Source organism: Lactuca serriola, chromosome 7 (assembly GCF_051521515.1).
Source record: "Lactuca serriola cultivar US96UC23 chromosome 7, Lser_US96UC23_V15, whole genome shotgun sequence".
Lineage (NCBI taxonomy): Eukaryota > Viridiplantae > Streptophyta > Magnoliopsida > Asterales > Asteraceae > Lactuca > Lactuca serriola.
Genome location: NC_136414.1, coordinates 67,063,151 through 67,135,239, shown reverse-complemented (window position 1 = coordinate 67,135,239; position 72,089 = coordinate 67,063,151). Strand labels below are relative to the sequence as shown.

Below are 72,089 nucleotides of genomic sequence, written 5' to 3'. Positions count from 1 at the left end.
TGATAATATAAAAGCATAAAATAAGTTTTGTAAAACCTTTGAATATAATTATTATCTAAGAAAAGATTGACTTGATGTCAATCTATAAAATGATTTGAAAGCATGGGTTTGATAAAACAGTTTAGTATAAAGAGACGTTTGTTTGAAACACAATTGTAAATAAGTTTGAAATGAAACATACATAGTAAAATGTACAGTGTAATAAGGATTTTTAAACACATAAAGTGTTTATGAAAAACATTTAAAGGAAACTATTTGGTAAAACGGCTAATGAGTAGGCAATCATTTGAATGCTGCTTATTAATCACATGTGATTGATATAATAACTAGAATGATTCTACTTATATCCCCCCATAAAACATTTAAAAACAGTTAAAACATTGATTAAGGTGTATGAACTCACCTGTTGTGGGTGATACAGATGAACTGAAGAGGTAGGACAACTAGGTGTCAAGTGAAGTCTTGAACACACTCTATGATCCTAGTTAACATATAATATCACATATATGTAAAAAATTAGTCTAAAAACAACTAATAAACAAGTCAAGACGCCCTAGGACATGCTAAACACATTTATCAAGTGTTATTAGCCTCTAGGATTGCATCTAAGTGTTTGTAAGGGAAGCTATTGTGTGTAGGGCTCAAGGAAAACTCCACCATGAAGCTCACGGCCCTAATGACACTACCAAATGATTTTACAGTCGTAAACTCATGAGTTTACGGCCGTAAGCTCATACTTAGGTGACCATGTTGTGTTTGATGCCCTACAAGACTCTAAGAAGCATTCCTACTTAATGGCTTGGTCTATGGAAGAGTTTAGGGCATTATATAACTCCTTTTAGGAGTTTACGGCCCTGGGACCAAATCCCATGGATATTACGGCCGTAATCTCCCTTGGATGGGTGTTCTTGGTGTTTTCAAGTCCCTAAATCAACTAGGAACTAAACTATGCTAGTGTACAAGGCTTTAAAAGAGTTTATAGCACCATTTGGCACTATTGTTTGGAGTTCACGGCCCTGGAACTTCTTGGGTCATGAACACCTTACTCTTGATGATCTAAGGGTGTTTGCTAGTTGTAAACTCATTAGGGTACATGTCTAAACTAGTCTCTTGGCTTAAGGAAGGCTTTTAGGGTGTTTTGGCACCTAAAAATGGAGTTCACGGCCCAAGAACAACACTTGACACCTAAAAATGGAGTTCAAGGTGTTCTTGGGCGGTAAACTCTCAGATCTTAGTGTTTTCCTATGATTTCTAGTGTATTAAGCATATAAGAAGCTTTAAAACAACACTACATAGAAGTACTCACTTTTCGGAATGAAAGTCCGAAGATCCTTGAGAGAGAATTCGACTTTTCTCTAGTTAGAAATGTAACTAATGAAAAAATATGGTTCAGAATTCTATATATAGTCCTGGGATTTTTGGAAAGAAATATTTTATTCCTGAAATGAACTCTAATATCATAGAGTTTTGGAATAACAGTGTTGCACAAAACCCTAGTGCATCCACTCTCCTGATATCTCCTTAAGTGTAAATCCTGAAAAACTGTCAAACGTATACCCAAAAGTCTGGAACTTCACTGTAACTGTTCTAACTTCTATTTACTTGATAAGGTTTGTACAGAATGGAAATTTTGGGTTATCACAAAAATCATAGATCTGGACCAGAGCTCATAGATATGGACGTCAGTGGTAGCGAAAATCATAGATTTGGACCGGAGCTCACAGATCTAGACGTCGACGGTGGCGAAAATCATAGATTTGAGCCTGATCTTGTAGATTTGGACGACGGTACGGTTGATTTGGTGGTTACTGACGAGCATTGACGATGGTGTAAGCTTCTTAAGGTGACGATTGGAAGTGGTCTCAGATCTGGACGCGGAAAGGAGCATTGTGAAAGTGCTAGTAGGAAGTTTTATGGTGTTCCAGTAGATCTGGACATTTCAGATCTATAACAAAGCATATTCATTTACCGCAGAAGACCAATGGTGTGTTTTTCTATAGCAGTGTTACTGTGGCGGTATGTAGCAGTTAGAGTCTAGATTTATATCTGAAAGACTGTAGATGGTGTTGGTGAGTTTGGCGGCTGTCTGAAGCAGTGGTAGAGCGACAACAGTGGAAGGAGGTGAAGGTTGTAAATGGCTTCGGCAGGTCGCAACGACATGTGACGAATATAGGTGGTGGTGGTAGGTGGAAGAGGTGGTGTTGGGGTTTCTGAGTGGTTAAAGCTCATGAGAGAATATGAAATAGTTTGAAAGTGTTTTTAAACTTTGAATCTATCAGATGTAGTGTTAAATGTTTGTAATAATAAAAATGTACGTTGACAAAAATAACATTAATATGAAGGTTTCTTAGATATTTATTAACTTTAAAGGGTTATCATTTGATCTTTAAATATATATATATATATATATATATATATATATATACATATATATATATATATATATATATATATATGTGTGTGTGTGTGTATATATAGGCTTAGGGTATTTTATTTACATTAATTATTGTGTTATTGTATGCATAAATGTGAACCAATCATTTTACTTAATTTAAGAAAGTGATTAATATATATTATTAAATTAAAGATAATTGAAAAATACCATCTAATTTCATTCTAAAGGTATGTTAGACAATTGAGATAAATTTAAAAAATGAAAATTCAATATTTTTGGGGATAATTAACTCTCTTGATTTTTAAATTCTAATTTTTTAATAACTTTAATTTTAATTATAACTTAATTTTTATAATTAAACCCGATTGTATTCTGTTAGAATGAGATTCTCTGCAAATTTTAGGATGCATGTTTCTATTAGAATGATATATTATGCGAATGCCAACACCAACTAATAAACACATTTTTGGATACAACTTCAAATTTTTCATTACATTCTTAATAAAGTAAAAACTTTATATAATAGTTTATGACAATGAAATACTCACTAATAAAAAATAAAATTATGTATATTATTCGACCTTAATATTCTAGAAGAATATATTATTACATATACTCCTATCATTCTATTGTAGATTATTCTATCAGAAGAATAACTCTTTCCTTGATCATCCATGAAATTATACATTTAACGAAAATAATTGTCATGAATCAAATCATGTAAGCATAATATTCTCTGAGAATGCTTAGAATCACTTTCAAATTTGCGGTCCGTTCTTCAAACATCAACTTCTGTCAAAACAAAACCAAATTGTAGTTTAGATTCCAACAGAATTGGAATTCATGATTCCATTCCAACATAATTGGAATTCATGATTCCATTTCAGAAACATTGACGAGCTCTTGAGAAAACAAAGCAAAAATCTTTGCAATGCTTTTCATTTGTATAAGAAAAATTGACACAACATTAACATGCAACATAAAAAAAAAATTATGAGTTTATTACCATCCATACTTGGGCTTGTGTTTCTGCTTTTGTGAGAAAGCCTTTTGAGTGCCTTTCTGCCAATTCCATCTCTTTAGATCTCATATCAAAGTATAAAGATCCTATCTGATGTTTCCTCTTGTGCAGCTTCGTTGGCTTCCCCTTCCTTGAAGAAGTCGGGTGAAAATAATCCAGAATAGGAGACTATAAGTATAATTCTAGAACATCAAAAACATTTTCAATCTTACAAATTGAAACAGGGTTCTTACTTCTTACTATGAGAACAAGAAAATATAACCAATTACCTGATATGAGGGCCAAAAAGCTATTCCAGTTGATTTCACTTGGTCTACTCATGGTCGATTCTTCATCAGTTCATCCTGACTAACCTCAATTATCTCATGCGGAATCTCATTCCTACCTCTCTTGCCAGGAACCCTCGTCATATTTTTTATAGCGGCTGCTTCTGAAATTTCTAGCTGCATATTTCTGTCAATCCAAATTTTTGAAAACCCTAATTCCCAAAATTCAATTGAATCCCCACCTGTCATCGGACCCTCTTCTGGTCTCACCCCTCGCTGTTAGAAATAGAAGAGAGTAAGCGGAGAGTTGCTAATTAACCCTTGCTGCCCTCGCTTCACCCTCATCTCCATCCGATTCAGTCGATTAAACCACCTAAAACACCCACTTGGAGATCAGCGATCTTCTTTGCCTTCCCCATTTGTGTGGCTGCTGATCGAGCCAGGAAGAAAAGAAAGAAAACACCGGTGATAGTCGGTTTCGTAGTCCATTATTTAAATTAGAGAAATTAGGTCAATACCATGATTATATGGATTAATTTTGAAAGTTACTAAACAATTTACTAAATTACCCTTATTTTTTATTTAATTATTTAATTTTTTAATTAGTTTTGATTGGCCCACATTTATGCATACGATAACACAATACTTAGTTTAAACAAATGAACCTAGCTTTCTCTCTCTCTCTCTCTCTCTCTCTCTCTCTCTCTATATATATATATATATATATATATATATATATATATATATATATATATATATATATATATATATATATGGAAAAAGTGAATATACCCTTAAGGGTATATAAGCTTAGGTACCCAAACACATCATAAGATATCCTTTTATTTGATATATTGTAACATCCAGATTCCCAGTATAATATTTTATTCCTTTATTTTTTTTGGAACTTGAGAGGGGACTCGGCGAGTTGGTGTTTAGACTTGCCGAGTATGGTCGCGGATTCTTATTCGAGTTCACAGCTAGACTCGGCGAGTTCATGAGTGAACTCAGTGAGTCCACGCTGTTTAATGAAACCCTAATTTCCTGGGTTTGGGACCTATTTAAAGGCCCTTGGGGCCGTCATTTGCGGCTACCAAATCCCAGAGAGAAACCCTAAGAGATCTAGAGCATTTGTGAGGAAGGAGAGGTCATTTTTGATCATTTTGTTGGTGTAATTGCAAGAAGGAGGCGACCAAGGCAAGAGTAGGCTGAAGGAGGAGCGATTCTGGTGATTTCAGAGCTCATAAATTTCATCTTGAAGTATTTATTCGGACCTTCTTCAGATTTGGTGTTGATTCTTAGAGTTAGGTTTTTTAACCCCCTTTAGAGGATAGATATGTGGAGCAATTGGTCCCTTCTCGAGTTTATGCTTTGGATCTGGACTTAAAGAGGTCCAGAGACCTTAACCCTTAGAGCTTTTGAGTTATTTTGGGAGCCATGAACTTAGGATGTTATTTTTGGGGCTAAATCACCAAGTGAGACCATCTAGATGTTATATGAGTGTCAAGGTCTGAACTTTACGTGATTATCTTGCTTGGGAAGGTCAGATCTATGGATTAAAGAAACAGATCTGAACTCAGGAGGTCAATGGACTTTGTGCATGGCATGAACTCACCGAGTCCAAAGATCAGACTCAGCGAGTAGGGTTAGGGTTTCCCATAAAACACCCAGTGAGTAGACTTGCCAAGTTGGGGAAATAACTCAGTGAGTCAGAAGGGGATTAGAGGACTGGAGTTCAAGGCGGAACTGGTCGAGTTGTTCTGTAGACTCGGCGAGTTGAGTCGGGGTGGCCCCGCGATTCATGCCAGGTGTGACTCGTCGAGCAAGGGCAGGAACTCGACGTGCCAAGCAGGACTAAAGAGTTAGCGGACATGTGTACACTCGACAAGTCGTATAAGTGCACTCGACGAGTCGGGTCAAAGTTTGACCGTTGACTTTTGTTGACTTTTAGGGTTTGGTCAACAATGTGGCCTTTAAGCCAAGAGAGGGGTTAACTGGTCTTTTACCCTTCTAAGGGTACTAAGGTAGGGTTGAGTATAGTTATATTTATGAGAGTATTTACTTTCTGTGATTAGGCGGAGGCTAGATCATATTTCTACCGAGTCAGAGATTTACCGAGACATTTGAGGTGAGTCTTCTCACTATACTTTACCTAGTGTGGTAACAAAGTTATGTGACAGAGCATTTTAGAGTTATATGCCAGTTTATTTGCATGTTATGTGATTTATTGTGAGATGTGATATGCATGATTCAGAGTTTATAGAGTTATGGGACAAAGAAGGGTGTAACAGCCCGGAATTTGAGTGTAACCATTTAGCCCTTCATCTTTTCATATATGTCATGTTGGCCCTTTTGTGTTGGGGCGAGTACGCTGGGCGTACAATCAGTACGCTGCGCGTACTCGCGCGCCTCATTTAAACACGTCATCGTCAGGTACGCTGGGCGTACCCAAGGTTACGCCGGGCGTAATCGGTCCAGACCCAAAACCCTAATTTGAGTTGTTGGCTATAAAAGGAATGAGATGGCTTGGTTCCTCAGCCACCATCCTTCAGAAAGAAACCCTAAGAGAGTTGTTCCTTCGTTCATAGCTTGTTTGTGAGTGTTCTAAGCTTTGAGGTGTCATTTCAAGGTAGCAAAAGGAAAGAGGAGTCCATTGTGGAAGCTAGAAGTTGGTGTGCAAGTGTAGATCCGTGAAAAGCAAAGGTTGGAGCTTCTTCCTAAGGTAAAAAGTTCAGATCTTGCATTGTAGTTCTTATGGTATGCTTCATGGACCAATTTCTAGGGTTTTGGTCCCAAAGATGGAGACTTTATGAGCAAGTAGTCTTCATTGACTTAGATCTACCATATTCCAGATCCATTTGAGTTGTATGTTCATAAAAATGTGATCTTGGAGGTATATATTTATCCATGCATGAGATCTAGATCTTTGGAGTTGAAAAGGAAGATATTAGAGAGTGTAGGAGCCATTACAGCCATGCCAAATCTTAAAGGTTCCGACTTTATGGATTATGAGGCTTAAGGAGAGTCAGATCTTGAAGTTGAAGGAGTGTCTTAACCATTTAAGACAAGAAATATGATATGGCTGAATCTGGGATTTACGCTGGGCGTAACTCCCAGTACGCGCAGCGTAAGGGGTTACGACGCCCGATTGTGATTCATCGATGTACGCCCCGCATACAGAAACTGGTACGCCCCCCGTACTGTGATCAGTTGACTTTTGTTGACTTTAGGGTTCGGTCAACATGAGTCAAGGAAGGGTAAAATGGTCTTTTACCGCTCTGTGGGATAATGATAAGGGTGTAGCCTAGTCTTGAAATTCTATATTCATTAGAGTGATATTTCGTTATAAGGGATTTTGTGATAACCAAGGATGAAGCAATGTGTACGGTCAGCCAGCGCCCAAACGGTAAAATCCCTAAAATACCCTTATAATATGTGTTATGAGATATGTTACGATATGTTGTGCATGCTAGAGCAGACTAGGTATTCATATTAGGACTAGAGCGGCCTGATTTGTGATGCCTTAGTCTAGGGGAAATCTGCTACTATGAGATGCTTGAGAGCGAGTAGGTAGCCGGTGCATAGCAAGAATAGAGTACTCGTGATCCGGGGTCCAAGGAGGAGGACTTGGGGTGAATGCTGATGCAGTGTAGTTAGTAGTATAGGGCCCGTACTACTGAAGACACCGGATCATTGGGAAGTCCAAGTAAGAATCCTTTGGGTATCGGAGGTCGAGTAGGGTTGCGTTATCCAGTGCGGGTATGCTCGATTGGGTCTCTGATATTTTTATGTTGTATTTCAGAGGCATCATGGTTGGGACACGCCACACACCTGAGACGAGCGGTGTGAGTGACGAGGAGATTCGTCAGATGATCCACTGAGGTGGCTACGGCAATCCGGGCCGAGATTCCGAAGATGTTTGGGTCTATCAAGACCACGCTGTTGGAGACTTTTGATGAGCGATACGCCGCGGTGACTAAGGCTGCAGCTATGGCTGCAGCCAGGCCTCAGGGAGGTGACTTGTTGCTGTTCCGAGAGTTTAGCAACACGAAGCCACCCGAGTTTGATGGGACGCAGGATCCGTTCGCTGCGATGAGATGGATTGTTGACATTGAGGGATGCTTCTATACTTGTTCATGTCCGGAGCATCTGAGGGTACGGTTCACTTTGAACCAACTCCGCTTGGGAGCGAAGGATTGGTGGAAGTTCGTGACGGCAAACTTCACTCTTGCAAAGATTTCAGTGGTGACCTGGGAGAGGTTCACCACCATGTTCAGAGACGAGTATGTTCCCCCGGTGGAGAAGGAACGGCTGGTTCAGGAGTTCTTGACCCTCAAGCAGGGTAATGATTCGATTACTGTGGTCACCTAGAAGTTTCATGAGAGGGAGATATTCTGCCCTGAGTAGGTGGCTACTGAGCAGGCTCGGATGAGCCGGTATCTGGGTATTCTGAGGAGGGACATACGGGAATTCGTGTCGAACTCGACGTACCAGACATTTGCTGAGCTCCAGGCAAATGCCAGGAAGAGGGAGATTGAGTTGGAGACTCGGGCCAGGGAGGAGGCCCAGTCTCAGAGGCTGGATCGGCGGCCAGCTCAGTCTCAGCCGGCAGCCAAGTGGACCAAGTCCGCTGATTCGAGGACTGGAGGCCAGAAGGGCCGCACTTGCGGGAAGTGTGGCAAGGGTCATGAGGGGGCCTGTCGATCGGGTGCTTGCTACAAATGTGGCAAGGAGGAGCATATCGCCAAGGATTGCCCCAAGGGATTTATGGTTTGCTTCCATTGCAACCAGACCGGCCATCGGAAGGCCGAGTGCCCTCAGCTACACCAGGGATCAGCACAGGGATCTGCGCCGGCTGCTAGGATTACTGAGGCTCGACCGGCGAAGGCCGAGGCTCCGAAGGCTCATGGGAGAGCTTTTTAGTTGACTACGGAGGAGGTCCGCGCGGCGCCCGATGTCGTGGCTGGTATGTATTATTTCGTGTATTTATTTTTATGATGAGATGTTGTGCTTATTTTATGATATGCGTAGGTACTTTTCTTGTGAATTCTGTACCTGGCTTAGTATTACTTGACTCAGGAGCGAGTCGGTCTTTTGTATCTCTGGCTTTTAGTCAGCACCTCGGTATTGATCGAGAGGTGATGCGTCGACCTCTGAGGGTTTCCATAGCTGATGAGAAAGCGGTATATGCCACCGATGTGATTCGAGGATGTGTGCTCGAGATTTTTGGTGTCGATTTTCCTATAGACCTAGTTCCTATCGCTATGGGAGATGTCTGTGTCATCGTGGGCATGGACTAGTTGAGTAAGTTTGGGGCGGTCATTGACTGCAAGAGACAGCTGGTGACTATGCGAGACCCTAGTGGGGGAGTGCTTACTGTGTATGGCGAGGGGACCTAGTGTGGGTCAGTTTTTTGTTCGGCTGCCAGGGCGAGGCAAAGTTTGCAGCAGGGCTGCAGTGGATTCATAGCCTATGTGATAGATGCACGAGTGGCCACTGGGAGGCCAAGTTCGGTTGACGAGGTTCTGGTAGTGTGCGAGTTCCCAGATGTTTTTCCTGAGGAACTATCGGGCGTGCCTCCGGAAAGACAAGTGGAGTTCCGTATTGACTTGATTCCGGGAGCAGCACCTATCACCAAGGCGCCTTATCGCCTCGTGCCACCGGAGATGTAGGAGATATCCTCGCAGCTTCAGGAGCTGTTGTGGAAGGGCTTTATTCGACCGAGTAGCTCGCCTTGGGGAGCATCGATCCTTTTTGTCAAGAAGAAAGATGGTTCACACCGGATGTGTATCGATTACCGGGAGTTGAACAAGTTGACGGTCAAGAACCAGTATCCGTTACCTAGGATCGATGATTTTTCGATCAGTTGCAGGGGGCATCTTGGTTCTCCAAGATAGACTTGAGGTCGGGTTATCATCAGATGAGGGTTCGGGATGAAGATATCCAGAAGACTGCATTTAGAACTTGTTATGGACATTACGAGTTTGTGGTGATGCCTTTTAGGCTCACCAATGCCCCCGTTCATGGATCTCATGAACAGGGTGTGTAAGCCGATGCTGGATCGGTCGGTGATCGTATTCATTGATGATATTCTGGTATATTCGAGGTCTAGAGAGCAGCATGCGGAGCATTTGAGGGAGATCCTTGGAGTTCTGAGGTCGGAGAGGCTGTATGCCAAATTCTCCAAGTGTGAGTTCTGGTTACGAGAGGTCCAGTTCCTAGGACACCTTGTTAACCAGAAAGGGATATTGGTCGATCCGGCCAAGATTGAGGCAGTGATGAGATGGGAGGTGCCGAGATCACCCAATTAGATCAGGAGATTTCTGGGATTGGCCGACTATTATCGGAGGTTTATTAGGGATTTCTCCAAGATCGTCGTGCCACTTACCAAGATAACCCAGAAGGGTGTTGCATTTTCTTGGGGTCCGGAGCAGCAGTCCTCATTTGAGACCCTTCGTCAGAAGTTGTGCGAGGCCCCGATGCTCGCACTCCCTGAAGGGATGGAGGATTTTGTGGTATATTGTGATGCATCCATATCTGGGTTAAGGGCAGTGCTTATGCAGAGGGGGCACGTTATAGCGTATGCATCGAGGCAGCTGAAGCCTCATGAGTCGAGATATCCCACCCACGATCTGGAGTTGGGGGCTGTGGTGTTTGCCCTCAAGATTTGGCGGCATTATCTATATGGGGTTCGGTGTACCATATACACGGACCACAAGAGTCTGAAGTACTTGATGGATCAGCCAAATCTGAATATGCGCCAGAGGAGATGGTTGGATGTGGTGAAGGATTATGATTGCGAGGTCCTGTACCACCCGGGCAAGGCTAATGTCGTAGCCGATGCGTTGAGCCATAGGTCGGAGAGCGCCCCGATCCGAGACATTTGTATGAGGTTGACGATGATGACTCCGGTATTGGACGCCATCCGAGGGGCCCAGGCTGAGGCTGCGAGACCAGAGAACCTAAAGCGGGAGCAGGTTTTTGGGCAGGTGTCGGAGTTCGTTACCGATAGTCGGGGACTTATGACATTTTAGGGTCGGATTTAGGTACCATTTGTTGGCGAGACGCGTACCATTTTGATGGAGGAGGCATATCGATCGAAGTTCTCGATCCATCCCGGGGCCACTAAGATGTTTTGGACTTAAAGAAGGAGTATTGGTGGCCATGTATGAAGAGGGATGTTGCAGGGTTTGTCGAGAGGTGCCTAACCTGTCGCCAGGTTAAGGCCGAGCACCAGCGTCCGCATGGTAAGCTGCAGCCGCTGGAGATTCCTGAGTGGAAGTGGGAACCGATTACCATGGACTTTATCACCAAATTGCCAAGGACTGCGAGAGGAGTTGATGCAATTTGGGTGATTGTGGATAGGTTGACGAAGAGTGCTCATTTTCTTTCTATCAGTGAGAGCTCTTCTGCTGAGAGATTGGCAGAGTTGTATGTGAGGGAGGTGGTATCGCGGCATGGAGTTCCGATGTCGATTATTTTAGATCGAGACGTGCGATTTACTTCTAGATTTTGGAAGAAGTTTCACGAGGAGTTGGGTAGGAGACTGCATTTCAGTACCGCATACCACCCACAGAGGGACAGGCAGAGTGAGCGGACGATTCAGACATTCGAGGATATGCTCCAAGCGTGTGTTTTGGATTTTGGAGGGAGTTGGGACACCTATTTACCCTTGGCAGAGTTTTCGTACAACAACAGCCATCATTCGAGCATTGGTATGCCACCCTTTGAGCTGTTGTATGAGAGGTGGGGCATCGGGTAATGGGTAGTACGGAGATTGTGCTTCAGACGACAGAGCAGATACAACAGGTCAGGTAGAGATTGTTGACCGCTCAGAGTCGCCAGAAGAGCTATGCGGACAGGCGTCCGTCCAAGCTCGAGTTTCAGGTTGGTGACCTGGTACTCTTAATAGTCTCTCCTTGGAAAGGAGTGATTCGATTCAGGAAGAGGGGCAAGTTGGGACCTCGATACATCAGACCTTTTAGGGTAATTGCGAGACTAGGCAGGGTAGCCTACTGTTTGGATCTACCTACGGAGCTGGGTCAGATTCACGACACCTTTCATGTGTCGCAGTTGAGGAAGTGTATTGCCGACGAGTCGACTGTGGTTCCGTTAGAGGATATTCAGGTGGATGTGGGCCTGAACTATATTGAGAGACCGGTGGCAATTAGGGATCGAAAGGTTAAGGTTCTGAGGAACAAGGAAGTGCCCTTGGTGCAAGTACAGTGGCAGTATCGGAAGGGGTCTGAGCTACCATGGGAGCCCGAGTCGGAGATGCGGGAGCAGTTGCCGGGACTGTTTTCGGTATGAGACTTCGGGGACGAAGTGTGGTTCTAGTGGGGGAGAATTGTAACAGCCCGGAATTCAGGTATAACCATTTAGCCCTTCATCTTTTCATATATGTCATGTTGGCCCTTTTGTGTTGGAACGAATACGCTGGGCGTACAAAGAGTACGCTGCGTGTACTCGCACGCCTCATTTAAAAACGTCATCGTCGGGTACGCTGGGCGTACCCAAGGTTACGCCGGGCGTAATCGGTCCAGACCCAAAACCCTAATTTGAGTTGTTGGCTATAAAAGGAATGAGATGGCTTGGTTCCTCAGCCACCATCCTTCAGAAAGAAACCCTAAGAGAGTTGTTCCTTCGTTCATAGCTTGTTTGTCAGTGTTCTAAGCTTTGAGGTGTCATTTCAAGGTAGCAAAAGAAAGGAGGAGTCCATTGTGGAGGCTAGAAGTTGGTGTGCAAGTGTAGATCCGTGAAAAGCAAAGGTTGGAGCTTCTTCCTAAGGTAAAAAGTTCAGATCTTGCCTTGTAGTTCTTATGGTATGCTTCATGACCAATTTCTAGGGTTTTGGTCCCAAAGATGGAGACTTTATGAGCAAGTAGTCTCCATTGGCTTAGATCTACCATATTCCAGATCCATTTGAGTTGTATGTTCATAAAAATGTGATCTTGGACGTATATATTTAGCCATGCATGAGATCTAGATCTTTGGAGTTTAAAAGGAAGATATTAGAGAGTGTAGGATCCTTTACAGCCATGCCAAGGCTTAAAGGTTCCGACTTTATGGATTAGGAGGCTTAAGGAGAGTCAGATCTAGAAGTTGAAGGAGTGTCTTAACCATTTAAGACAAGAAATATGGTATGGCTGAATCTGGGATTTACGTTGGGCGTAACTCCCAGTACGCGCAGCCTAAGGGCTTGTGACCCCCGATTATGATTCATCGATGTACGCCCCGCGTACAGAAATTGGTACGCCCCGTGTACTGTGGTCAGTTGACTTTCGTTGACTTTTAGGGTTCGGTCAACATGAGTCAAGGTAGGGTAAAATGGTCTTTTACCCCTCTGTGGGATAATGATAAAGGTGTATCCTATTCTTGAAAGTCTATATTAATTAGAGTGATATTTCGTTATGATTAGGCCGGGTTGGGTCTTCGTTTCGAGATTCGGAGATAGCGAGCACGTGAGATTCTAGACTTCCTGCGAGGTGAGTCTTCTCACTATACTGTACCTGGAAAGGTACCTATGTGTGACCGGAAGGTCGGGTATGTTATGAGTTGTATGCATTGTATGTGATTAAGTTAGTCGTTTATATGTGCTAAGTATGTTATGCTTGATGTGGGCCGGAAGGCATTATGTTATGGGCCGGAAGGCATTTATGCTATGGGCAGGATGGCATTGTGATGTGGACCGGAAGGTCGACGCGGGTAAGACCGAAAGGTTTACTGGGTTGGGACGGAAGTCCCTTTAGACACATGGACCGGAAGGTCATGGCCTGGAAAGGCGTATGTGTGTAAGTAGTATTTTAGGGAACTCACTAAGCATTTATGCTTACAGTTGTTGTGTTATGTGTTTCAGGTACTAGCGAGGATCGTGGGAAGGCGCCGGCGTGATCTGTACACACTGATGGAGAATTTATGATCTTGGGATTTATATTATTGTATTATGATATGATACATTGGATCTTATGACTTGTTGTGGATGAAAACATGTTTTTAAGAAATGAAAATTTTGTTTTGAAAATTTACGTTGTTACAAAGGGTCCCACAGAGATATTCAACCAAAGGGTCAACAGAGTTACAGCCTTGAGTGACTGATATGTGTTTATGTGGTATTTTGGGGAACTCACTAAGCAATTATGCTTACAATGTTATGTGTGGTGTTTTAGGTACCAACGATGATCGCAGGAAGGCGCCGACATGACTCGTACACACGCACACTGGAGTTCATATGTTTTGATCTTAGGATTTTGTATTAAGATAATGATGATACAATGTTTTTAAATGTGGACGTGAATGAAATTATATGGTTTTTAAAATGTGGAAAACTGTTTAAATTTTTACGGTGTTACAAGTTGGTATCAGAGCCTTGGTTTGAGGGATTCGGATGCATCTTCGGGCGTATCTGAACTCAAACTGAGGATTTGAGGAAAATTTTGATAATAAAGTAATTTTTTTGAAAATAATAAAAAGAGTTTTGAGACAAACAGAGCAGAGCCGTGTGTACGATCAGCCAGCGCCCGAACGGTGATTTTCCCAAAATACCCTTACAATAAGTGCTATCGGATATGTTGTGTTATGCTATATGATGAATTATGATACGCATGCTAGAGTAGACTAGGTATTCTTAGTAGGACTAGGGTGGCCTGATATATGATGCCTTAGTCTAGGGGTTTTGTTGCTAGAAATGTTTGAGAGTGTTTAGATAGCAGCGAGGTGCTTATGAGATATCTGCTAGTGAGTAGCACATGATTTTAGAGAGTAGAGTGCTTGGAAATTTGGGACTCTAGGAGGAGGACATGGAATGAGTGTTGGGGCAGTGTGTTCGGTAGTATTGGGCCCGTACTAACGAAGGCACCGGGTCAGTGCGCAACCCAAGTAAGAATCCTTAGGGTACCAGAAACCAAGTAGGATTGGGGGTATCGAGTAGCGAGTCTTTGATATCTTGCGTTGTATTTCAGAGAGGTATCATGGTGGGGACGTGCCACAAACCAGGGACCAGTGGAGGGGGTATGAGTGACAAGGAGCTCCGCGAAATGATTCATGATAAGGTGGCTGCTGCCATCCGCACTAAGATTCCAGAGATGTTCGGGTCTATCAAGACCACCCTGATAGAGATATTTGACGAGAGATACGCTGCTCTTTCTGATGTTGCTGTTGCTGCGGCCACTGCAGCTGTAGCTGCGGCTAGACCGCAGGGTGGTGATGCATTGTTGTTCCAGGAGTTTAGCAACACAAAACCACCGGAGTTTGATAGGACCCAGGACCCGATTGCAGCGATGAGGTGGATTTCAGACATTGAGGGGTGTTTCTTTACTTGCTCATCTCCTGAGCATTTGAGAGTCTGGTTCGCGCTGAACCAGCTTCGCTTGGGAGTGAAGGACTGGTGGAAGTTTGTTACGGCGCACTACACGCCTGCTGAGCTTGCTGCAGTGACCTGGGAGAGGCTCACTGCTATGTTTCGAGATGAGTACATTCCCCAGGTGGAGAGGGAGCGATTGGCACAGGAGTTTCTGACCCTCAGGCAGGGTACCGAGTCTGTTACAGCGGTTACTCGGATGTTCCATGAGAGGGCGATGTTCTTCCCAGAGCACGTGTCCTCCGAGCAGGCACGTATAAGCCGATATCTCAGCATTTTGAGAAAGGATATATAGGAGTTCGTGGCGAGCTCAACGTATCGGAAATTTTCTAAGCTTCAGGCAAATGTCCGGAAGAGGGAGATAGAGCTGGTGACTCAGGCTAGGGAGGAGGTTGTGTCTCAGGGGAGGGATCGGCGACCGACACAGTCTCAGCCGGCAGCCAAGCGGGCCAAGCCCGCTAATTCGAGATCTGGGATTCAGAAGGGCCGCACTTGTGGCAAGTGCGGCAAGAGCCACAATGGGGTGTGCAGAGCAGGGTCTTGCTACAAATGTGGCGAGGAGGGGCATATGGCCGAGGTTTGCCCCAAGGGGTTTGCAGTATGTTTTCACTGCAACCAGACCAGACACAGCAAGGCAGAGTGTCCACAGTTGCAAGGGACAGCCCAGGGAGCACCTCAGGGGTCTGCCCCTGCTGCTATCAAACCTACTGAGTGCCGGCTAGTGAAGGCCAAGGTACCGAAGGCACGAAGGAGAGCCTTTCAGTTGACTGCGGAGGAGGTCCGCGCTGCGCCTGACGTCGTGGTTTGTATGTATCCTTTCTTGTATTTATTTTGATGTTGGGACATTGTGTTTATTTTGTGTTATGCGTAGGTACTTTTCTTTTGAATTATGTACCTTCCTTGGTGTTATTTGACTCGGGTGCAAGTCGGTCTTTTGTATCTTTGGCTTTTAGTCACCACATCAGTATTAGCCGAGAGGCGTTGAGTCGACCTCTGAGAGTTTCCATAGCTAACAAGAGGACAGTATAGGCCGCCGAGGTGATCCGAGGATGTGTACTCGAGATTTTCGGCGTTGAGTTCCCGATTGAATTGGTTCCCATTGCAATGGGAGATGTATGTGTCATTGTGGGCATGGACTGGTTAAGCAAAGTTGGAGCGGTCATCGACTGCGAGAGACAACTGGTGACTATACGAGACCCTAGTGGGGGAGTTCGTACAGTGTACGGCGAGGGTACATGTTCTGGGTCAGCCTTTTGTCCTGAAGGTCTCTCCTTGGAAAGGAGTGATTCGATTCAGGAAGAGGGGCAAGTTGGGGCCCCAATATATTGATCCTTTCAGGGTGATCGCGAGCGTAGGCAAGGTAACCTACCGTTTGGAGTTACCTGCAGAGTTGGGTCAGATTCATGACACTTTCCAAGTGTCGCAGCTAAGAAAGTGTATAGTCGACGAGTCGGCAGTGGTGCCATTAGAAGATATTCAGGTGGATGCGATCCTGAACTATATTGAGAGGCCGGTGGCGATTAGGGATCGGAAGATCAAGGTTTTGAGGAACAAGGAGGTGCCTCTGGTGCAGATCCAATTGCAGCATCAGAAAGGGTCAGAGTTGACTTGGGAGCCGGAACGTGAGATGCGGGAGCAGCATCCAGAGTTCTTTGCAGAGTAAGACTTCGAGGGCGAAGTCTAATTCTAGTGGGGGAGAATTGTAACATCGGGATTCCCAGGTATAATCTTTTATTCATTTTTTTTGGAAGTTGAGAGGGGACTCGGCGAGTTGGTGTTTAGACTCGCCGAGTATGGTTGCGGATTCTTATCCGAGTTCATAGCGGGACTCGGCGAGTTCATGAGTGGACTCGGTGAGTCCATGTTGTTTAATGAAACCCTAATTTCCTGGGTTTGGGACCTATTCAAAGGCCCTTAGGGCCGTCATTGGTTGCTACCAAACCCCAGAGAGAAACCCTAAGAGATCTAGAGCGCTTGTGAGGAAGGAGAGGCCATTTTTAATCATTTTGTTGGTGTTATTGCAAGAAGGAGGTGACCAAGGCAAGAGGAGGCTGAAGGAGGTGCGATTCTGGTGATTTCAGAGCTCATAGACTTCATCTTGAGGTATTTATTCGGACCTTCTTCAGATTTGGTGTTGATTCTTAGAGTTAGGGTTTTCTAACCCCCTTTAGAGGATAGATATGTGGAGCAATTGGTCCCTTCTCGAGTTTAAGCTTTGGATCTGGACTCAAAGAGGTCCAGAGACGTTAACCCTTGGAGCTTTTTGAGTTATTTTAGGAGCCGTGAACTTAGGATGTTATTTTTGCGGCTAAATCACCAAGTGAGACCATCTAGATGTTATATGAGTGTCAAGGTCTGAACTTTACGTGATTATCTTGCTTGGGAAGGTCAGATCTACAAATTAAAGGAACAGATCTGACCTCAGGAGGTCAATGGAGTTTGTGCATGGCATCAACTCGCTGAGTCCAAAGATCAGACTCGGCGAGTAGGGTTAGGGTTTCCCGTAAATCATCCAGTGATTAGACTTGTCGAGTTGGGGAAATAACTCAGTGAGTCAGAAGGGGATTAGAGGACTGGAGTTCAAGGCGGAACTCGCCGAGTTGAGTCGGGGTGGCCCCGCGATTCATGCCAGGTGTGACTCGTCGAGCAAGGGGAGGAACTCGACGTGCCAAGCGGGACTAAAGAGTTAGCGGACACGTGTAGACTCGCTGAGTCGCCTAAGTGCACTCGACGAGTCGAGTCAAAGTTTGATCGTTGACTTTTGTTGACTTTTAGGGTTTGGTCAACAATGTGGTCTTTAAGCCAAGAGAGGGGTAAAATGGTCTTTTACCCTTTTGAGGGTACTAAGAGAGGGTTGAGTATAGTTATATTTATGAGAATATTTACTTTATGTGATTAAGCGGAGGCTAGATTATATTTCTACCGCGTCAGAGATTTACCGAGACATCTGAGGTGAGTCTTCTCACTATACTTTACCTAGTGTGGTAACAAAGTTATGTGACAGAGCATTTTAGAGTTATATGCCACTGTATTTGCATGTTATGTGATTCATGGTGATATGTGATATGCATGATTTAGAGTTTATAGAGTTATGGGACCAAGAGGGTCCCACAGAGATATTCGAACAGATGGTCAACAGAGTTACAGTCTTGAGTGACTGATATGTGTTTATGTGGTATTTTGGGGAACTGACTAAGCAATTATGCTTACAGTGTTATGTGTGGTGTTTCAGGTACCAGCGATGATCGCGGGAAGGCGCCGACATGACTCGTACACACGCACACTGGAGTTCATATGTTTTGATCTTGGGATTTTGTATTAAGATAATGATGATGCAATGTTTTTAAATGTGGATGTGAATGAAATCATATGGTTTTTAAAATGTGAAAAATTGTTTAAATTTTTACGGTGTTACATATATTCATTATAATGTTCTTAAACTTCAACCCTAACTTGATTTACTTTAAAAAATTTTGAAATTTCATTATTATCTTTCTCTTACATAATATATTTTTGCTGAACACCTACTATGCTATATATATTGTAGTTGAAAATGAAAATTATGTAAATGGAAAATAAATGAGTAATTTATAAAAATCATGGAAGTAAATCAACTGACATGTTAAATTATAAGAACATTGGACAATTAGAATGTATTATATGATACAAAACGACGTACTATGGTGAGTTTGGGTATCTAAGCTTATATACCCTTAAATGTATATTCACTTTTCCATATATATATATATATATATATATATATATATATATATATATATATATATATATATATATATATATATATATATATATATATATTATGATTATCTCTTTATTTTAAGTAACTTTTGGAAATATAAGTTATAAACATATAGAATAAACTATAAAAGATGTATAAAGTACAAAGTTACTGTTCTTATAAGGACATGTTTGGAAAATATAGCTAAAAATTAGAAATGGTAATTTATATATATATATATATATATATATATATATATATATATAAAGTTACTGCTCTTATCAGGACATGTTCGGAAAATATAGCTGAAAATTAGAAATGGTAATTTATATATATATATATATATATATATATATATATATATATATATATATATATATATATATATATATAAAAGAGTATTCGACATCATTAGTTGAAGTTTTTTGAAACATATAAAATTCCATAAAATGACATTTGGATATTGGATATAAACTAAAATTGAGTAACGATGTTAAATTAAATTTTGTAAACTGTATTTATCAAAAGTTAAAACCATCCAACTTTTTGTTATCAAGTGTAGTGATTAAACATCTTAGTGGTAAAAACCTTTTTACACATATCAGTAAGATTAGTTTTGGCACATCAAAGGTAACCAATTTAACCAACTTTTTTAAGTTGTCATATTTGGACTAACTATAAATAATTTATAATTTAATTTTTTAAAATACTATTAGCCTAAGTTTTACGGTACAACTAATTGATAAGCTAACTTATTATTATTTTTTTTTTACTTTTTTAAGTATCATGTTTAACAAGTCAAAACATAACTTAAAAACAATTTTTTAAACACTAACTAAAGCTAGTTTTAGAAGTTTTTAATTTATTTTCTAAATATGTCATTAACTAATTATAAAATAGATATTAAAAATAACTTATAAACCAATTTTTAAAAAACAACTTAGGTTGTATTTGACGGACATAGATAGCTGCTAAAATAACTTATTTTTTAAGTTTTTAAAATTATCAATTGATGACATGTCAAAAAATAGCTCATTAACATTTTAGGATACATATTCTTCTAAACGTTTTTTATATATTTCATCTAGCTTATCAACTATTTTTCACTAAACTTCATTTTTCTTCTACTACATCAAACATAATCTTAAACGGACTTTTCAAAACTTTTTTAAAATTTCCTAAATATATGCTCAATTAATTATAAAAAATATATATTCTTCTACAGCCTAAAACTTATTTGTAAACATACCTTAAAAATATTATACTTTTTAAAACGGTGGAATTTAAAACTCCTAAACTTTTTGTTAAGTATTTTAAATTTTTTGAAGAAAACAAAAGTTTGTTAAAAAAATGAAAGGTGCAGGTGCACTTTCAAAATTCAGAGAGTTAGAGAAAGAGATCCCCCCTCGTGCGGCACAAACGCTGACCATTCTGTTTGTTCTCTACTTTTACTTTCTTTATCGTTTCCTGTTATTTTTTTTATTATATATATATATATATATATATATATATATATATATATATATATATATATATATATATATATATATATATTTGTTTATAAAAACTAAAATTATACACATTAAAACATAGAGTAAGGTAAAAAAATATTGATTATATATATCATGTTCAGTTAACATCTTTAGATATCCTGTTATTAAAAATTTATCTTATTGGGTTGTCGTTATCTCATTTTATATACTATAAGTAAAGCACCGCTCATCCTCGTGCACCCTTGTGATTTGTTGCATCTTTGACCAATACTCATCTATGCTATAACTTTTAATTTAACCACAATGGTAAATGATTCAGTTTGAATTTATTATTTTATTAATTAAATTTATAATACAACATATACTTTTAAAATTAATAGTTAATGATTTATGTTACAAGTGTATAATTAAATAAGAGAATGATGATGGAACACCAACAGTAACGAGCAACCTGGCTTATCGAGTTGCTTATCTAATTACGTTTATAAATAAGAGATAGACTCATGTGATATATATATATATATATATATATATATATATATATATATATATATATATATATATATATATATATATATATATATATATATATATATATATAAAAGTTTAAAAAGCATCACTAATTTTTTTAGAATGAATATAATCATTTCTTCAACCTTTATTATAGAGATTATCTTCTATGATAAAAAAATATATAATATACAAATTCATCAATTTTCAAAATTCTTTTCATATTGATATTAAAAAAATATAAATCTACGAAAATGTGCACCATATACACATTTTCCGTAAAAAAAACTCAATTTTTTTGTAAAAAAAAAAACAACGAATCACTTTTTTTATTAACATCTTAAACAATTAAGACATTATATATATATATATATATATATATATATATATATATATATATATATATATATATATATAGAGAGAGAGAGAGAGAGAGAGAGAGAAAGAGAGAAAGTTTTAAAAAAATATGCATATATGCGCAAACTCAAATGTGCATTATTTGTCAACATTTCTTTTAGAGTTTATCTTATATAAAAAAAACTAAAAATAGGTAAATGCATCATTTATTAACCTTTTTCAGTATTGATATTTCGAAAAAAAATACGTAAAATATACACGATATGCACATACACATAAAAATTAAAATATGCATATATCCACATCTGCATATATGGACATTAATGTACAGATGAAAAAAACATCTTAATAAGTTAGGACATTGATATAGAAGATGATTGTTTGAAAAAAAATCAAAACAAACGTTTTTCTATTTATGTGCATATGGTGCACATTTACGTTATATGCAAAAAAAAATAAAAATAATAAATAATAAAAAAATATTTTTAGTTATTTTTTCGATAGAAAATAAACTATAAAAAATGTTTTTCCAAATAATGTGCATGTGATGCACATGTTACAAGAGCGAAACAAATAGATAGAGAGAGAGAGGGAGAAAGAGGAACAAAAGAGAGAGATAGACCAAGATGGTATTCTAACGGGTTGGACGAATGGTTATAAACGAGGAGAGAACAATGCATTTAAAGTGGAAGATAGTTGTTGATGCAACCCAAATGTTATGTATTAAGTAAATGTTTTACACAAATCGAAGATAATGTTTCTAATAATTACGTACAATAAATGTCATAGACTCTCGGACCGTGTAGACACTAAAATGTGTACGTCCAGTCTGCAGGAATTATTTTCTTAAGTTAATCATTTAAAAATTGGAACTTTGTATGGCCACGATGTGGCATTGGGTGGGCCACGATGTGGCATATAGCTGAGGAAGAACGCCCATCTGCGCAACACCACGACGTGACATATAGCTGGCCACGACGTGGTGGCTGTTTTGGGCTAAAACCCTAATTTCGGGATTAAGGTCCTATTTAAGGGCAATAATTCCAAGGGTTTCTCATTTTGCAGCCTCCACTCTCTGAGATCGAATTCCCTCAAAATCCTAGCCTCCATGTGTGTGTTTTGAGTGTTAAACCATTCTTTTGAAGGATGAAGAAAGAAGGAGTTCATTTTGGTGTTTGGTTGCTTGGTTCCAACTTAGATCTTGCATCTTCACTTTGTTCCTAACCTTTTGGAGGTATAAAGTCTCTGCCTTTTTCATTAAAGCGTGTTAGATCTAGGTTTTTGCCCACTTTGCTCTATATTGGGGTGAGTAGAATGCTTGGAATCCATAAAGTTAGCAACTTTATGGATTGTTGGGATCCCTTAGTGGATATATGTTCCAGATCAGAAGTTTGTTGCTATTTTGGACTTCAAGCATGTGATCTTTGGTGGTATTTCTCCATTTTGACCTAAGGTTAAGTATTAGGCTTGCATTGGACATGAAAGACTGAAAATAACCGATATTTGTGAAGCATTAGGCCTTAAGAAGGGTTCTGGAGAGTTTGAAGGGACGACTTAATAGGTTAGGAGCTAAATCTGTTATGCTGCTGGAACCCAGTTCCCATGACATGACGTTTGGAGGCCCTGATGTGGCGACTAGGGAGGGAGCCCGACTGTTTTGTCTTTTAGTGCCAAGGATGTGAGCTATGGGTAGCCATGACATAGAGTCTACTGAGGTTGACTTTAACCTTGACCCTTGACTTTGACCATGGTTAACTTTTGGTCAATTTTGGGGTTTTAGGGTGTAGACTGAGAAGGTACTTATTTATTGTTGTTAGTGATGGGTTTTGAGCATTCTAACACTTCATAAGTGTACATGCAACCCTAATAACCTTGAATCTATGTTTTCTCTATATACATGCAAATTTCTTTTTCAAGGTTATTTCCTAACTAGCATGGCATGGGGATTACATAAAACATAAAACTACTAGTAGAAATATATACCGTGTTGTTGCTTGGATTCCTTCAAGACTTTGTGAGCCTAGCGCCCCAAATGTTGTGCCTAAAATGCTTCACACAACACCAGAAAACTTGGAATAACTTGAGAGAATACTTCTTACATTTGAAAATCAGTTATACCCTCTCTAGAAACACTCTAGTGCCCATTTTGCATGCTATAGGGTTTCTTTTATAGTGTGTCATAATTAGGAGTTACAAATGTAAACCCTAATTGTCATGACTCTTCATTTCTCATGACCCATGGGTTTGTAACTCCCATTGACTATCCATGGAGCTCCATATGGTTATAACCAAACCCATAAACCATGGATCATTAATCCACCATAAAAGAATTGATGATTGTCATAATCAACCCTATATATTTAATTAGTCTCACTTTGATCACCAAATTAATACTAGATTAATACTTGATCAATACTAATTAAATAATACTATTATTTATATATTAGAACTTATAATATATTAATAATCACAAGTGTACTTTCTCTCATTTTGTCTATCCAAGTATTGCAATGTCATGCAACCCAAATGGACCATGTCGGGTCGGGTCAAGTACATACCAAATAAAGTTATGGACTTAGACACTATATTCAACAGTCTCCCACTTGGATAAGTCTAATAACTATATTTGCAAATATGACTTCAAAATCCGACTAGCAATCGTAGCTCTTTCAAAGTCTCTCGGAACTGAGATGATGATGATACGCCATTTAAGATAAGTGATCATCTAATCCTCTGTTCTCATGATATTAGCCGGACAAACACATGGAACATGGTCTTACTTATTGTCCAGCATTTGTTTCTCGATCTCTGATTTGTTTCGACATAGAACTAAATTGAACACATCAATTAGGTTCTGACCGGGCCCGGTACATAGGTCAAAACCAAATCATCGAGGGGCCCATATATCGCTTCTTTTTATGGAAGGAACATATAAACTTCAACTGATATGCTTGTACTAACTACTTTTTGAATTATTCACAAAGGCACGTTTTATAACATCGAGTTACCAGTGCGTTTTCGTACAATCAATGAATAACCAACTCATAGTCATCAACTCATATCTCTAGGTTTGAAGATTTATATTATATTACCGTCTCATGATCACTCGAGATAAATTCCATAAAGTGATGCAAGTGAGCGTGGGTTGAATCCAATCCTCAGCCCTTATGAGTACTCATGAATGTTGTAGCAACCATTGCATTGTCTAAAGCACTTTAGACAAATCATACAAGCCAAATTCATGACAGTCTTGATTCATATCTACTTCCAACCAATGACTGACTATGGATGGTTTGAATAATATGATATATACCATAACATAATTATTCTGGAAGTCAAAACATGCAAAGTGAAACACTAGAATAATACTAATCTTATATGGCCCAAACACTTTGAGTGTAAATAAAAACACCTTTTATTTAAGCACCATATTTATTACTCATTATTTATGTTTCGATTAATCAACTTTATGCTTGAATTAAAACATTAGTTGTCTCATGCTCCAAGCATGTACACTATGTTTTTCCAAACAACAATTATGTCATACTCCAAGTATGCATACTATGTTTACATATGGTCCTCTCTTTGTGAAATAGATCAATTGACAATATTCCAATGATGCTCATTTCACAATTCCAATCCTTGTTGTAAATGCAAGAATACCAAACTCTTGCCATTTACTGTAATCTATTAGATTCTAAACTTATATGCAATGATCCCCTTGTAATGACTATGCACAGAAGTCACAAATACTTGGCAATAGACATTACAAAGTATTCCAATGGAAAACAATTCCATGGAAATGAAGTCTCAAATTCAAAGTACATTCCTTTGAACATCCTTCTTAGCATTAAGTTCTTTAATCTTACACGGATTCAAAGAATAACTTCCACCTATGGAGACAATTCCATATTACCATTTTGACCATCACTTCTAAACAATAGTTGCCTATTTTCAAAATATGTCAATATGGTCCTTACTCTATACTTCTAATTGTCCATGAGCAACCAATCTTTGGTAAACCTCAGATTGTCCTCAACAATTTTGCTTAATCATTTTAGTCATTTCTAGTTCTATTCCTTTTTCCATCTTAATTCCCTAGGAATTTGGAAAATTTAGAATGGATGAATATTATAGCACATCTAATCAAACCTATACCCAAAGCATATGGGACATGATTTATGCTATAAATTTTTTTATTTGCCATGTTTTCATAATTCGAACTATGAAGAGGGATGCCGTAATCATAATTGATTTTTTGAGAATGCAACATATATAGAATCTCCTTATGTTGAGCCTGTTGGATTAGTGTCTAAGGCTGTAACTATATTTGGTAAGTACTTGACCCGATTGTGCATGGTCCTTTTGGGTTACCTTCACCATAGCAACTTGATAGGGTGATTTAGAGAGAAGAGATATTATTTATATATTATAAGAATAATATATTAAAAGAATAATTATATTATTTGATTAATATAAGTCATAAATTAATAAGGAATTAATTTAGTGACTTAAAGAGATTAATTGAATAAAGGGGTATAAACTGTCAAATGTATGAAAGTTGTATTTTGAGCTGATAATCCTTATGGATATAGGGTTGGACGATTTTAGGGATATGGATCACCTAGAAATCGTCCAAGGCCTTATCTAGGAAGGGATTTGGATTGCTTTGAGGCTAAGTTATCCAATTAGGGTTTAAGGGTGAAACCCTAGGAGCTCATAGTATACATAGACCCATAGGGTTGAGGAAATCGGCGACCATTGTGATTGGAGAAACCCTGGAGCCGACTTTCCTCTTCCTCATCTCTCTCAAGTCACCTTCTTGCTAGTTGGTGTTTGTAAGCCATTAGAGGAGTGACATTTGTGACTCTTAGCTCCAAGAAGAAGAAGGTTTCAAGCAAGTAACTCAAGGTATTATTCTAGATCTCTTTTCATATGTTTTGTTCTTAGATCTAGCGATGAAAGTCTTGGAATTATGGCATGTTCAATTAGTAAAACCTAGATCCAAGCTATAGGGTTATATGTGCACATAGGGAAAGTTCTTATATCCAAAACCCATCAGTGGTATCAGAGCCATGATTGGTTTCAATTGAATATGATGCTCAACTGTTTTACTTGCTGAAAATCGTTTTTCTTGCCCTCTGTCGATTCAACTCGGCGAGTCAGTTTTTGGACTCGGCGAGTTGGCCCTACTCGGCGAGTCCCAAAGCTGGACTCGGCGAGTCCGAGCATCAGACAAAGGATAATTCAGGATTTTGTTGTTGTTTTGTCTTGGATTGATACCTAAATCGTTTTATTGTGTAAAAATCCGAATTTTAACTTAATTTAATGATTATCCTTGACATAAATAAAGATAATTTCAAATCTTTTAAATATTGATTATTTATATGATAAATATTTGACTGTTTAAGATTATTTGGTAATTATCTAATGACTAAAATTGGATTAGGTCAAATATAGATAATTATCAAATTAATTGTTTAATTTGAATTATTTGTTATTTGATCCCTATTGTTTGAAAAGTTCAATTTCTATCCCGAAGTTTTGTAATTTTAATTTTGTGATTAATAGTTTAATTTAGAAGAATTTAAATTTCAACCCCTAGAGTTTTACAAGTTTATTATTCAACCCTATACTATTATCTTATTAAAAGCTTAATAAATATATAAGTAAGATTAAAATGATAGTCTTACCGTTAGTAGGCCTCATTCACGAAGCCGGTCTATAAGGTGGGTATAAGGTTGCTGCCTATAAAATGGCGCTTAATGGGTGTACACTCACACCTACCGCTTGCTTGATCGATGGAGGGTCGTTAGCCAAACGGGTAGGATAAGGCAACTCTCTCTCTCCTCATTAATAAGTATAATGAATGTATAAAGTAACTAAACTATTTTATAAAATTCCCAATCTTAGTTACTTTAGGAAAAGTGAATTGATGCAATCCTATGAAATTGCACTTTGCACCCTTGCTAAGAAGTTAGTGGGGCGTGTGTGGTTTACCGACACACTAATTGGTTCTAAGCAAAGGTGGCAAAGGGTGATTCATTGTTTATCATAGTTTGATGGAGCGTGTGTGGTTTACCGGCACATCGAATATATGATTGTAACAATGAAGGCGCCATGTAGATTTGCATGGTAATTCACACCCGCTTTGTGATCCTCGGTATCCCAGTCACAAACTAGAGGGGCATATCGAGATTTAAACATGCCATTGAAAGGTTCAATGAATCTCTAAAATCTAGGAATTCTCAATAAAACTTAAAGTTATGTTTTCGTGGTGAAGAATTAGTGAATCGTCATTCACTTACCTCCAAAATTATTTGCATGATTGGATTACGGCATCCCTTTTCTAATATGTGAATAATGTTGTTGGGTCCTAGCCCTAATTTTTCATTTTGGGTGTTTAATTAGGGATCCAAATTCTAATCAATCTTTGTCCTTTCTATTTGTAGATGTCGAACGAAAACAACGCTGCTTCCAACTCATTCACCTTAATGAGTCTTTGCCAAAAGGTGACCTTCGATGGTACCAACTTTAGCGAATGGATAAGATACATTCGCACCATTGCACGTTATGAGGACAAAGAGTATGTCCTCGACGAAAAGCTCGAGAAGGTCAACCCGGAAATCGCTACTCCCGAAGAGATGGTTGTCTTTGAGACACACGAATGTGATGCAACGAAAGTACATTGCATCATGATAGCCACTATGAACCAAGAATTCCAAAAGTCCTAGGACATGTATCCGTATGAAATGCATCAATACTTGATGGAGAGGTACCACCAAAGCACGAGGCAAGAGCGCTACGAGATCATCACTAATATGATCACCGCTAAGATGGGAAATGGAGAATCGTTGATTGTGCACTTGCAAAAGATCCATCAATATGTTGATCGTCTTCGCAATTTAAATGTTAACTTTGGGGAGGATTTGGCCATCGACATTGTTCCTCATTCCTTGCATTCATGCTACAACCAATTTAGCATGACCTACCACATGAACAAGGAAGAGGTCACCCTAAGCAAACTCCAAGGACTCCTAAGGATTGCTGAGAGCAACCTAAAGGACAAATCTGTTGCACCAACTCCCGCATCAACCGCTGCTCCTGTTTTGGCTATAGGGAAGGGAAGGGGAAAGAAGAGGAAGGCTCATTCAAAGAGCCACCGCAAAGGAAAGTCCCAAGATGGTTCCTCTTCTAGTGGGACCAAAGTTGATCCTCCTAAGCCCAACCCTAACCCGAAGGAGGCAGAGTGCCATCATTGCCACAAGATAGGGCATTGGAAGAGAAGCTGCCCGGAATATCTACAAGCCATCAAGGAGGGAAAGATCAAGCCATCTTTTGCAGGTATATACATAATTAAATCTAGTAATTCAACTCACACAATTTCTTGGGTTCTTGATACAGGATGTGCTTACAACATTTGTTCTGATTTGTAGGGACTAAGAAGAAATAGAGATGTGGAGCAAGGAAGAATAAATCTAATCATGGGAAACAGAAGATCATCGCCTGTCACCAAGATTGGTGTGACAACCCGAAATTTCAATTTTTTACGAACGTTAACTATTCAATAAGAGCTAGTCCAGTTTCAATGAATTTCAGACTTGTCCGAATAAGTTTGTGTACATTAGGGTTTACATTTAAGGAGATATCAGGAGAGTGGATGCTCTTGGGTTTGTGAAACTTGAGCATTTCAAAACTTCATAATGTTAGAGTCCAATTCCAGAATAAAAATATTTTCAGCCAAAATATTTCAGGACTATAAATAGATTTCTGAACTGAATTCATTCATTATTCACATTTCCAACTAGAGAAAAGTCATATTCTCTCTCACGGATCTTCGGGTTTTCATCCCAAATCGTGAGTACACTTCTCTAGTTGTGTTATAATGTTTATTTTATGCTTATTAACATAGATTACATGTCTAATATGTGAGATCCGGGAGTTTACCGCCCAAGAACGTTCTTGGGGAGTAAACTCCAAAATGGAGCTTTAAGGCTATCTAGTCCCATTTCCTTGTTAGGTAACTACCTTAGGATGATATGTATGTTCATTTGAGACTAGAAAACAATCAAAATCATATAGTTTTAGGAGTTTACGGTCCAAGAATTTCTTGGACCGTAAACACCATTTTCAAGGGCAAAATGAGCCCTAATCACCCCCTAAGGCTTTAGACTTTAACCCTCAAATACTTGTAGCTAAGATGGGGACTAAAACACATCAAAATCATCCCTAAAAGGGAGTTTACGGCCAGGAAATGCTCTTGGGCCGTAAACTCCAAGTAAAGGCACCAAAGTGTGCCTAAAGTCCCCCTTAGCCTAAATCAAAAGCCTAGAAATTATCCTACTTGTGCAAGGGACATAAAAGAATTAAAACATCCACCCCATGAGAGTTTACGGCCGTAAACTCTAAGGGGTATGGTCTTTAGGCCGTAAACTCCTCAAAGGAGTATAATCTATGCCCTAAACTACCCAAAGGATTAAACCACCAAGCTAGGCTTATTCTAGAATTCATTTAGCACCTTAAAACACCCAAAACCACCAAGATTGGAGTTCACGGCCGTAAACTCAAGGGTTTACGACCGTAAACTCCAAGGGTGGGGTTTGTTGGGTAGTAAACTCTTATTCAAGGTTCTTGGAAGCTTTAAACCCCTTTAGCTTGTCCCATAACCACTTAGATGCAACCATTCAGACCTATAACACTTATACAAAGTGTTTACATGTCCCTAAGTGTCCCAACTTATTTCATTAAGTTATTATTTGGCTAATTAGTTATATATATGCTTATTATATGATAACTAGGCTCGTGCGTGTGAACAAGTCTCCGTTTGCCACCTAGCACGGTATCCGACACTACAATCCAAACCACTCACCATAAGTGAGTTCATACCCCTTTAATTAACCTTTGAAATGCTTTTAAATGTTTTAAATACTTTATGGAGGGGGGGGGGGAAATACAAGTTCAATGCTTATAGTTATTGAAATCAATCACATGTGATTGCATTAATCACATGTGATTAATAACTAGAAAACAAATGATTTTATCACTGTTCAAACTGTTTTACTTCAAAATGTTTTACAAACTCTTTTACTTATCAAATACGTTTATTTAAACTTTGTTATACTTCTTATAATTGCATGCCCATATATGTATAGATATATAAGCAATGTTTAAAGGGCTTAGGAAGGCCATCCGCCCTATTTCCTTTTCGCGCTTGAGATGTGGTCTGGTGGGATTTCGGGTAGCCCTACGAAGGTCGTTTCAATATTAATTATATATCAAATGTAAATATATAGACATAAAAGTACTCCTTTATTCATACTCATCAGTACATCATCAGTAAGTTACCATCGGGGTAACACAGGATCATACTACTACAATTTCTAGATCAATGAGTCAGTTCATTCATGAGTCAATGCATTACATTACTATCAGGACATATACTACTATACTAGAAAGAGAACATATACAACTATACTAGAACAGTTCATTACATTACACTTACATTAATACGTTAATAAAATTGTGATCCACTGTATGGGATAATGACTTAATTGTCATGAACCGGGTTGTAGCCAGAGTCTCTTGAAGGGAGAGCGTGAGTTTGCGTATAGATCTATACTGGATTGACTATCATACACCTTGCTGCTAGCTACAGCAGGATCGGCAGGTTTGCGGGCGCCAAACGTACTACAAGGATTTAAGGTCGTTAGTACAACATTAGTTCCTATAATACAACACTACAGTACTACAAGGATTTACCCATTACATATTTTTAGTATCACATAATGCCTTAATATAAATCCGGTTTAAGGTCGTTAGTACAGCAGTAGTTCCTATAATACAACACTACAATACTACAAGGATTTACCCATTACATATTTTTAGTGATTATTTCACTCAAACTTTAAATGTACAAAATTTATTTTGTTAAATGATAGTTACACTTGGGAAATTACACACTTTTACAACAACGAGCATACAAACCAGTTAAGCCTTGGTAGAAGGATACTTTAGTAGAAAATATAGGTTTTTCTGAGAGATTCAAAATTTTACAAACACTTACATACATTTTACAAACTTACACTTGAGACACTTTCAAACGTTTTGATAACAAACATCGACACTAAAATACTTATGAACTCACAAGCTTAATGCTGATAAACTCTTTCAAAATAACTTGTATTCTCAGGTCATCAGTAGACAGGTACCGATGCCAGCTTTTGATAAGATGGAGCGCATTCAAGACTCATCTTATTATTTTGATTTACATTATATTTTTGGTGTTTAAAACTGTACAGAACACGCTTGTATGAAAATTATATATTTAATGCAATGGATGATGTTGTTTGCTTATTTACATTTACTGTGTTGTGATACTATACATGACGTCCTCCGCCCCAGAACGTTTCCGCCGTTCTTGGTTTTGGGGTGTGACAGATTGGTATCAGAGCATTGTTTATAGTGAATCAAGTATATCAACCCATAAAAGATATATTAAACTATAAACCCATTAGGGATTAAAGCACTCTGACCCAGAGTCTATACTTTAAATAGTAAAATATTTAATTAAGTATACTAGTCTGCATTCATACTAAAATCAGTGTCACAATGACAAGAACAAAAGTATTACGATTGTTAAATATCACAAGTGAGCTCGAGGATGTATGGTCAGTCCTGGGAATGGCATAGCATGATCAACTATGCTGGTCCGAGGAGTGATTAGCATATGCCCTAGAATGGTTGTGATGTGTTAACAAGTCTAAAAACTTACCAACAATACCACAAGAAGATCAGTAGAACTTAAACTTAAAATACTATAGGTGTATTTTATACTACTAGTTACATGTATACTATATTCTTATACCTCTCTTCTCGCGTAGATTTAAATGGCTGGATTCCATCACGACGACCCATACTTTCCAAATGAAGGCAATGCCGGGTGGATCGAAGAAGAGCCCGAAGATGAGCACCTAATCCCTTTGGATGATCACCTTGCAGAAGGATTTTCTGATGGATCTGACTCCGAGCCTGAAGTCAACAACCTACCGCTAGTATGTCAAGCCCCGAACAACAACCCCCGACCAGCTTTTCCAGGTCCTACTCCCTTGTGGGCAACCAACTTGAATCGCTGGAGTGACGAACAGGTTCAACCCTTACCATACTTTGGGGACCGAAGCTTTTACAACGTCAGTGATGGTGGCTCTGCTGACCGAGCTCTGCCCGTCATTATCCACATAATAGCTCGTAATGTTGAGCAAGGTCGAGCGGCCATCGACCGGGTCATGGAGATTGATGCGAACTCTGGTGTCAACACAGTCTGCATCCGCCGTCTGGAAGAAGACATGGAACAGACCCGAAGAACCAATGAAACCCTGCAACGACAGCTGGCTGCCTCCCGAGGTGAAGTCTTGGAACTTCGAGCCCGTCAGAGGGCTCAGGAGCGACACCTTCAAGAGGTGTTTCGTCAAGTGTCCAACCTCAGGGCTCGCCCGAGGATTTCCCATCGCCGTTAGATGATGTCTAGTACATCTCCGTCTTTTGGTTAAGGAATAGCCTTTAACATCTGTGCTCTATGTAGCACTTGTCTGTAAAATATTCCTAACTTTCAGTACTCAAATTAGGAATCTAAGAACTGTCAAACTTTTCTGTATGGTATGATGTAAGACCTATTGATAGGTCGATTTTTCCCTGAACTTATTACATCAGTAATACCAGTATTATTGACATCTATTGAATCTGTGGAAAAAAAATCTGTACATTTGTTTTTCCTACTAATATTCTTTGTTGTGATCTCAAACACTCATTCAACTGTTGGGCTATGGTTAGTTAGTCCATGTGTCACTCTCACGTTGATTACGAATTGATTCTTACCATTTTTCTTATCTTTATAAACTTATAGCTGAAAGATGCCTCTTCGCAAATCTCCCAGGAATAACCCTGCACCTCCACCGCCTCCTCCGCCTTCGGTCATCGATACTGTAGCCCTGAATGCTGCCGTAGCTGCAGCAGTGGCAACTGCCATGGCTCAGTATCACTCATCCGATGCCAGTAGAGGTGGAACCCCTGTGGAATCAATTCCGGTTGAAACCCCTGTGCGCTCGAGAGAGTGCTCCTACAAGGATTTCACCAATTGCAAGCCGAAGACTTTCTATGGCACCAGCGGAGTCATTGCCCTCTCGCAATGGTTCGAGAAGACTGAATCAGTTTTCGAAATCTGTTCATGCCCTGCTGCGAGCAAAGTCAAGTACGCCGCATGCACCTTTGAAGGAAAGGCCATGACATGGTGGAACAGCCATGTTAAGGCACTAACCCTCATCATAGCCAACAACATGGGCTGGGAGACGATGAAGGACCTCATGATTGAGGAATACTGCCCGAGGGGCGAAATCCAGAAATTGGAGCAGGAACTTTGGAACCTGACTATGAAGGGCTCCGACGTAGTATCCTATACCGCCAAGTTCAACGAACTGGTGGCCCTCTGCCCAAGTATGGTTCCCACTGAAGGGAAAAAGATTGAAAGGTACATATGGGGGCTAGTACCTCCGTATCAAGGGAATGTTCTATCATCAAACCCTGCTACCTTCGACAGTGCGAAAAGATTGGCACAACGACTCATTGACCATGGAGTCAAAACTCCCATAACCACAATGAACCTAGCCTTCCCCGAACCCTCCAAACCCGCTGACACAAAGCGGAAACTCTGGGAGGATAAGAAGAAGACGAAACGGGCTGCCAAAAAGTAGCAAATTGTGGCAGTGCATGTCGCAATAACCCCTGCTGCTGCTGCTATTACTGCTCCGGTGGGTCGGTATGTTGGAAGTTTACCCAAATGCAACAAATGCAACTACCACCACAATGGCCCCTGCCATGAAATGCAGTGCTCTAACTGCCACAGGAAAGGACACACCATCCGTTTCTATAAGTTCCCGGCGAAACCGATCACCCAAGTCCCCGGCTCTGGCGCGAGCCTGACCTGCTATGGATGTGGTGAAGCAGGCCACTATAAGAGGGACTGCCCCAAAGAAAAGAATGATGGTGGAGCAGGGAGGGTACTAGCTATAGGCCACGGGGAAGCAGTTGCTGACCCAATAGTGGTGACTGGTACGTTCCTCCTCGATAACTCCTATGCATGCATTCTGTTCGATAGTGGAGCGGAGCGAAGCTTCGTAAACCATAAATTTGCTCGCATGCTTAAACAACAACCACACACACTTAAGGAACAATTCACGGTAGAAATCGCTATTGGGAAAACTAAAAGTACGAATAGCATATACTTAGGTTGTACCCTAACTCTAGATAACCATTCATTCCCAATCGACCTCATGCCGGTCTCAATTAAAAGCTTCGACGTTATCATCAGCATGGATTAGTTAAGTCTTCATCGCGCCGAAATCATGTGCTACGAGAAAGCAGTCCGTCTAAACCTTCCGTCTAACGAAACTCTTGTAGTCTACAATGACAAACCTGCTGCGAATCTTCGTATAATATCAAGTATTCAAGCGCAGAAGTATCTGCGTAAAGAATACCATGCATTCCTTGCTCACGTCGTCGACACGAGCCTCGAAACGGAAGAACTAAAGAACATTCCAGTAGTGAGTGACTTCCGCGAAATTTTCCCAGAAGAGCTACCTGGATTACCTCCGCAACGACAGGTCGAGTTCAGAATCGACTTAGTCCCAGGAGCTACCCCAGTAGCCAAGTCGCCCTACCGTTTAGCACCAGCTGAGATGCAGGAACTCTCTGGTCAACTTAACGAACTGCTCAGTAAGGGATTTATAAGACCAAGTTTCTCACCTTGGGGAGCACCGATTTTGTTCGTTAAGAAGAAAGACGGATCATTCCATATGTGTATCGACTACAGAGAACTCAACAAACTGACGGTCAAGAATCGTTATCCTCTGCCTCGCATAGACGAACTATTTGACCAACTGCAAGGAGCGAACTATTTTTCCAAAATTGATCTGAGATCCGGATATCACCAGTTACGAGTACTAGAGGAGGATGTGCCGAAGACAGCCTTCCGAACTCGTTACGGACACTACGAGTTCGTGGTGATGCCATTCGGATTGACCAATGTGCCCGCAGTCTTCATGGATCTGATGAATAGAGTATGCCGACCTTTCTTGGATCAGTTCGTCATCGTTTTCATTGACGACATCCTGATATACTCCCGAAGCAAGGAAGAACATGGCAATCACCTCCGACAAGTTCTAGGGACATTACGAAAGGAGAAACTTTATGCGAAGTTCTCGAAATGCGAATTTTGGATCCGAAGAGTTGAATTCTTAGGACACGTGGTAAGCGAAGAGGGAATCCACGAGGACCCATCCAAAATTAAAGCCATTGAGAACTGGTCAGCACCGAAGACGCCTACTGAAATTTGTCAATTTCTATGCCTCGCTGGCTACTACCGCAGATTCATACAGAACTTCTCCCGAATAGCGAAACCTCTTACAACCCTGACCCAGAAAGGCGTGACCTTTGACTGGGAAGAGAAACAAGAGAGAGCGTTTCAAACGCTCAAACGAGCCTTATGCACCGCGCCAATACTATCCCTCCCCAAAGGGATAGAAGACTTCGTAGTCTATTGCGATGCATCAAATCAAGGGCTCGAGTGTGTTCTGATGCAGTGAGGTAAGGTCATCGCCTACGCCTCGAGATAGTTGAAGACACAAGAGGTTAACTACACGACCCACGATCTTGAACTAGGAGCAGTGGTGTTTGCTCTGAAGATCTGGAGACATTACTTGTACGGAACGCAAAGCACTATCTTTACCGACCACAAGAGTTTACAATACATTTTCGATCAGAAGGAGCTCAACATGAGACAACGACGGTGGTTCAAGCTACTCAGTGACTACGAATGCGATATTCGTTATCATCTGGGTAAAGCCAACGTAGTAGCAGACGCCCTAAGTCGGAAAGAATATTCTGGTCGCAAAGTCAAGTAATTGTCAATAACCATCCATTCACACTTGTCTAAGCAAATTCAGGCGGCCCAACTGGAAGCCATGAAACCTGAAAATGTGACGAGTGAATCCCTTAGAGGAATGGACAAGAATTTAGAAGCCAAGGGTGACGGAGCCTTATATTTCATGAACCGGATCTGGACACCGAAACACGGTGGTTTCCGAGACTTGGTCATGACCGAGGCGTGCAACACTCAGTATTCCGTCCACCCAGGTTCAGATAAGATGTATCTGGATCTTAAAAAGCTATACTAGTGGCCTAATATGAAAGCAGAAATTGCTACCTTCGTAAGTAAATGCCTTACTTGCGCAAAGGTTAAGGTCGAGTACCAGAAGCCATCTGGTTTACTACAACAACCAGAGATTCCAAAATGGAAGTGGGAGCGGATCACTATGGATTTCATAACCAAGTTGCCCAAGACAACGGGTGGACTTGATACCATATGGGTCATCGTCGATAGATTGACCAAGTCTGCACACTTCCTGCCTATCAAAGAAACTGACAAGATGGAGAAACTTACGAGAACATACATTAGGGAAATCGTACGGCTACATAGGGTGCCTATGTCCATTATCTCCGATAGAGATAATAGGTTCACCTCAAGATTCTGGCAATCACTACAACATTCCTTAGGAACAAGGCTGGACATGAGCACAACCTACCATCCACAGACCGACGGACAGAGTGAGAGGACCATCCAAACACTGGAAGATATGTTGCGAGCCTGCGTGATTGACTTTGGGAAGGCATGGGATACTCACTTACCCCTTGTCGACTTTTCCTATAATAACAGTTATCACATGAGCATCAAGGCTGCTCCATTTGAAGCTCTCTATGGCCGAAAGTGCAGATCTCCTCTGTGCTGGGCTGAGGTGGGTGATACCCAATTAGCCAGGGGGCAAGCTTCCGACAGTATTCTCACCGGTCCGGAGATCATCCGGGAAATGACAGAGAAAATCGTTCAGATCCGTGAACGATTGAAAACCTCTAGAGACCGACAGAAGAGCTACGCTGATAAACGAAGAAAAGCTTTGGAATTTCAGGTGGGAGACAGAGTCATTCTCAAAGTCTCACCTTGGAAAGGCTTGATACACTTCGGAAAGCATGGGAAGCTAAATCCGAGGTACATAGGGCCTTTCGACATTCTTGCAAGAGTCGGCCCCATAGCTTACAAACTCGACCTACCCGATGCACTTCGTAACGTACATTCTACGTTCCACGTATCTAACTTGAAAAAGTGTCTGTCCGACGAGACTCTTGTAATCCCACTCGACGAGATCGAGATCAACGAGAGCCTCAAGTTCGTGGAAGAACTAGTAGAGATCATGGACCGTGAGGTCAAGCAGACGAAGCAAAGTCGTATCCCTATCGTGAAGGTTCGCTGGAACGCCAAGCGAGGATCGAAATTCACTTGGGAACGCGAGGATCAGATGAAACTGAAATACCCTCATCTTTTCGCATAATTGTTTGTAACTTCTTGTTTGCTTTAATTCTAGTTTCGGGACGAAATTCCTTCTAACGGGGGGATGATGTGACAACCCGAAATTTCCATTTTGTACAAACGTTATCTATTCAATAAGAGCTAGTCCAGTTTCAATGAATTTCAGACTTGTCCGAATAAGTTTGTGTACATTAGGGTTTACATTTAAGGAGATATCAGGAGAGTGGGTGCTCTTGGGTTTGTGAAACTTGAGCATCTTAAAACTTCATAATGATAGAGTCCAATTCAAGAATAAAAATATTTTCTGCCAAAATATTTCAGGACTATAAATAGATTTCTGAACTGAATTCATTCATTATTCACATTTCCAACTAGAGAAAAGCCATATTCTCTCTCACGAATCTTTGGGTTTTCATCCCAAATCGTGAGTACACTTCTCTAGTTGTGTTATAATGTTTGTTTTATGCTTATTAACATAGATTACATGTCTAATATGTGAGATCCGGGAGTTTACCGCCCATGAACGTTCTTGGGGAGTAAACTCCAAAATGGAGCTTTAAGGCTATCTAGTCCCATTTCCTAGTTAGGTAAATACCTTAGGATGATATGTATGTTCATTTGAGACTAGAAAACAATCAAAATCATATAGTTTTAGGAGTTTACGGTCCAAGAATTTCTTGGACTGTAAACACCATTTTCAAGGGAAAAATCAGCCCTAATCACCCCCTAAGGCTTTAGACTTTAACCCTCAAATACTTGTAGCTAAGATGGGGACTAAAACACATCAAAATCATCCCTAAAAGGGAGTTTACGGCCAAGAAATGCTCTTGGGCCGTAAACTCCAAGTAAAGGCACCAAACTGTGCCTAAAGTCCCCCTTAGCCTAAATCAAAAGCCTAGAAATTATCCTACTTGTGCAAGGGACATAAAAGAATTAAAACATCCACCCCATGAGACTTTACGGCCGTAAACTCTAAGGGGTATGGTCTTTAGGCCGTAAACTCCTCAAAGGAGTATAATCTATGCCCTAAACTACCCAAAGGATTAAACCACCAAGCTAGGCTTATTCTAGAATTCATTTAGCACCTTAAAACACCCAAAACCACCAAGATTGGAGTTCACGGCCGTAAACTCAAGGGTTTACGACCGTAAACTCCAAGGGTGGGGTTTGTTGGGTAGTAAACTCTTATTCAAGGTTCTTGGAAGCTTTAAACCCCTTTAGCTTGTCCCATAACCACTTAGATGCAACCATTCAGACCTATAACACTTATACAAAGTGTTTACATGTCCCTAAGTGTCCCAACTTATTTCATTAAGTTATTATTTGGCTAATTAGTTATATATATGCTTATTATATGATAACTAGGCTCGTGCGTGTGAACAAGTCTCCGTTTGCCACCTAGCACGGTATCCGACACTACAATCCAAACCACTCACCATAAGTGAGTTCATACCCCTTTAATTAACCTTTGAAATGCTTTTAAATGTTTTAAATACTTTATGGAGGGGGGGGGGAATACAAGTTCAATGCTTATAGTTATTGAAATCAATCACATGTGATTGCATTAATCACATTAATAACTAGAAAACCAATGATTTTATCATTGTTCAAACTGTTTTACTTCAAAATGTTTTACAAACTCTTTTACTTATCAAATACGTTTATTTAAACTTTGTTATACTTCTTATAACTGCATGCCCATATATGTATAGATATATAAGCAATGTTTAAAGGGCTTAGGAAGGCCATCCACTCTATTTCCTTTTCGCGCTTGAGATGTGGTCTGGTGGGATTTCGGGTAGCCCTCCGAAGGTCGTTTCAATACTAATTATATATCAAATGTGCATATATAGACATAAAAGTACTCCTTTATTCATACTCATCAGTACATCATCAGTAAGTTACCATCGGGGTAACACAGGATCATACTACTACAATTTCTAGAACAATGAGTCAGTTCATTCATGAATCAATACATTACATTACTATGAGAACATATACTACTATACTAGAAAGAGAACATATACAACTATGCTAGAACAGTTCATTACATTACACTTACATTAATACGTTAATAAAATTGTGATCCACTGTATGGGATAATGCCTTAATTGTCATGACCCGGGTTGTAGCCAGAGTCTTTTGAAGGGAGAGTGTGAGTTTGCGTATAGATCTATACTGGATTGACTATCCTACACCTTGCTGCTAGCTACAGCAGGACCGGCAGGTCTGCGGGTGCCAAACGTCATACCTTATTTTTCGACTATACGTTGTCGATGTTACCAGTCTATAGTATGGTGCAATTTATCACATAATGCCTTGATATAAATCTGGTTTAAGGTAGTTAGTACAACAGTAGTTCCTATAATACAACACTACAGTACTACAAGGATTTACCCATTAAATATTTTTAGTGATTATTTCACTCAAACTTTAAATGTACAAACTATATTTTGTTAAATGATAGTTACACTTGGGAAATTACACACTTTTACAACAACGAGCAAACGAACCATTTAAGCCTTGGTAGAAGGCTACTTTAATAGAAAATATAGGTTTTTCTGAGAGATTCAAACTTTTACAAACACTTACATACATTTTACAAACTTACACTTGAGACACTTTCAAACGTTTTGATAACAAACATCGACACTAAAATACTTATGAACTCACCAACTTAATGTTGATAAACTCTTTCAAAATAATTTGTATTCTCAGGTCATCAGTAGACAGTTACCGATGCCAGCTTTTGAGAAGATGGAGCGCATTCAAGACTCATCTTATTATTTTGATTTACATTACATTTTTGGTGTCTAAAACTGTACAGAACACGCTTGTATTAAAATTATATATTTAATGCAATGGATGATGTTGTTTGCTTATTTACATTTACTGTGTTGTGATACTATACATGACGTCCTCCGCCCCATAACGTTTCCGTCGTTCTTGGTTTTGGGGTGTGACAATTGGAGTGTATTCTTTAGTGCTTAGTAATGGATGCGGTCTAGATTTAAATAATTGTTGCTACTCGCCTGATATGGAAATAAACATCATTTCATTTCATGGTTTATTTAGACAAGGATTTAGATATTCGTTTAATAATATGAATGGTTCTATTTATGCTTATCTAAATGGTGTTTTATACTTTGAAGCAATGCCTTGTAATGGAATTTATGGGACTGTTATGGTTGTAGATAGCCTAGGAAATGATGTGTTATGTATAGATTCTTCCAATAGTATGGATAAGGCATCTTTGTGGCATTGTCGTCTTGGGCATGTCAACAAGAAGCGCATAGCCCAACTCCAAAAGGATGGAGTGTTTGAGTCATTCGACCTTAGGGAAGATGACACGTGCGAATCTTGTTTACTTGGAAAGATGACCAAGTCACCCTTCACTGGCACTTGTGAGAGGGGTGAGGGTTTATTGGATCTCATACATACCGATGTATGTGGGCCCTTTAGATCCACCACAAAGGATGGAAACCGCTTCTACGTGACTTTCACCGATGATTATAGTAGATATGGACATATTTACTTAATCAAACACAAGTCTGAAACGTTTGAAAAGCTTAAAGAGTTCAAGAATGAAGTGGAGAATCAATTGGGCAGGAAAATCAAGATGCTTCGATCTGATCGAGGAGGAGAGTACCTAAGTGTTGAATTCGACGACTATCTCAAGGAATGTGGAGTAGTTTCACCATTGACGCCACCTAGGACACCGCAGTTAAACAGTGTAGTAGAAAGGTGCAATCGAACCTTGTTGGACATGGTTCGTTCTATGATGAGTCATGATTCACTACCTATCTTATTTTGGGGGTATGCCTTAGAGACTGCCACCCATATCCTTAACCGAGTCCCTACAAAGAAGGTTGCCAAAACACCTCACGAGATGTGGATAGGGAAAGCTCCCTTGTTGGCACATATCAAGGTTTGGGCTGTGAAGTTTTTGTAAGACGAGAAACTCATGACAAGCTCGAAACTCATAGTGAGCGATGTATTTTCATCGGCTACCCGCAGAAATCCTTTGGATATCTCTTCTATAGACCGAGTGACAATGTGGTCTTCGTTGCGAGGAGAGAGGTTTTCCGAGAGCAAGAACTCATAAACCAAGGAGATAGTGGGAGGCAAATCGATCTTGAAGAGATTCAAGAGTCGAGCGATGAAGGAACCTCTACCGCTGGCGCTCAACCCGAGGAGGAAACTCCAGTTAAACCAATTGACGAGTCATTGCCTCTTAGACGTTCCGAAAGAGTTAGAGTTCAACCCTAGTTGTATGGTTTTCATATTACTACCGAAGGGGACACGTATATTAGTGATAGTACACTAATAGATCTAGATGAACCTAATTGCTATAAGGAAGCCATGGAAGGCCCGGAGTCTGCAAAATGGAAAGAGGCAATGGACAACGAGATTCAGTCCATGTATGCCAACCAAGTTTGGAATTTGGTTGACAATGTGCTCGGACGTAAGACGGTTGGGTGCAAATGGATCTTCAAGAAGAAGACCGACATGGATGGGAATGTGCACATGTACAAGGCGTGATTGGTTGCGAAGGGCTTTACTCAAACTACCGGAGTTGACTATGATGAGACCTTCTCACCAATTGCGAAGATAAAGTCTATTAGAGTGATGCTAGCTATTGCCGCATTTCATGATTATGAGATATGGAAAATGGATGTCAAGACTACTTTCCTTAATGGGAAGTTGGCTGAGGATGTTTACATGGCTCATCTAGAGGGTTTTGTCGATCCGAAGCATCCGAATAGAGTGTGCAAGCTTGAGAAGTCCATTTATGGACTTAAGCGGGCATCTCGCAGATGGAATCTTTGCTTTGATGAGAAGGTCAAGAAGTTTGGATTTGTACGAAGAGAAGATGAATCATGTGTATATGTCAAAGCTAGTGGGAGCAGAGTTAGCTTTCTCGTTTTGTATGTCGATGACATACTGCTCATAGGAAACGTCATCCGAACTCTGCAGGAGGTAAAGTCCTAGCTCGGGAAGTGCTTCTCTATGAAGGACCTCGGAGAGGCTTCCTATATTTTGGGAATAAGGATAGTGAGAGAAAGAAGTAAGAAACTAAAAGGACTTAGTCAGAATACTTACTTAGATAAGGTACTAAAACATTTTAGTATGCAAAACTCAAAGAAGGGAGAACTACCGATACAGAGTAATACCAAGTTGAGTAAGACTCAAAGTCCGAGTACTGAAGCCTAGATAGCTGAGATGAGCCGAGTACCTTACGCTTCCGTAGTTGGCTCGATCTTGTATGCTATGACTTGTACTCGACCTGATGTGGCCTTCACTTTGAGCATGGTCAGTAGATATCAAGGGAATCCTAGTAGAGCGCATTGGATTGCGGTCAGGAACATTCTTAAGTACCTTCGGAGGACCAAGGAATGGTTTCTTGTCCTCGGAGGGAGTGATGACTTAAAGGTGCGAGGGTATAGTGACGCCAGTTTCCAGACTGATAGGGACAACTACCGATCGCAGTCGGGATGGGTCTTTACCCTTAATGGAGGAGCGGTAACATGGAAAAGTTCCAAACAGGAAAATGTAGCTGATTCAACGTGCGAATCAGAGTACATTGCAGTAAGCGAAGCGTCAAAGGAGGCAATATGGTTTAAGAACTTCATTGGCGACCTAGGAGTTGTGCCTGCTATAAAGGAGCCCATGGAAATTTTCTGTGATAATGAAGGAGCGGTTGCCTTGACCAAGGAACCGAGGGATCATGGTAGATCTCGACATATCGACAGAAAATATCACTTTATTAGGCATCGAGTAGAAGAAGGACACCTCGTCGTTAAGAGGATATCATCAGAAGATAACCCAGCAGATCCGCTTACGAAGGGACTTAGCAGGGTTAAGCACTTGCAGCATGCTAGGAGTATTGGGCTGAAGGATGATATTAGTTTAGATTAAATAGTATTAGAAACGTGTAATAGATAAATGTAATTGACATTTGATGATTAAATAAAGGCATATTATTTATAAGTATTGTTATTGTCTTATGTTAATTGTTTAGCTATTGTTTCACTTTGCATGTTTTGACTTCCGGAATAATTAAGTTTATTAAGAATAATCGAATTATTCAAACAATCCACAATCGTTCATATATTGGAAGTAGGTATGAATGAAGATTGTCATGAATTGGTGTGTAGATTGTCTAAATGGTATTAGACATAGCAAAGGGTTGCTGCAACGTTCATGAGTGCTTATGAACAAGTTTTGAGCATTGGAATAAACCCGTGCTTGCTGGAATCATTTTGGAGTGATCGCAAGACGATAATATCATATGATCTTAAAACCTAGATATATGGTTTATTATTTACTAATTGGTTGTACATTGATAATGCGAAACCGCATCAGTAAATTGATGTCATAAAACGCATTGTTGTGTATAGTTGGTTAGTCGATAAGTAAATGCATATAAGTCGAAGTTTATCTGTTAGTTTTATTCTAAGAGGGTACAAACGATATCACGGCCGCTCGATGATTTGATTTAACTTATGTGCCAGACCCGGTCAGGACTGAATTGATGTGTTCAATTAAGTTCTATGTCAAATAAATCTGAGATCGAGAAAATAGTTGCTGGAAAATGAGTATGACAATGTCTCATGAAATCGTCTGCACAATATCAAAACAGAGGGCTGTATGATCCCTTATCTAAAGGACAGGTTATTGATAAGATCAGAGTTGACAGCGTCTTTGAGAGCTATGATTGCTAATCGGATTGTGTTTGCGTTTATAGTTACTAGACTTATCCAAGTGGGAGACTGTTGGATTAGTGTCTAAGGCTGTAACTATATTTGGTAAGTACTTGACCAGATTGTGCATGGTCCTTTTGGGTTGCCTTCACCATAGCAACTTGATAGGGTGATTTAGAGAGAAGAGATATTATTTATATATTATAAGAATAATATATTAAATGAGTAATTATATTATTTGATTAATATAAGTCATAAATTAATAAGGAATTAATTTAGTGACTTAAAGAGATTAATTGAATAAAGGGGTATAAACTGTCAAATGTATGAAAGTTGTATTTTGAGCTGATAATCCTTATGGATATAGGGTTGGACGATTTTAGGGATATGGATCACCTAGAAATCCTCCAAGGCCTTATCTGGGAAGGGATTTGGATTACTTTGAGGCTAAGTTATCCAATTAGGGTTTAAGGGTGAAACCCTAGGAGCTCACAGTATAAATAGACCCATAGGATTGAGGAAATTGGCGACCATTGTGATTACATAAACCCTAGAGCCGACTTCCCTCTTCCTCATCTCTCTCAAGTCACCTTCTTGCTAGTTGGTGTTTGTAAGCCATTAGATGAGTGACATTTGTGACTCTTAGCTCCAAGAAGAAGACGGTTTCAAGAAAGTAACTCAAGGTATTATTCTAGATCTCTTTTCATATTTTTTGTTCTTAGATCTAGCCATGAAAGGCTTGGAATTATGGCATGTTCAATTAGTAAAACCTAGATCCAAGCTATAGGGTTATATGTGCACATAGGGAATGTTCTTATGTCCAAAACCCATCAGAACCATTCCAGCATAACATTCATATATATTCTTGACTAAAGTAGATTAAATTCTCAATCGAAGCTTGTAGAATTGGAGTGAAGTATAAAATCCTCTCCCTTAATTATAGCAAAACAACTTTTTCAAGGCGACTTGAAACTTTTGTTTTCTATAATTAATGTTGCTGACTTGCAACACTTAACATAATAATCATGCTCCCACTAGCATAATGATTATTATCTTACTAGCATAACACTTATGCTCCCACTAGCTTTGACATATATCCAGAGATCAGCTAGACTTTTAGAAACCAACACTTTATTGACTTTTCTACCAAAGTTCAGATTTCTGATACGCAATTTCTTTGATAAGACTTTATCAAAACCATACACCTTTCCTTAGATAGCTCACTTGTGTGTCAAAACAATTATGAAGAGGGATGTCGTAATCATAATGTTTAGAGCTTTTGTCATTCTCACAATTGCTATCTACTCAAAATCTACTTAGTGAAAGAGTTTCCTTACCATCATTTTCATGAATCAAAGAGAAACCTTATGACACTTAGATTTTTATGGTGTATGTGTTCCTATCCATGTGAATTTACGATAACCATAATCATGAGACAAGGTTAGTGAGAAATCCAAAATCATATAGACTGAACTTGTTCAATCTTAATTTCTTGCCACCTGGTAGCACAATGACCACCATTGCTTCCGGGTTGTTATGCAATCAATTGAGAACTCATAGAACTCACAAGCATAATCAACTTTTAACTGGAATAGACACAGAAATAAGAATATGTCAACACGATAGGTTACAAACCTCAAGTCGTGGGCTAGTGATTAACAAAACTCTTGATTAGTTCTTGAAACTATTTCAGAATCTTTTAGACTCCCACTGTCCTCTTGACATATAAGAATTCTCTTTGTCAAGAGCCATTCCTTACAATACAAATATTCAAGAGCTAGTGCGGATTCTTATCTAGTTAAACACTTCTCACTATTGGTCTTAGCTGGTCTTTGTTTTATCCAAAACATCACAAATAACCAATCTCAAATGTACAAGAATAGGAAACATCTTACTCTACATTTGACAAGTGTTATGAACTTTCTAAAGACTATGTCACTCAAGTTACAATCTTGGAGTATAACTCCAGGATTTGTTTTTGCAACGAAGTATGAATTATCTTTTAATTTAACCATTTCAATAATTCATGATTCCTCTCCTCAGGCAACAAACACACTAAGGTGTCCTTGGAGGATCAATTGTGATATGGTTCCATAATCACTAAGATAATCATAAAACAAAATACACAAGTACTCTCCCATCTCTTCAGATTGGAGAAACTTTTATCTTTCTGCCTTATTTGATTCTTCTTATTCATTCTGCCATACATTGGAAATTTTTCAATGTTTCAGAATTACACTTAAACTCGTAAGCATAACCATATTTACTAAACTTTAGTAAATCATAACGAATAATCTTATCTACCTTTGTGGTGGACCTGACTAGTGCATAACTTAATGTACCCGATCCTATAGTCCTTCGCTTGGCTCACATGCGAATGTGAACAAGGAATTAGTCTTAATTTACCAAATATGAAAATTCTCATTCATCACACAATACAACTTGCATGATTCCAAGTTTCTATCCAACTGAAACTTGGTTGATGAGAATCTTTCCTTATTTGGTAAATTATGACACTACCACTAATGAAAGAATCAAATCCATTTACCGATATTGCTTATCAATGGAAACATATAAGCAACAACCTTTTTCATAAATGCCATTGTAAGGATACTTAAAATAAATAAAATCAAAACCATTTTCTTTTATTTTAAAACTTTGCAGAAAACTTATCCTTACAATCCATATGGAAAACTTGCTGTTATCTATTCCTAAACAATATAACATAACTCTTAAGTAACAACACAAAATTCTAATCATCGAACTATGCGATCGAAATCCATCTTCACGATCAGAATCAACATATACTTCCTTTAAGTTTCTTCACTCTTCTTTGATTCTTAAAACAGCAATATGTGACCCAGTCACATCATGCAATAAGAATCTTAGAATAGAAACTTAATAAAGTTAGATAATGGACTTTACCTAAAGCAGAGTCAAACATTTGACTTTACTATCCTTATGGACTTTTAGGTAAATTTGGCAGCTTCGCAACCAATGCCCTTCCTTTGGCAACAGAAACATATGGACTCTTTAGAAACGATACACAGACTTAGCCTTTCTCTTTACCATTTGGTTAACCGAGTTGACTATGGCCAATACCTTTCAATTGGGAAGAGAAAGTTTTTCTGGACTTCCAATGTTACCATTGTCAATGTCCATGGAAGCTTGGGAAGTTGATCTTCCAATTAAATTTTGCTTTAACAATGCTCCAAATCATTGCTGTTTCAACATCATCAAGCTAATAGGTAAGATCATTAAGGGTCATGTCGTGATCTGTCATCAGGGAGTGACTGAAGAACCAAGTCAGCAGCCAGCTACCTCGAGACTTCGACACCCGACTCTCCCGACTTGTCAATATGGGACTTAATCTCCAAGACCTAAGCACATATAGACTTTGTTTGCCAATAGGGATTGAGTGACTTAGAACTTAGCAGGTCTTGAAACTTGTGGGATAGGGAGATTTATTGGAGGAGGTGGAGGAAGTGAAGTATGATTTCCAGTCCCACTAATGCACAACAAAGGGATTGATCTTTCACCTTGGTTGCCATTTGGGATATCATCTTCATTAGGAAGCTTGTTCCTAAAGATTTGGGAAGACCATAGCTGTCTAAAATAGACATCTATAATGGGAGAAATTCAAGTTAGTTGATTTAAAGTCCTTAATATAACACCCAATATGAAATATTAAGGCTAGGATCCAACAACCTATTTATAACTGGAAGAGGGATGTCGTAATCCAAGTTATAAAATAGTTGAAGGTAGGTAAATGACGATTTACCAATTTCCACCATAAGAACGAAATATTTTATTATTAGGTTTTATTGGTTTTGAAACTCATAGATCTTTTGAGATACATTGAACTTTTCAATGGCATGTTTGAATCTCGATTGTGCCCTCTCAAGTTTGTGACTGGGATGCCGAGGATCACAAACAAGGTGTGAATAACCATACAAATTGACTTGGTACCCTTAACTTTATCACCTAATCGATGTGCCGGTTAGCCACACAGCTCCACCGATCTATAATAAGGTCAAGTTACCCCTTGCCACACTTACTAGTTCTTGTTAGTGTGTCGGTTAACCACACACGCTCCACTAACGACTGGGTAAGGTACAAAGTATAATTTTATGGGTTAGCACCAAATTCACATTTTCCTAAAGTAACTAAGAGTGGGAATTATTAAGGTATAGTTACTTTATAATTTCATTATACTTTTAATGAGGATTAAGGCCCTATCCTACCTTTTTCAGCTAACGACCCTCCACCAGTCAAGGAAGCGGTGGGTGAGAGTGGACACCCACTAAACGCCATTTTATAGGCAGTAACCTTATACCCCCCCTTCTAGACCGACTACTTGAATGAGGCCTACTAATGGTAAGATTGAATTATTCTTATACATATCTATATAATTAAAATTATAATAATAGTATAAGGGTGTATTTTAAACATTTAAAATACTTGGTGGTTTAATCTATTAATTAAACTATACTCTTAATTTAATTGAACTTAAACCATGTCTTTATGGAATTATTAACTCTTTTAACTAAACACTTTAATTAATTTAATGAAGTCCATAAAGTTTGAATTTTTTTTTTAACTTAAAAAAAAGATTTAATTTGGAATTAAAGTGTAAGACTTTACAAATTCCAAAACTTGAGGGCAAGATTTGAAACTATTCCAAATCTCTTCAATTTGTAACTTATGAGTTTTAATGGTTCATGAAAATGAAGACTCTTCATTTTATAAAACCTCTTTAGTTCTTTAATCACAATTTAAAGAAGTGACTTTTGGTTATTCATAACTTGAGGACAAGTTATGGACACCATCATTGCCATTAAGATCATGAATTAACCAACCATGCAAGTTACAAACAATTCCTATGATCTTCTAAAACTCATAAGAACAAATATTCATATCAACAATTTCAAGAATCATAAATAAACCATATAAAACTTGAAATTTTGATAGTAACCATTTATTTGGATGAGAATAAACATTACTATAACATCAAAATCAAGTTTTCAGAACAAGAACACTTTGTGGTAATGATTCTAATCCAAAACAGGCCAAAAACAAAAAAAAAATCACTATACAGTCACCACCTCGTGGTAATCTGGCAGATTCCAAAAAAACGTTTTTCTGGCAAATTGTATCAAGTATACAGAAAACAATCCAAGTCTCTGATACCACTGATGGTAATCTATGTTTTCTCTATACACATGCAAATTTCTTTTTCAAGGTTATTTCCTAACTAGCATGGCATGGGGATTACATAAAACATAAAAACTAGTAGAAATACATACCTTGTTGTTGCTTGGATTCCTTCAAGACTTTGTGAGCCTAGCACCCCAAATGTTGTGCCTCAAATGATTCACACAACACCACAAAACTTGGAATAACTTGAGAGAATACTTCTTACACTTGAAAATCAGTTATGCCCTCTCTAGAAACACTCTAGTGCCCATTTTGCATGCTATAGGGTTTCTTTTATAGTGTGTCATAATTAGGAGTTACAAATGTAAACCCTAATTGTCATGAATCTTCATTTCTCATGACCCATGGGTTTGTAACTCCCATGGACTATCCATGGAGCTCCATATGGTTATAACCAAACCCATAAACCATGGATCATTAATCCACCATAAAAGAATTGATGATTGTAATAATCAACCCTATATATTTAATTAGTCTCACTTTGATCACCAAATTAATACTAGATTAATACTTGATCAATACTAATTAAATAATACTATTATTAATATATTAGAACTTATAATATATTAATAATCACAAGTGTACTTTCTCCCATTTTGTCTATCCAAGTATTGCAATGCCATGCAACCCAAATAGACCATGTCGGGTCGGGTCAAGTACATACTAAATAAAGTGATGGACTTAGACACTATATCCAACAGTTAGGTGTCTCATTGTACATGTCTATCCGATGTAAGTTGTTGTGTGTTGGCCACTATTCATGTAGTGAGTATTCTCACTATACTTGCCTAAGTGGTAGTATATGGTGACTAGTTGGGTCTTATATGTTGATTACTGCTATATGTGAACTGATTTTCCTATAACTCCTGGACTGCTGTAAGTCCATGAGACTGCTGAAAGTCCCCAAAATTGTTGATAACCCGTGAGGTGTGCTGTTAATCCACAGGGTATACTGTTAGCCCACTAGGATTGCCGATAGTCCTTAGGTTTGCTGATAACCCATAGTTGTTTATATTGTGTGTTTTATGTGACACTTAGGACTGTTGATAGTTCCAGGGCTATTCAAAACCCATAACTGATTATTATGTTGTGTTTTATGTGATAATTTGGGGAACTCACTAAGCATTGTGCTTATAGTTATGAATTAAATATTTTGTAGGTACTTATCGGGTTGTGAAGGAGGGACTGTACGCACACATCAGTAGATTTATGATTTGAGTTTTCGCATTGTCTTCTTTATAACTCTGATTCCTGAATAATGTTTTATGAACAAAATGGTTTGACTGAATGTAATTTTGTTAAAATGAATGTTTTTATTATCTTAAATATGAAAATTTTGACCTGGGATTTGGGATGTTACAAAATGTTTCATCGAAATTTTGGAAACCGTGTTTAATGCTGATGCATATGATATTCCTTTCATATATAACCTTACGATTAGTATAAACTAACACTCACTTACCCCTAAAATTAGACCTATAAGAATCCTCATAACATATCTATAAATGGAAACATCAACTTTTTGTAAAAGAGCTGAGGTAGATAGAGAAAAATAGTATGTGTTAGAGATGGACCGTGAAAGGATGAAAAAAGTGAAAGAGACATAAAACGCAATAGATGTAGTCATCCAATAGAAATTCACAATATTTTCAAAATTTTCTTCCTTTCCTAACTATATAAGCAATCATATTACGTGAATGTATGTTGCAGAAGTAATCAAGAGGGTCATGACACATCAAACAACGTTAAAGAAAGTGTTATTGGTACTTGACGATGGAGTGAGTATTAACATATCACTACATAAGAAACTATAAAATTTCAATATTGTCATGAAATCTCAATGTATATTTTCCTTGTTTATTCTAATTTATATAAAATAACCTTTAGCTGTATTTTAAATTTCTTTCTGATAAGTCCCATTATGGATATTCATCCATTAATATAAGAAGGAACATATTTTTATTGTAAATACAAAAACTTATTTGAAAGTTCAGAACATGTACAAATATTGCATGTAACCTTTTGCAAATTAAGTTCGCCTCACAGGTCAAGAAAACGTTAACCCATAAAAATTTACTTGGTGCACCTGATGGTCCTAAAGGAAAAAATAATATAATATGTTTAGTGGAAAGATCGTTCACCACAGATATATGTTCGATGTTGCGTGTGAACGTAAACTTGATTGGGTTGCATAATACTCTCAGTTTCGATTTAGGTAGACTATTCCAGTGTGTTGGAATGGAATCATGTTCTCATATTGTTTCTTATTTTTTTTTTATTAATCTCGCCATAAAAAAATGAGAGATTGCAATACATATGTATCGAAAATTAGTTTCTCCATAAAAATGGATAATTACATTACATGCAAGGTTTTAATTAATTTTTTTTTATTTTTATTATTTTTTTTGGAACGGCGGAATATTATAAGCTAGCAAGACGCTAGAAAAAGAATTACATCAACTTAGTAGCATTAATAGGATTATGAAGCCAATATGACCAACTAATCTTGGCTTTACTACACCTACTAGAAATCCAAACATATGATTTATGAACAACATCATCAAAATCAAAGATTTCTTAGGCGTATTCGCTCTGTAAATCACACTGTTCCTGAAATTCCAAATGCACCAAAAAGTAGTCAAGATAACTGCATCGAAAGCTTTACGCACACCAAATTTCCATGTAGTAGAATCAGCCCAATTGAAAAGAGAATTCACATTCAACTGAGAAGGACAATTGACACCCCACCAGATCGCAATACAGGTCCAAAGGGCAATCTACTCCGAGCAATTAGCAAAATATGTTCCACAGTCTCCATAGTAGACGAGCAAACAGGAAAAAGGATGAAATCCACCATAATACCCCTATAATAAAGAACTCTCTAGTAAGGATACTAGATAATCTAATCCTTCAGATAAGAACATTAATCTTAATTGGAACCCAATAATTCCAATGAGTAGAAATACCTCCGTTGCTAAGCATAATACCATCCAATAATTTTCGAGCCGAGGAAATGGAAAAAGTATCTGACACATCATTAACCCAACCTAGTCTATCTGGGATCGGTCTTAGATGGAAATCCTGCAAAAGACCAATAAATTTATTCCATTGCTCCTGTTCCACTCCACCTCTAGGGCCCCGTCTAAGAGTATTAACCCCCAATCCCATGGACAGCCTGTCTTTGACAGAAACATGTTTATGAAAATCCAACGCATAGATTCTAGGGAAAGAAGCAGAAAGAGGCATATGATCCTACCAAACATCATGCCAAAAAGAAGTGCGAGTACCGTCACCAACTCTTATAGGACAAAGAGATTGAAGATCAATATCCTTCTGACGAAAGTGGGAGAGCATACGAATAACCCCACCCCAAGGAATTTGAACAGAATTTGGAAATCTCAAATTCCTACAAGCACCATCCAAACCATAAATAGATTTTATCACTCTAACCCATAGAAGGTTAGGGAAATGAAAAGACCTCCACCACCACCGAAAAACCATATCCCTATTGAAAGAGAAAAGGGTGCCAATCCCCAATCCACCTTCATCCCTGGAGGATAAAACTCTATCCCATCTAACCCAATGCATACACCTATCATCCCTGTCTGCACCCCAAAAAAATCTCGCCCTCATTCCTTTAAGCTCCTTCAAAACCGATTGAGGAGCAAGGAAAACAGACATCCAGTAACTCCCTAACGAACCCAAGACAGACTTTACCAAAGTAAGGTGGCCTCCAAACGAAAGGCACTTAGCCTTCCAAGTGGATACCTTCGAATGAAATCTATCAATCAAACAAACCCAAGAGGACTTTCGCGACATATTCTGACCCACCGGGATACCAAGATGAAAAAAAGGAAACATGGAAGCAGCACAACCAATCTTGTTAGCCACCTCGAGAACTTGTGAATAGGAAATTCCCACACCAATCAATTTACTTTTAAGTAAATTGATTTTAAAACCTGAAGCGAAGTAAAAACATCTAAGGATACGAAGAAGACAATTAGCATTCTCAGGATCCCATGGAGTGACCAACATAACATCGTCCACATACATGAGATGAGAAATCTCTGTCCCAGAAATAGAAACCCCTCTAAAAGCATTCTCAGATCGGACCCTCATCAAAGCAATATGGAGACCCTACATAGTCAGAATAAAAAGAAAAGGAGAAAGTGGATCACCCTGTCTCAATCCAAGATGAATTTGATCATCAGTTGGGGAACCGTTAATCAACACAGATGCTCTAGCTGTCGACAAAAGCTCCTTAATCCACCGACACCACTTAGACCCAAATCCCATAATGGACATGATTTCTAATAAGTAATCCCAAGATAAGGAGTCATACGCCTTCTCAAAATCAACCTTAACAAACATAAGAGGATTTTTGGAAGACTTGCTCCAAGCAACCAATTCATTAAGAAGAAAATGGCCATCCAGGATCTGTCTACCTTTAATAAAAGCAGATTGCTCAAGGCTAAGAACACTATGAATAACCTCCAAAAGATGATTTGCCAAAAGTTTGCCAATAATTTTATATACTGGCAACCAATGAGGCTAATGGGTCTAAAATCTTCTAGAGTCTTTGGATCTCTGACTTTAGGGATAATGGTGAAAAACGAGGCATTACATCCCTTAATGATAACTGAATGATGAAAAAAATGATGAACAAACGCCTTAACATCAGTAGCAACAAGATCCCAGTATCTCTTTAAAAATCTGAAAGTAAAACCATCAGGGCCAGGGGCTTTAGTAGACCCACAGTCCCAAACAACCCTTTTAATCTCATAAAAAGAAAAAGGAGATTGTAAGTAATCAACCTTCAGTTGGGATAAAGAACTAAAAAGCGCACCATCTGTAACTGGTCTCTATGAGGAACTCTTCTAAAATAAAGATTGAAAATAATCATGAAACCCCTTTTTGACCATGCCTGGATTATCCACCCACATGCCATCAATCATCAAGCCACGAAAAGTTATTTGTCTCCTAAGCATACCATGGAAAAATTTAGAATTCTCATCCCCTTCGATGCCCCATTGAATTTTACCTTTTTGAGCAAGATCAACTTGAGCTAAATGATCAAGATCTGAAATCTCCTTTAATAAAGAAACTCTTTGCTCTCTCAATGTAGCTGAGCCTTCATCCTCCATGGCCTAATATCAATAGACTCTACTAAATCTTGCAAGTTCTTCCTTTTACTAGCAGCCATGTCCTGGTGTTTAGAGTTCTACTCCTTGAGTTTAAATTTAAGAAACTGTAATTTTTTCTTAAAAATAACCCAAGGGTTAGTTAACTCCAACTCCACCACCGAGGTAGCCCAAGTCTCCCAAACTATATCATCGAACCCCTCATATCAAACCAAGAATGAAATATTCGAAAAGGTGTCGGACCATAATCCACCCGATGCTTTAATAAAAGAATAGGGCGATGATCCGGAATATTCTTATCCAAGACCATAGCTGAAAGGTGAGGAAAAAACTCCAAAAAAACCCTCCGTAACCAAAAATCTATCAAGCTTGCTAAATTTGGAACCCCATTTATCGCTCCAAGTAAATCTAGGACCACCCAAAGGTACATCCACCGGGTTAAGAGAATTAATAAAATCATTAAAAACTCTTGCAGAAGACGTATAGAATTTCGACCCCATTCTCTAGGATTCATCCCTAACTTCATTGAAATCACCCATAATAATGCATTCCCCTAAAGAATTAGATATAAAATTATAAATATCAATCCAAAGAAGTCTTTTTTTACTTAATCCTTGAGGAGCATAAACAACAATAAAGTTCACTTGGAGGCCCGAACGAACCCAAACTACTTCAATAACAACAAAACCATCATGAACGGATACATGACTATGAGAAATCAAATCCACATCCCTAATAGCTAGAATACCCCTGGAAGCTCCATGAGAAGGACATAAAGCATGCATAAATGAAGAATTACCCCAAAAAGATCTAGCCATAACTAAGTCAACACTCTCCAACTTAGTTTCTTAAATAGCTAAAAAAATTAATTTTATGACGAGTACACAAATTTTCTTATCCAAATCCTCTTAGCAGAGGAGGACACCCCTTGGATATTGATTGATAAGCAATTCAATTTGGAACTTGCTTTTAAACGTGTCCTTGTAAAATCTCTGTAACCCGATCCATGCATCCATCCATATTATACCCCAACGATTCTCCCATAGCAATGTTTTTTTTTAATTCATTAAGAAATGAATTATTTTTTTCAATATCACATGAACTGCTTTGTTAATTTTCCAAAAACGAAAAACATTGATTTGAAAATCCCGGGGGATGCGAAAGATCTTCTTCAGAAGTTTTAATGCCCGAGACTTGACCATAACCTATAGAAAAGCCCATCAGATTAATGTGGTCCTTGTCGTTAGACAAATAATTTCCGAGAATACCCTCATTCTCACCCACTGTGTTCTAATTATCTTCATAAATTTTACGAAGGTTAGATGAGAAAAACGGGGTTGATGCTATCGAAATCGAATCCGGAACATCACCAGCTTTTGTTGTCGCATTTTTGGCAGCAACATTGGTTGTTGTCGCAATTTTGGCAGCAACAGGAGCATCTTGAGATGTTGTCGGCCTGACTTCATTTTGCGGGCAAGGTAATTCTTGATCATGATAACTGGGGTTCTGTTAACTAACATGAATTGTACCAGGAGAAGCACCATGGGAAGGTTCCTGGAACACTGAATCTTCGTTAATTGGGATAGAATTCTGATATTGCCCCTGAGATGAAACCTTATGCAACTTGGTTAATTTTTGAAGTTCCTCTTCATTATACAATTTTTTCATAACATCAAAAATACCAAAAGGATTAAGTGATACATCTTCCTTATCACTTAATGAACCATTACTACCCTCGTGATCTTGTTCAAATCTATGAAATTCATCAACACTATCGTTATCAAAATTTTTGTTGAACTCGCATACAAATGTGGGATTCCACCTGGGGGCTTCTTTGATATGAATGGGGAAAATTTCACCGTCAATACTAACTTTAATAACTTCAGAAATTATTTCGAGAAAGGAGGTGAGGATACAAATACGTGATTTGTATACATCTTCTCCAATGTTGTCATCAAGATGGGCAATTGAACCCCATTTGGCCAAGATATGTCTAAAAGAATTTTTACTCCAAGCACGTAGGGGAAGGACTTCTACATCAACCCATACAATACGATCAGATGGCACAAAATGTTTGTCCCACTTTCTTTTTTCAGTGACCCAATGATTAACTGCAGCATTATTCAAGAAATTTTTGCATGCTTCTTTAGATTTAAATTCAAACATCACCCACAAGCCACCCACATAACGGATAATAAATTCATCAAAACCTTCATCGTGACACAACATTCCAGGATTACGAAGACTACTGAAATCACGGGCCTTAGCTAAACATGCTAATTTTTTATCATCAATAACAAAATTCCCAGATTCAAGAACTATGGCTGATTCTTGCCTGTCGGCTGGAGGTTCCTGGTTTTTACCACCTATTACTGCATTTGCGTATGAAATAGGAAGATTCTCCCGTTTCTTCTCTACCTTAGTTGGTTCCTTATAGACGTTAGACTCTTTCCTATGATTACGAGGGACGGAAGCAAACATCTTGAGATACCCAAACCACAATTCACAAAGGTTCTTGATCCTTTGATCAATGTTAACATTACCCGAAAATCTGACAAAACCAAACCGTTTCCCCATACGTGACAACTTTTTGGAGATATTGTGACAACCCAAAATTTATCCCGTCATTTTAACCATAACTTCCGTTAATAAATCCTGCTTTATTAATTGTCCGCTAACCTTTTGGAAGAGGTTAATTAATTTGGGACTTTTATAATGACTTAGTAAGGGTTGAAACAAATTAGAAACACCCTCATTAATCCCTTGAAAAGTTTTAGTTTCAACAAAGTCAAAATACGACCATTTAATCGGGTGCGACCAAAAGCCCCGTTTAACATCAGTATCGGGTAGATTTCCACCGAGCCACCACCTCAAACCCCTATATAAGGGTGAGTGGAGTCCATTTGAGACTTTCCACTCTCTCTCTACACTCTCTCTCTCTCTACAACTTGCTTTCGATCCAAAACGCCCGTTTCGAGCCCCAACCTAGTAAGTAATCTATCCTAACTTGTTGTGTAGCTTAGTTAGCATGCAAATTCGTGTTTAAGACATCAAATAGGGGCTAAATCATGTGTTTACGCCCCAAGAACACTCTTGGACCGTAAACACCCATAAGTGGGGTTTTGAAGCCCCAAAACCCCTCTAAACTACTCCTAGGGCTTAGATATGACCTGTAGACTTACACATACGAGTTTAGGACACCAAAACCTTGCATTTTGGAGAGTAAACATGAGTTTACGGCCCAAGAACACTCTTGGACCGTAAACCCCTCTTCAAGGGCCGTGAACACCCTTTAAGGTGTTAGAATTGCCCTCAAACACCTCCTAAGGCATGGGAAAATGTCTAGAATCAACCACAAATGAAGTAGGGGCTTTAAACATCAATTAAACCATGAACTTAGGAGTTTATGGGCCGTAAACTCCCAAAAAGTTTGCAAATGATGCCCTAACTCCCCTATATGGCTTGGAAAAATGCATAGAACTTTATTCTCTACCATTTAAGACCTTAATACACCAAAGGAATGAGCATATAAGAGCTAATGGCCGTAAACGCCTTGTTTAGGGCCGTAAACTCCCTAAAATAGTCCATTTGGAGCCTTAACCCTTTCATATGCCCTAGATTTATACCTAGGCTAATTCTATGAGTGATATAAGTCCTTGAAACATCCAAAAGCACACCACCCATGAGTTTACGACCGTAAACTCATGGGGATATGGTCTTAGGGCCGTAAACTCTATAACAAGTTTACTCTTGAAGAGTAAACTCCCTAACTAGGCCATACACTCCCTTATTTGCAACCCAATAGCCTCCTAGCACTTGACCAAAGTGTTATCCGAACATTAGGATGCGTTTACGTGTTTGAATTAGTATTATAATTACTAATTGTATGTAAATATATGTCATCATATGTTATTAGGTCACTAAGTGTGTTCAAGTCTTCACATGACACCGAGCACCCAAGCAGCACCTCCGCCCGATCCACTTACAACAGGTGAGTTCATACCCTTGAATTAACCTATTAAATGTTTTTAAATGCTTTTATGGGGGGGGGGGGGAATACAAGTTAAAACATGCTAGTTATCATATCAATCATATGTGACACCAGTCTAGGAATATCGTTAGTCCAGTACCTACGTCAGAATTCACTTACACAAATGACACTAAATACTTATGAACTCACCAGCATTTATAAAAATGTTGATACTCGCTTTCAAAATAACTTGTATTCTCATCTTAGCAATAGACAGGTACACCCGGGAGCTTTTGTGAAGCCAACCTAGAACCGAGCTCCATTTATACTAGTTTATGTATTACTTTGATGTCTCTATTAAATGTAACTTATGTAAAACTACGACTATTAATGCAATGATTGTTGTACTTTGATTACTATACTGCATATGTTGTGATACTTAACATGACGTCATCCACCCTAGAACGTGGATATAGAGTAGTATAACATATTCGAAGGCCTATCGGATCTAAGCTATATATGATTTGTGTACCCTATGTAATTGTAGCGGGACTCTATAAGGATCACCCAATGAAATGTTAATAATCTCTTAGGATTCTTTAGACATTTCCATTCTCACACAAACCCTGTAGAAAACCCTATCCACTTCAGTATTCGAAAGAAGAGTTGATTTAGACCCAAAAGAGGTTCATTGAGAAGATTTCTAATTCGGAAATAAATGAACTAGGTCGAGACTATTGAAATCACCAAGTGCCTATACCTTTTAGGGTCATGGTGAGAAATTCGCCTAAACTTCCGAGATTTCCAGTCATCCATCATGAAGTGATGACACCCAGAGTCAGAATCGGAAGTAAGACGGAGTAGAAATTCAATATGTCTATAGGAGAAGAGAACCCTAGGTAACTACCCGAAGGAAACCAACGCCGGTCCCAGTCAAAGATACGAGGTAGACAGAGGGAGCCAGTACATGGAACCCGAGAAGTGTCTTTTCCCCGTGTTCGTCACGCTAATACACCCATAATATAATACAATTTAGTGAGTTAGTGATTACACTACTCACACTATGTGTTAGGTAAATCGCCTTTTTCCATTGCAAGTAATACGATTAGAGCGGATCCCCACACCTCTATTGAGAGTGTTTAGCTATAAGTCTTCATGAGCCTTTCTTCCCACGGTCTTCGTTCCGATACTCATACTCCTACCTTGAATACCCGGACTACATCATAGGGATGTAGGTCGACACTCAGACAACCAATGTCTGAGGCACGGGAAATTTATGCCTAATATAGTAAGGATAGATACGTCTAAGGGTTAACCATCGTCTCTCATCAGCTTGTGTTCCTTTCCGTGTAGGAAAAACCATGCCTCCGAAGAAGCGTAACCCATCCACTCGCAAGAAACCAACTCTCCTATTCGATGAAGCTACGTTCCAGGCTGCACTCTCGGCAGTCGTAGCAGCTGTCATGGCTCAAATGAATGCTAACAATGCCAATGTTAGCAAGAGCCCTATTGGGAATTCCGATCCAAGCAATGGACAGTAGCAACCAACCTCTGTGTACCCAGCCACCCAAGAAACTCAACCAAATCCACTGAAGAGAAAGTTTAAAAACGAAGAGGGAAGTACCTCGGCTCAAAGACCTTCCGAAGGGCAACGAGCTAAGACAGTCAATACCCCTACCAACCCTTCCATCCCGACACCTACAAGACCATACCTAGGAAACCTTCCCCACTGCAGCAAGTGTAGCTACCATCATCATGGTATATGTCGAGAACTCTTCTGTGCTAGGTGCAATAGGAAGGGGCACACCTCTCGTACCTGCAGAGCCCCGGTTGAGTTCATTACATCAACCACCAATGTGGGGTCCAATCCAGTTTGCCGTCTATGTGGTGAGATTGGACACTACAAGAAGAACTGTCTAACCGAAGGAAATGACAAAGGCGCAAGATGAGTCTAACTCTAAATGCTTAGGGAGAAGCATCAAGGAAACCGGTAGATTTTGGTACGTCTCTCAATCTCAGATAACTAACCGAAAACATTAAAAGGCTAATTCTAAATGTAATTACTTCCCCGTTAAGGCGAAAGTCGCAGCACTGTTATAAAATTTAAAATTTCATCAGGTAAAACTATAATGGCTAGATATATACGTTACGGCCGTGTATAATTCAGATAGATAGAGCTAGAGTGAGTGATGCCGCCTCATTTCCTGTTCCTCGTTTGGTTGTGGATTTAGGGCGAGGTCGCTCAGTTAACAGTCCTCCCCACCTTAATTAGACCTGACTAGTATATGTTAGGTGATTATAGAAAGGCCTCGTGAGAATCCATTCATGAAAGGTACTCTACTCAGAAACACTCAGGACCCTCTATAGTTCCGCGTCGACTCTATCAGTCCAAGTATCCACGACAGTGATACACGGGACGAAACTCGAGACACCTGGGACTTGTGTGCCCATTCCGCACACGGCTCCATCAACCCTCATTCTATATCATGTCGATGTATGCCAACTTCGATGCCTCTATCAATCATGGTTTGACTTAGTGCAACCGTGTGTAAATCCCTAGTGCTGCGTAAAAAGAACTTTCACCGTAGCCATTTTGGCAAATTAGGGTTCTTCCGAACCTAAAAATAATAAAGCCTAATGCGATCCATCATACGTCCCTCCCATCTCAAACCTTCCGAAGTACCCAGGAGAAGGGCACCGCGCGCTGTTAACCAACCCCTTCTTAGACAGATAGAAACCGAAGCGAAAGACACTACAGGCATTCCAGAAGATGATAACCACCCGAAGCACCTCGCAATTAGGTTCGTGAATCAAGAGGATAGAACTCATGGGACTGACTACTATAACTGAGTATATGCATAAGTGTGGTATATAATTGAGATAAAAAAGATTTAAGATGTGTGCTTCCTCCCTATTCCCTGTTCCTCGTTGGGTTGTGGGTCTGGGGTGGAGTCGCACAACTGAACATCCTGCCAACCTCAATTATATACGGCTTGCATACACCAAGTATTAGTGGTTAAGCCAAGTACGAGCTCTACCACGAACTTCATAGTAAAACCCTTCATCCTATCCCATGGAATGGGAGCTAGAGTCAAGAGAACCACTACGGGTTGAGCTACTATAATGACCACAAATCCGGAATTTGTTGTCATCCCGGTTAAGCCAACATAGTAGCTAACACCCTTAGTTGGTAAAGAAATCTGAGTCGTAAGAGTTAAGGACATTGACTACGACCATCCATTCACGCTTAATCCCATGAATTAAGCATCTCAGCGAGTATCCCGGAAACCCTGGAAGCTGCGATAAGTTAAACTCTAAGAAGAGTGGATGAGGAGATTAAAGTTCCGAGTGACGGAACCCTATACTCACAAGATTTGACCTTGATCGGGAAAACTCAGAACCACCGGAAGAGTAGTTGCAGAAGATGCTCGCACTACTCAGGCATTTTGTCCTCCCCATTACTGACGAGTAGTGCCTAAGACACTCCGCCTCCCCCTCACATGGAAGAAGTCACCGTCGCCCTGTAGACGATAGACTGCATTCTGCGAAGTGAACACTAGAATGCCAAGAACCACAGGATAACCTCCGTAGCCAAGAATACTTGATTAAAGTGCAAAAGTAGGTTCCATTAAGCCTTATAACCCAAATCCCAAAGAGATTATAGACTTGACACCAGTCTAGGTGTTAGTCGATGGGTTATACAAGAGCACGCGCTTTCTGCAACTGAAATAAACCAACGCCATAGAGAATAGGACATGTCGTAGAGATTCATTAGACTACTAGGTGTTCCACGAATACTATCTCGTGCAGAAATAGTAGAAGCACCTCCCGATTTGGTCTAACACTTCAGAAAATCTCTAAGGATTGAGTTAGTCCTGAGCAGGGAATGCTATTCATGAAACAGCCAAACAAGTAAGAGCATGATTCTTTCCCGTTAGGAATCATATGGTGAAAACGTCGACTAGACGATGATGAAAAGTTTAAAAACCTTCTAAACAATCGTCTGGTTGAAACCCTATCTCGCCAACCCTAAGAGTTTCCGTTAGAGAAATATCAAGGACCAGAAGTGCAGGTTCATTTCGCACTAGGTTGAGATAGACCCCTGCAGCAAACAAATACTCGTAGACATCTAATTCACCCGATGATCCAGAAAACCTCTGAAATCCAATCGATAAGAAACACGAATCCAAGGACAACTCGCGCTTTCTAGGACCCAACCTGAAGGACTACACTCCCAGTATGAGAGAACGTTTGGAACTTCAGAATGGCGATCACGCCAGTGATGATCTCGCTATAGAAGTACACTACGTTCAAAGTACTGAAAAGCTCTACCCTTCCAAGAGCTTAGGACCATCCGAGATTCTTTACAAAGATTGGTCCAACCCTCGTCAGACCACGAATACCATCGGAAATTTCTTTCAAGTTTCACCCCAAGTCAATCCACTTCTTATACTTGAAAAGAGTTGCCTGACGTCTCTCTTTGTATCCCACTCATCTTGATAGAAACCATTGAGAACCCTAACTTCGTAGACGCACCTGTAGGAATCACTAACTGACCAAATCAGAATCCGCATCCCGTAAGTGAAGGTTGTTAGAACGCCAAGGATATGCCAGAGTTCACTAGGGAGTGCGAGGAGCAACCAAATAGGAAGTGCCATCATACCTCTACGTGATTGTTTATGCCACCTCCTTGCCTAAGCCCAAATTTAAGGACGACATTCCCTCTAACGGGGGGATGATGTGACAACCCGAAATTTATCCCGTCATCTTAACCACACCTTTCGTTAATAAAACGCTTTATTAATTGTCCGTTAACCTTTTGGAATAGGTTAAGTAATTTGGGACTTTTATAATGACTTAGTAAGGGTTGAAACAAATTAGAAACACCCTAATTAATCCCTTGAAAAGTTTTAGTTTCAACCAAGTCAAAATACGACCATTTGATCGGGTGCGACCAAAAGCCCCGTTTAACGTCAGTATTGGGTAGATTTCCACCGATCCACCAACTCAAACCCCTATATAAGGGTGAGTGGATTCCATTTGAGACTTTCCACTCTCTCTCTACACTCTCTCTCTCTACAACTTACTTTCGATCCAAAACGCCTGTTTCAAGCCCCAAACTAGTAAGTAATCTATCCTAACTTGTTGTGTAGCTTAGTTAGCATGCAAATTCGTGTTGAAGACATCAACTAGGGGCCAAATCATGTGTTTACAGCCCAAGAACACTCTTGGACCATAAACACCCATAAGTGGGGTTTTGAAGCCCCAAACCCCTCTAAACTACTCCTAGGGCTTAGATATGACTTGTAGACTTACACATACGAGCTTAGGACACCAAAACCTTGCATTTTGGAGAGTAAACATGAGTTTACGGCCCAAGAACACTCTTGGACCGTAAACCCCTCTTCAAGAGCCGTGAACACCCTTTAAGGTGTGAGAATTGCCTTCAAACACCTCCTAAGGCTTGGGAAAATGTCTAGAATCAACCACAAACGAAGTCGGGGCTTTAAACATCAATCAAACCATGGGCTTAGGAGTTTACGGCCATAAACCCCCCTAGGATTGGTCCATGGGCCGTAAACTCCCAAAAAGTAGCCAAATGATGCCCTAACTCCCCAATATGGCTTGGAAAAACGCATAGAACTTTATTCTCTACCATTTAAGACCTTCATACACCAAAGGAATGAGCATATAAGAGCTTACGGCTGTAAACTACTTCTTCATGGTTTAATTGATGTTTAAAGCCCCTACTTCGTTTGTGGTTGATTCTAGACATTTTCCCAAGCCTTAGGAGGTGTTTGAGGGCAATTCTAACACCTTAAAGGGTGTTCACGGCCCTTGAAGAGGAGTTTACGGTCCAAGAGTGTTTGTGTACCCTATGTAATTGTAGCCTTAACTCTTCATTATACAATTTTTTCATAACATCAAAAATACCAAAAGGATCAAGTGATACATCTTCCTTATCACTTAATGAACCATTACTACCCTCGTGATCTTGTTCAAATCTATGAAATTCATCAACACTATCGTTATCAAAAATTTTGTTGAACTCGCATACAAATGTGGGATTCCACCCGGGGGCTTCTTTGATATGAATGGGGAATATTTCACCGTCAATACTAACTTTAATAACTTCAGAAATTATTTCGAGAAAGGAGGTGAGGATACAAATACGTGATTTGTATACATCTTCTCCAATGTTGTCATCAAGATGGGCAATTGAACCCCATTTGGCCAAGATATGTCTAAAAGAATTTTTACTCCAAGCACGTAGGGGAAGGCCTTCTACATCAACCCATACAATACGATCAGATGGCACAAAATTTTTGTCCCGCTTTCTTTTTTCAATGACCCAATGATTAACTGCATCATTATTCAAGAAATTTTTGCATGCTTCTTTAGATTTAAATTCAAACATCACCCACAAGCCACCCAAATAACGGATAATAAATTCATCAAAACCTTCATCGTGACACAACATTCCCAGATTACGAAGACTACTGAAATCACGGGCCTTATCTAAACAGGCTAATTTTTTATCATCAATAACAAAATTCCCAGATTCAAGAACTATGGCTGATTCTTGCCTGTCGGCTGGAGGTTCCTGGTTTTTACCACCTATTACTGCATTTGCGTATGAAACAGGAAGATTCTCCTGTTTCTTCTCTACCTTTGTTGGTTCCTTATAGACGTTAGACTCTTTCCTATGATTACGAGGGACAGAAGCAAACATCTTGTGATACCCGAACCACAATTCACAAAGGTTCTTGATCATTCGATCAATGTTAACATTACCCGAAAATCTGACAAAACCAAACCGTTTCCCCATACGTGACAACTTTTTGGAGATATTGTGACAACCCGAAATTTATCCCGTCATTTTAACCACAACTTCCGTTAATAAAACCCGCTTTATTAATTGTCTGTTAACCTTTTGGAAGAGGTTAATTAATTTGGGACTTTTATAATGACTTAGTAAGGGTTGAAACAAATTAGAAACACCCTCATTAATCCCTTGAAAAGTTTTAGTTTCAACAAAGTCAAAATATGACCATTTAATCGGGTGCGACCAAAAACCCCGTTTAACGTCAGTATCAGGTAGATTTCCACTGAGCCACCAACTTAAACCCCTATATAAGGGTGAGTGGAGTCCATTTGAGACTTTCAACTCTCTCTCTCTACACTCTCTCTCTACAACTTACTTTCGATCCAAAACGCCAGTTTCGAGCCCCAAACTAGTAAGTAATCTATCCTAACTTGTTGTGTAGCTTAGTTAGCATGCAAATTCGTGTTTAAGACATCAAATAGGGGCCAAATCATGTGTTTACAGCCCAAGAACACTCTTGGACCGTAAACACCCATAAGTGGGGTTTTGAAGCCCCACAACCTCTCTAAACTACTCCTAGGGCTTAGATATGACTTCTAGACTAACACATACGAGCTTAGGACACCAAAACCTTGCATTTTGGAGAGTAAACATGAGTTTACGGCCCAAGAACACTCTTGGACCGTAAACCCCTCTTCAAGGGCCGTGAACACCCTTTAAGGTGTTAGAATTGCCTTCAAACACCTCCTAAGGCTTGGGAAAATGTCTAGAATCAACCACAAACGAAGTAGGGGCTTTAAACATCAATTAAACCATGGAATCTGGAGTTTATGGGCCGTAAACTCCCAAAAAGTAGCCAAATGACGCCCTAACTCCCCTATATGGCTTGGAAAAACGCATAGAACTTTATTCTCTACCATTTAAGACCTTAATACACCAAAGGAATGAGCATATAAGAGCTTATGGCCGTAAACGCCATGTTTAGGGCCGTAAACTCCCTAAAATGGTCCATTTGGAGCCTTAACCCTTTCATATGCCCTATATTTAAACCTAGCCTAATTCTATGAGTGATATAAGACCTTGAAATATCCAAAAGCACACCACCCATGAGTTTACAGCCGTAAACTCATGGGGATATGGTCTTTGGGCCGTAAAATCTATAAAGAGTTTACTCTTGAAGAGTAAACTCCCTAACTAGGCCATACACTCCCTTATTTGCAACCCAATAGCCTCCTAGCACTTGACCAAAGTGTTTTGGGAATATTAGGATGCGTTTACGTGTTTAAATTAGTATTATAATTACTAATTGTATGTAAACATATGTCATCATATGTTATTAGGTCACTAAGTGTGTTCAAGTCTTCACTTGACACCAAGCACCCAACCAGCACCTCCGCCCGATCCACTTACAACTGGTGAGTTCATACCCCTGAATTAACCTTTTAAATGTTTTTAAATGCTTTTATGGGGGGGATACAAGTTAAAACATGCTAGTTATCATATCAATCATATGTGATTGATAACCCGAATGCAAAAGGATTTATCACACTTTCAGTTGTTTTACCAAGTATAATACTATAGATGGTTTTCCAAAACGTCTTTACTTGTTTAAATCTTTTCTCAAAATGTATCTCGTGCTGTATGTTTTACTTCTAAACCAATTACAATAGTGTTTTAAATAAAGGTTTTCTTTACTTATATTGTTTTATCAACTTATATTCTAAACGTGTTTATGAACGTTTTTCAAACTTGTTTTACAAACTGACTTCAAGTCGTAAATTTCTTTTGTTTAAAGGTTTTTCCAAAGTTTTCATCAAAGTTTTCTTCTATACTTCTATACTTCTGCTTCTTTAAATGCATGCCTGTACTTGTTTAGTTATATAAATAATGTTTAAAAGACTTAGGAAGGCTAGTTCGCCCTATTTCCTTTTCCTCGTTGGGATGTGGTCTGGTGGGTATCGGATATCCGTTCGAAGGTCGTTTAAACATTAGTTATATATCATGTATACATGTATAGACATAAAGGTTTACATCGGCCAGTTCATTTCCCTTGGGTAGCAAGGCCATCATTCCATTCATCATTCATAGATCAAAGACACTAGTAACTATTATAGGAATAGTTAGGAAGCTCTATTTACTCTTTCTAGTACGCGAATTCCAAAGGAGTCAGTTCATTTGTGAGTCTCTATCGTTAGTCCAGTACCTACATCAGAATTCACTATACGAGATGCATCTTCAGGACACGGATTTCCCCGTTGTCATGTTGGTAACCAGAGTCTCCTATAGGGAGAGCGGGCATCGTGTGTATAGATCTATATGGGACTGACACTCTCGCACCCTGACTGCTAGCTACAATCCACGGCCTACCAAGCCAAGGGGTGACAAATGTCATATTTATTCTGACGCTTGCAGGGCGTCAAGTTCTCTACTGTCAATCAGTATGGTTACGAGTATCTCCATGTTTACCTTATAATTCATGGCCTTAAGGTAACAAGATTTATCACTGTATTTCCTTGTTTTAGACCTTGCTAGTTGTATCGTTCATTTGATATTGTCTGGGGTCTGTGTTTCTTTGTTTTAGACCTTGCTAGCCGTATCGTACATTCGATACCGTCTGGTGTCTGTGTTTCCTTTTGTTAGACTGAGCCAGGCGTATCATTCAGTCGATACTCTCCTGGAGTCTATGATTTCTTTTGCCTTAGTCAACAGTAATTCTGCTGAGGTATATGTTATTTTTCCCTAGTATTTTTACTAGTAATATTCTCCTACTTTCTTTAAAGTCAAATACCGTATTTGGTAATGATAGTGTTTAAGGGAAAATTACTCTTTAAAACATAACTCTGTCGAGTCTTGGTAGAAGACTGCCTTTATTTAGAAAATATAGGATTTTCTGGAAAGGACGCTAATACACCGTAGATTCTAAACTACTACTTTTCATAAACTTATTTTGAATAAAATGCTTACTGACACAAATGACACTAAATACTTATGAACTCACCAGCATTTATAAAAATATTGATACTCGCTTTCAAAATAACTTGTATTCTCAGGTCAGCAATAGACATGTACACCCGGGAGCTTTTGTGAAGCCAGCCTAGAACCGAGCTGCATTTATACTAGTTTCTGTATTACTTTGAAGTCTCTATTAAATGTAACTTATGTAAAACTACTACTATTAATGCAATGGTTATTGTACTTTGATTACTATACTCCATATGTTGTGATACTTGACATGACGTCATCCACCCCAGAACGTTTCCGCCGTTCTGGTTTTGGGGTGTGATAGATATAAACATCACAAACTTTTCCAAACCGAGAACATGCTCGCCATATATCAGAATGGATAATGTAATTTGGGAAATTTGTAATGTAGAACGAGTGTGACACAGACCTAATTGATGCATCGACTCTTTCACTGGACGTCTTCTGGATGTAATTGTTATTCTTTTTCCGCCCCTCACCAATCAAAGAATTGGATTGTCCAGAGGCCATTGGATGAAACAATAATTGCAATCAGAATATCCAAATAAAAATATCGTCCCATAATCGAGACAGGAGTGATCACCCTAACGAACAATAACTTGAACAGGAGAAAGCGAGATGAGAGATGAAAAATGAGGCCCAGTCCCTGCCGACGTTTGACCCCGCCGGAGAAGAAGGGCTGACCGGACGTTGAGGCGCCGATGACAGGGAGAGATCCAAAAATATTGATTCGATCCTTGAGGTGAACCAAGGTGTAAGCCTCGAGTCGGAATAAAAAAATAATAATATATTATATTAATTGTAAAAACCATACTAACGTCCAAATTCAAACATAAATAGTCTTCCATAATGTCATCATCCCAAATGTAAAAACAGATTAAAATTCATATTAGTCTTCAAATCAGGCCAAATTAGTAAAAGCAAAAGCATAGTAGTCTTCAAATAAAGAAAAATCAACATAAACGAAGGGCATCATCATCTTCCATGTGACCATCGAGCTCATCATATTTTTGATTTACTTCAACAACCTTCCTCCTCTTTAACCTAGAACTCACACCTGTTCGAACTTATGTTGCAATTTCTTCACATGTTACAACTTCTCTACCATTTACATCATCTTCGTCATTTGGGTCGGCTAGGCATTCATCATCAGATGGCACTTCCTCAACAAGTAAGGGATCATCACCTTCTCCTAGCTTCTTCTTTGAGACAAAATTTTGCTTCAAGTTCTTGTTATACATAATTTACACCAAGCTATTAATTTTACTCGTACTCAACTGATTCCTTCGCTTTGTATGTACTTGATTAAAAGTATTCCAATTTCGTTCTCTAGCTGAAGCGGAACAACTCAAACCCAATATTTTTATGGCAAACATCATAAGTTTGGGCACACTCTCTCTAAAGTTATCCCACCATTCAACTACATAAATAAATGAAAAAACATATTAGTATATTATTTAATAATAATTGAAAAATGTATATATAGTTATAAGTTTAGTATATACTAGGAAGACGTTTAAGGTGTGATGTCAAAAAAGCATTATATCCAAACAACCCTTTATTGTACTTAAAGTCATCGAGTTGTGAATCAACTTTTTCAATAGTCTCTTGATCCAATAGTCTTTCCATACACCTATACAACCTCATTTTTATCTCGGGATGTCGGGAAAACATTGGGACTCCACCTATAGCACAGATTCAAGAAATAAGCCTCTACATACAAGTCACGGTGCATTAGATTCTCCTATTTTTCATCAATAATGTCCCACATATCCTTGTAAGAAGCCACATCACTATAAAAAAATTTGGAAATCTTTTCCCTGCATTCCTCCATTGCACCATAAATATAAGCCATTGTCGGTTCCATTTCATCACCAACAAGTCTCAGACATGAACCATAGGTTTTGTGGTTTTAATTAAATAAACCACACTAGGCCAAAAATAAACTTCATCCATGACAATCTCCTTGAAAGATATTCCATCCAACTTCTTGTCCCAAGTACAATTTGACTACTCACTTGAAATGAACATCTGTTGTAATGGTTGCTTCAGCTCATACATGCTTTCTAATGTCAAAAATGCAGTTGCAAATCGGGTGGCAGCCAATCAAAGAAGATATTTCTTTGAAAACTTTCTTGCTAAGCTCAAAAACCCACTTATGGTTATGAATAAGATTGCTTACTTTTTTGGCCTTAAGTAAAGAATTTTTGTTTTGTGGCAACCCGCAATCTTCTGAAGCATCAAATCGATGCAATGGGTAGCATATAGAGTCCAATATAAATGTTTTCGTTTCTCCATCAACAAGGTACCAATGTCTTTATATGCACTTGCATTAACTGTTATCACTTGAATGATAATATCTTCACGGATTTCCTGGAAACATCATCAAGTAACTCGAACATCTTCTATGCATTTTTTATGCAATCAGACGCGTCAACAATTTTCAAAAATACTATACCATATTGATTGTTCACAAAAAAGTGGATGAGGCTTCTGTGTCTAATATCGGACCATCCATCGGATAACAAAGAAACCCCCTTTTTGCTTCCATGTAGCTTTTATGTCATCAACAAATGTAGTGGTTCTCTTGACTTCTTCGTTTAAAATCCAAGTCCTCAACTCGTGTGCTGAAGGAGGTTTTAAGTCACAACCATAATTACCAATTGAATGCACCATATTTACAAATGTCAGACTCGATGCAATATTAAATGACATCCCATTCTCATAAAAGCACCACCCAATATCCAAGAAAACTCTGTTGTGGTGTTCTTCAGCCTTTGATGGTGTCATCTTCTCAACTTGTAGTGTACCTTGCTCATCATCATTCAGAATCTCCGTATATCAGTCTATCGGGCCTCTAACACCCTTAGTGCAAACACTAGGACAAGACTTTGCACATGTAGCATCATCAGTACTGCTATTGCTCATATATTATGATCCACATCCCATATTTTCCTCAAAATTACGTTGATTAGTGAATTTCATATCTTAAAATGCTTTTTGATATTTTGTACTAGTTTATAGCCCGTGTGAACCACAGTTATAAAATTAATTAAACTTTCATATTAAAAGATTAAAATGATTAATCAATTATTTTAAATAAATTGCTACTTAAAAATATATTTTTTAGTTATATAAAATTATAATCGTTGATTTAAATAAATATGTGAAGTTATATCACCTTATAATACGTAATAATTTTATTTTATTTTTTAATCTAATGTTATTAATTTAATATAATTATAGTGATAAATTTTAAAATTTGAAATTTAAAAGGAAGAATCAATTATTAATTTAATATAATTATAGTGAAAAAATTTATAAGTTGAAAGTTAAAAGGGAGTACCAATTATTAATTTAATGTAATTAGAGTGAGAAATTTAAAATTTAAAATTTGAAAGTAATAATTAATAGGTTGACAAGTGGCATAATAGGTGACATTTAATATTAATGAAGAGTTCTAATAGTGTGACACTTGTCAATAGGAGAATAAACATATTGATTTATTAGAATAGGGAGATTTAATCATTTATGTTGTTGGGCACATTTACACAAGTGGCATAATAGGTGACATATAATATTAATGAAGATGTTCCTTCATTCGTTTTAACCCCCCTCCCCCTCCCCCTCGGTTAATGACCTTGCTACAAAATTTACACTTGAGGTATTTGTAGGTTTTTTTGCCACCCTCTCCAGGTACT

General features: G+C 39.0%; 1 protein-coding gene across 1 annotated transcript; it reads right to left on the bottom strand.

Annotated features, from left to right (window-relative positions):
• Positions 1-52,379: 52,379 nt before the first annotated feature.
• On the bottom strand, positions 52,380-54,613 carry LOC145064063 (uncharacterized). The gene is made up of 4 exons (XM_079011585.1): positions 54,389-54,613; positions 54,134-54,283; positions 52,767-53,606; positions 52,380-52,721 (listed from the first exon to the last, which is right to left on the bottom strand). The coding sequence occupies exons 1-4, from the start codon at positions 54,611-54,613 to the stop codon at positions 52,380-52,382; spliced, it is 1,557 nt and encodes a 518-aa protein (XP_078867711.1).
• Positions 54,614-72,089: the final 17,476 nt, after the last annotated feature.

What these genes read in the sequence shown, in the direction of transcription:
- LOC145064063 (XM_079011585.1), bottom strand. Translation starts at nt 54,613, where the DNA reads ATGGAGGATGAAGGCTCAGCTACATTGAGAGAGCAAAGAGTTTCTTTA. An exon ending in GGGTGGATAATCCAGGCATG is followed by an intron (nt 54,284 to 54,388) that starts GTCAAAAAGGGG and finishes TCCCAACTGAAG; the next exon opens with GTTGATTACTTACAATCTCC. An exon ending in AATCTCTTTGTCCTATAAGA is followed by an intron (nt 52,722 to 52,766) that starts GTTGGTGACGGT and finishes GATGTTTGGTAG; the next exon opens with GATCATATGCCTCTTTCTGC.